Below are 72,089 nucleotides of genomic sequence, written 5' to 3' on the forward strand. Positions count from 1 at the left end.
CCGACTCTAGGAGTCGGATCGAAAAAGTGGTCTGATTTTTATGCTAAGACCAATGGTCTGAATTTGATACGTGGTCCGATTTTGAGGCTGGGTCCGATTCTAGATGGTCCGATTCTGGGAATCAGATCGAAAAGGTGGTCCGATTTTCGGAGTTGGACGGTCTGACTCCAGAGATAGGGGTAATCCTATTCTGGGACTCAGATGCACTAGTCGCGGCGGCCAACGACCCGCGAGTTGCACGCGATGCCTCTAGACTGACATCTACTTCACCGAACGTCCAGCGCCTTCCAGATAGGTGCAAAACACTACAAGGAAATGCTAAACACACCTCAATCACTGTGGTGCTCAAATCAAACGGCACTCCAAGGATCTGTGCCCCTATTTTCCTGTTTCAGCCTGTTATACAGCAACAGAAAACCCTACTGTTTGCTTCTTTTTCTTTGATTTTTCCTACCCTAAATGTATACAAATCACAAGCAATCACCTACACTACTCCAACATGCTTTTCCAAATCCAAAAAACCAAAAACCTACTTGCTAAGGAGATCAAATACCTCTTCAAACTCCCTCGCTTCCTACCTATCTACCTCAAGCACCGATTTGGAAAAAACCCCACTCTAATACTCGATTCGAAGCGCGCAAGAGCTCAAGGCTTGAATCCGTTGGTCCCGGCAACGGAACCAAAATGTGGGAGCTTTCGCTTAACCGCCAAGACCCTCAGACCGCTTATTGTTTCAAGCGTTCCAAGCCGAGCACTAATGGCTACCTCTCACATACCCGACGTGCCATCCATATCTATGGGTGTAGTGAGCTTACCTCCATGCCGATCGAGTTACCTCATCTCCCACGCACTCAGGTAGCTCCACAATCCAAGTGCAAGCTTCAAGCACGCTCCATCCTCAAGCTCCACGCTCCAAGCTCCATTGCCGCGAGCAAGACAAGAGAAGATAAGAGAAGAGAAGAAGAGAGGAGAAGATGGAGAGCTTCTCCTCCCCATTCCCTCACCCTCACACACTCACTCCCTCACACTCTCACACTCCCCCTCTCAAGCACAAGCTCAAGCAAGCAAGAAGAAGAAGAAGAAGAAGAAGAAGAAGAAGACGAGGAGAGCCACTTTTGGCCACACACAAGAATGAGCTTCTCATTCACTTTTCAACTTTATATACAAAACCCTAAATCCCTTTTGGGCGATCATCCCCTTATCCCCTTTTTTACATGGCTAGCCGTGGCTTAGGCCCTTTTTCCCATTGTCCTTCTATCTTCTTAGCTTCCTTTCCACCGCCCGTCTCCATTTACAAATTGCACGGGTGAGAGCCCGGCACTCCTTCAATTAAACCATGATGCGCTTGCGCTCTTTTACAAAAGTATTGACTTGCGCTTTTTCTTGCGTGCCTTTATTTAGGACTTTTCTCCTTGTGCATCTTTGTCTTCCATTTCACTTTGCCTTGGCCTTTGTCTTCTGCTTTAGCTTTTCCAGATTTTCCACCTTTGTTCGTTTGAGGGTTAACATTCATCAACTCATAAGTCCATCCCTCCTCGCTCTATTGTCATAATCAAGGTCCTCAATAATTAGAGGGTTCCCTTGTGACACTCTACTTTGCAATCAAATTTCTAACAACCTATGAAAATTTAAAAAAATTCATCCATGTAGTCTCAACAATGAATGTTGCAGGTGTTTCAAAACCTTGTTTCTAGCCTCTTAATGCACTCAGTCTTAGCCGCTCTCAACTTATCAATTATATCCTCCATAAGAAGATCTTCAAATCTCTCCCACATCTTTCTTAAGAAGTAGGTTCACAGAAAACCAGGATTTCCACAAATAAATTCCTCAATTACACCCCAAGCTACATATCTAAAGCCCCCTCCAAACATTGAAACAATTCTTCATCACTCTCTAACAAACCCATGGTTGTGCAACTGTATATTTCTTCACATTGTGTGTGTGTGTGTGTGTGTGTGTGTGTGTGTGTGTGTGTGTGTGTGCGTGTGTGCGTGTGCGTGTGCGTGTGCGTGTGCGTGTGCATGTGCACGTGCATGTGTGCAAGAGAGCAAAGAATATTCAAAAAAGGAAAACCCATAAACACTAATAATGACATTACATATAGTAGCACTTGAAACAAAAAACACTCAAGAAAAAGCATGTACAACTTTCTAATCATGGACATTAGCAAGCATGTGAAGTGCCTCATGAATAATTTAAATTCCCCAACCTCCCTTCACAACACATTCTTTGTCAATTCAATGACTATAGCACAACATGCACTCTTACATTGAAGAGGCAATCTCTCAATAATCTCTCCCCAAATTACATTCTCCACATCATTGTAGAATGGATAAAATTTATCTCATGCTTCAAAAATTGCGAGAAACATTGAATTCACTTCTTCCCATCGGGAACTTCTCCAACTTCCCATTAAATTTTCCAAAAAACCTATTATTAGAAAATAGCTCCTCCTAAAAGGAGCCTAAAAGTGAGACCACTTCTTTTGATACTACACATCCAAAAGAGGGATTTTGAATATTTTCTTTTCTTGATAGACCTAGCCATACATGCATGCACTGCACACTTGGTTATTCTATGCGCAACTAAGTTGTGACACTTTGGCATGTCCATGCTTGCTATAGGCATATTCAGCACTATTTGTGGAAAGATAGCAGGATAGTCCATTGTCACAATGCTATTAGCCATCTCGATAAACATTTTGAAATAATGAAAAACACAACAATATGACAATGTAGAACACATAATACCAATACTAAAATATGATCAACTTAACAAATAAACCTAACACCAATTTTTAATAATTATCACAAAGCAAAACACAAAAACCATTGAATGGAAATAGAAAAGGTAAGCTATTTTAGAGGAGATATTGACAGCATGAAAGCCTAAAAGAAATAGAAAGGAAATAGAAAAGGTAAACTATTTTAGAGGAGATACTGACAACATGACAGCCCAGAAGAAATAGAAATTCTCTCTCATCTCCAAAGCATTCCACACTACATTTATAAGTACAAGATGAGAACAATCGAGATAATTTGTGGCTCATTACAAATGACAAACCCTTGAACCTCTCCATAAAGATTTTCAAATATGTTATCCCCTCATGCAAGGTGGTCACATCCTCTCTTTAGGAAGTATGCAACCACTCTTGCACATGGTGGGGCCTTGAGGAGGGTCCTCTCTCCAACAGACCTTCCACATATCATTGAAGATGATATGTGCTAAATGATTGGTCTCTAGTAGTAGTGCATAGGGCCTTCAACTCTCACTAGAGTTTTAAATAGCACATATTAAATATAGTCTTCACTTAAGCATTCAAGCTTCCATAATCCTTTATTGAGGACTCATAAATTTTTTCGAACAATTTCAAGTGCCTTAGGCAATTGAGGTACTTGTAATCATGATGTGAAACACACAAAACCCAATGCTCCTAATTTTAAGTAGTCCCTTGCTCATGAGCTTTAAAAATCCTACATGCATTTTTTCATGCTTGCTTAGAGCATTGAACCTCTTCTAGAAACATGTTACCATCCTTTACACTCGAATGCCCCATAGTTTCCATTCTACACATATTGCAACAAAAACAATGAGTAGGTGAAAGTGAGAGAAATTTTTAAAAAGGCACCACAACACGTGCACATGAGAGAGAGAGAGAGAGAGAGAGAGAGAGAGAGAGAGAGAGAGAGAATTAATGCAATTGACATCAAAGCAATTATCAAAATAATATTTTCAATAGCAATACACAAAGCTAGAAAAGATTAGTATAACATATAATCTAACATCTAACATTAATGGAAAAGGAAATGTTGTAATGAGTAGAAAAGAGTTAACATGTAAAACTTAACATTAGTGCAAAAGTATTATATTTATGTAGCCAATTGCAAGTGAACCATTCTGTGAGAGTTGTTTTTTGAGCATTTTCATTTTGCAATATGTCAAAAAAGTTATCAAAATCATGCAAGGAAATGCTATTTTCTCAATTTAAATGCATTTGAATATCATATTTCTCATCATAAAGTTTCAATTCAAATATTTGATAACATGCATTAGAAGCAGAAATATAGTGCATTCAACTAGCTCTCAATCTCATCAACATTTTGTGCAACAATAGTTTATGCACCAATATTAGTAGATGCAAAACCATGCGCGGCTATAAATCGGATGGTTGCACGATCATGGCCATTATATATATATATATATATATATATATATATATATATATATATATATATATATATATATAGAGAGAGAGAGAGAGAGAGAGAGAGATTATCGAGCGTACCTCAACATTTATATGAGCATTCTACTTGGAACTCAAGTAAGGATTGTAAGGCATTATCCATTGATTATCCAATGTGTTACCATTTAGCATTGTGTGTTCTTCCATCTTCTCAACGTTTGTGTAAAGGATAACAAATTTTATCAATTGTAGTTGTATCTATAAACTTTTTGGATATCCCTTTGTACACTGTCCCTTCATTATGCAAGGACTTATTGGGTTAAACTCACCATATAGTCCATGTATGTTACATCTAATGACTATGATTGATAAATTTCAAATATAACTTATTAAAAAAATTAAAGCCAAGTCAAACAATTTTTTTTGAAAGAAATAAAGAATGCAAATGCATAAATGATGCATGCACATTCTCTACTCCTTAAACAACATTAACATTGAAACGTTTACAAATACTAATTCTAATAAAGAATGTGACATTAATGCTTTTATGCCACAACAGCAACACTAAAATGTAATTTTTTGCATCGATAAAAATTCTAAACACTTTCATCTAGCAATTGACAATGCTAATAATGTTAATAAACCTATACATTACTATTAATAATGGTAAAATAATTTTCATAACAAAGTAGTAAATGAATTGTGATATATGTTATTTTGTCAATAATGCTAACAAACCATGCTACTCTAAATACAAATGCTATCACAAAGGATGTTAATATATTGTCAATTCAATGCTAAATCATTCATGTAAATATATCAATAAAAAAGTGAAACCAATGTGACATTAAGCATGATGTCACATTAATGTGATGCTTGATCAATCTTTAAAAATCATCATTTGATTATTTCTAAAGCACTAATATTTTAAAGTTACATTAATAATGCAAGTATAGTTATGTTGGCCTAGTCCTAATAGTTTCACTAATGCTAAAACATTAATATTTTAAAGTCACGTAACAATGTGTACTATTTGGCAAAAAAATAAGAATGTGAAAGGGAGAACTCCAAAAAGACAAACAACACATATACACACAAAAAATATGAGAGAGAGAGAGAGAGAGAGAGAGAGAGAGAGAGAGAGAGAGAGAGAGAGAGAGAGAGAGAGAGAGAGAGAGAGAGAGAGAGAGAGAGAGAGAGAGAGAGAGAGAGAGAGATGAAAGTAGTTATGCAAAAAATAATGTTTTCAACTAAAATACATAAAGTTTGAAATTCTAGTTAATATAACATCTACCATCTAACAAGTAACATTGATATTTAAAAACTTGATATATTAAATTGAAAATATTGATCCATGCATATAAAAATCTACATATGTAAGTAGATATTTATATTGATGGATTAGTAATGCTATGTAAAGGTGCATTTGTATGCACAAAGGTGGGTATGTGTATACATATGTATAAAGAATACGTATGCATGTGAACATATATAAACAAAACCAAATTTGTATATGTGTACATGTGCATGTGAACATATGCATAATTTAAAAACATTCAAATAAGCAATCAATAAAGAATTAAAATTGGCAAGGTCAACTGAATGGAGTAAATTGTGACATGGAAGACAAAAGTTGGGTGAGAGATGGCCCCACATGGGAATTTTAGTGCAAGGCAACTTGGATTTCACCAGAATTCATGTTTTTTATTTCACAAATAGATTTAATCGTAGTGCACCCAAAATTTTGGATCCTTGTATTGCTACAGATCTCATAGAAGCTTTTTTGTAAATAAGAAAGGATGTCTTTGGATTGGAGGGTGACATCCCAACCATTGGTTTGACATCTTGATAATATTAAGACTAATAAGTGAGGTGGTGACTAGTGTTGTTTGTTAAAATAAAGCCTCATACATGTATAACAAGCAACCTCTTGAAAAGCTTCCAATTTCAAGTGAAGACAACATGAGCAATGGAAGGCCTGCAAATTTTCACCAAAATACAATGTTTAGGAGGATCTTCTATAAAAATGATGCTTCTTGAAAGTTGGTTGAGTCACAAACTCCTGAAATGTTGGCTAGGTCTCCCAAGTTAAGGGACCTTCAAAGAAATAGTTGCTATGTCCATTAAAAGGCTACAATGATCTGCCTAACATGTAGAGATGCCTTGGAAACCCTACTTTGTAACACCCCTTGCAGCTCCATTATAAATATTCTATGAAGTAACAACAATATTCGTTATATCCTTGTTTTGCAATTTGTCCATTGTCCATCTTCCAAGATGGAAGGATTTTATGAAGACTTTTTTGAGTTGTATCTACTTCCAGACCCCTTAGTAAATGCTAACTAACGAGTGATTAGAATGTAACAAAAAGATGTACAATGACCATGGATGACATGCTCTCAAACTTGTCAAAGTAAGGCTCCTAAAATCTAGAAGAGATTAAGATTACCTACGAAATTGCAAATTATTTAGGAGCCAATACTTATTTAGCTAGTATATTTAGAGTATATATGATGTCCATATCATATACATCAAGAAGAACAAAGCTATGCTTCAAACCATTAAGCACCTCTTGGGGCTAAAATAATTCATAATCTTCCAAATACTAGTGCTAATAGAGAAAATGCCTCAACTACTTCAATTTTATCTAGTTTCTCAACTATTCCATCTTCAAGGCCATTGGCATATGCAAAAGCAACCACGAATAGATCATTACCATAAATTGCAAAAATGGATCCCAAAACTTATTCACATTTACAAAAAGATTATTCCTAAATCGGGATGATTCGTCTTCGGATGAAATGGGAAAATTTAAACCACAACCACCGAACAAATACAAAGGAGAAAGAGACTCCGTCAACTTAAATAGATGGATCCGTGAGGTGGACGGGTACCTGAAATTAATGAAAATTTCAAGCCGCCGCAAAGGTCTCGCAGCAGCTCAGTTATTAGATGGAGACGCGGCTAAGTGGCTTATGTTTGAGGAGGAACAACAGGGGGGCAAACTTTCTTGGGAGGATCTACAGAAAGCGATGATAGATTATTTTGTTCCCAAGAATGAGCCCTTCAAAGTCAGAGACGAATGGCGTTTCCTCAAGCAGTATACTGGAAGAATGAGGGATTACATTCAAAAATACCGATCTCTTATGCTTCAGCTTCACGACATGGATCCGACGACAAAACTGCATGGTTTTCTATATGGTCTGCAACGCTGGGCTCGTCAAGAAATAGAAAAACATCAGCCAGCTATAGTTGCAGATGCTATGAATATGGCCGAAAGCCTCATGGATTTTGAAGGTAGGCAAGTCGGATCCATGCGCAATACGTCTTCTGGTGGCACATCATGGACTCCAAGAACAAGTCAAGGGTTCAATCAAACCAATGCTAGTGCAGAAACGGGATGGTCAAATCAACAACCCCTTCGAATTGAGTATACTGAAGGTACACGCACCGACTCCAGCCTTGCCAGTACATCTACAACCTTTAGATCTACAGGTGCAGGAGCCGGTCAAAGTAATTTTTCATCGCGGGGGGGTTATTCTAGCGGATATAGAGGAAGGGGAGGGCCCATAGCATGTAATTTATGTGGAGGCCCCCACTTTGCTCGAGATTGTTCAAAAGGGGCAACGTCATCAACAAGTAGATCTCCCTATGGAGCTCCAGTACTCTTTGTTAAGAAGAAGGACGGCTCACTTCGGCTATGTACAGATTACCGGTCTCTCAACAAATTCACATTTAGAAATCGATATCCCGTGCCTATAGTGGATGATTTATTGGATCGACTTCAAGGTGCTCGGTTTTTCACGCGTCTCGACTTGAGGTCGGGATATCATCAGATCAGAATAGCAGAGGGGGACGAAGAAAAGACAGCTTTTAGGAGTCATTATGGCAGTTATGAATGGCTGGTGATGCCTGAGGGACTCACTAATGCACCAGCAACCTTTTGTGAACTAATGGATAAAGTTTTTATTGATTTCCTGGATGATTTTGTAATCATCTATATTGATGATGTGTTGATTTACAGCAAAACTTTGGAGGAGCATTTGGAGCACTTGCACAAAGTTTTCTCCCGGCTCCGCCATCATCAACTATATGTTAAGCCAGAGAAGTGTGAGTTTGCAGTTGAGCAGATAGATTTTTTAGGCTTCTTGATCAAGCCGGATGGTATTGCAATTGATCCTCAAAAGGTGCAAGCGGTCGTGAAGTGGCAACCCCCTACTAAGCTTGGACAACCCAGAGAGTTTTTGGGCTTTACAGTGTTATGTCACCATTTTATTCAAGACTACAGTAAGCTCACAGCGCCCTTAACAGATTTGACATCCCCCGCAACTACTTTTCAGTGGACAGATAAGCAACAGTAGGCCTTTGACCAACTCATCAGATGATGATACAGGCACCAGTCCTCAAGATGGCAGATTTTTCCCGCCCATTCGAAGTCCATACTGATGCCTCAGCATACGCCATTGGGGGTGTCCTTATGCAAGATGGACACCCAGTTTGTTATGAGTCTAAGAAATTGGATGCTACAGAAAGGAGGTGGGCCACCCATGAGCAAGAGATGTTTGCAGTGGTCTACTGCTTAAGGAAGTGGAGACACTATGTTCAAGACAAACCCACAAAGGTCTACACAGATAATATCTCTCTTAAATATTTCCAAACCCAGCCGAAACTCTCTCCCAAGCAAGCTAGATGGCAGGATTTCCTAGTAGAGTTTGATATAGAAATTTTACACAAGCCTAGGTCTTCTAATAAAATGCCAGATGCACTTAGTCGAAGAGTCGAGTTACAAGCTATCACAGTGGCTGAAAGTAGATTTGGTGCTCAAGTCAGAGAGCACATGCGGGGAAATGAAGAAGCTGAGCAGTTAATCAAAGACATAGAATCAGGTAAAACACCATGGGGCATGTATGAAATCAAAGATGGACTCATTCATTATCAGTCGGCACTATATGTTCCGAAGGTGGCAGCTCTCCGCAACCAAATACTCTGGGAGTGTCACGATAGTCCTAATGGGGGCCATTCCGGTCAGATCCGGCTTAAAAGATTTTTCTACTGGCCGAAGATGCGGGATGATGTTACACAGTATGTTCACACATGTCCTACCTGTCAGATGGTCAAAGCACAGCGCATGAAGCCACCAGGAGAGCTGCAAGAGATGCCCGTACCTTCCCGTCCTTGGGACGTGGTCAGTATGGACTTCATCACAGATCTTCCAAAGTCTCGTGGCTGTACAGCGATCTTTGTGGTAGTTGATTATTTTTCAAAGCAAGCTCATTTCATTCCAACAGAACCTCCCATTACAGCTCCCAAGGTCGCCAAATTGTTCTTTTCAAGAGTTTTCAAATATCATGGTCTACCTTTGGCTATCATCTCAGATCGGGATCCCCGATTTCTAAGCAACATGTGGAGGGAGTTATTCAAGTTATTGGATACTCAATTAAGGTTTTCTTCAGCATATCATCCGCAAACTGATGGGCAGACAGAGAGACTCAATCAGGGTATTCAAGACTACATTCGAAGTTATGTTCGAGCACATCAGAAGGATTGGGCTCAATTTCTTGATATCCTTGAATTTCATTACAACGCCACACTCCATAGTTCTACTGGGTTTACTCCTTTTGAGGTGGCGACTGGTAAAGAAGTCATAACTCCCATGGCCTTAGCAGCAGGAAAGCAATTTATCTCAGATCCAGATGCTGAAGAGTTTCTGCTCAATTGGAAACAACGCATGCAAGTCGCCCAAGATACTCTTCGACAAAACAAGATTCTGGTAGCCAAGAGATACAACATCAATCGCCGCAAACATGTAAAGTTCTTTCCAGGTGATTTGGTGTTGGTTAGTTCCAAAAACATAGATTTGCTCAAAAACCTAACTCCGAAGTTCAACAACAGATATTATGGCCCTTATAAGGTGGTGACCAGTATTAATGATGTGACCTACAAACTACAGTTGCCACCCAATGTTTTAATTCATTATGCCTTTCATGTACAACTACTTCGGAGATTCCACGCTGACACCAGATTCGGTCGCCAACATCCTTTGCCAGATCAACTTAAACATCTACCCTTCGAACCTGAAATCATTCTGGCAACTCGCTTCACCGGCAAACATCCCGAATTCCAGGTCAAATGGAAGAATCGCCCAATCAAAGAAGCTTCATGGGTGATTGAACCCTTAGTCATTGAGCATGCCCGTGACTTACTTCTTCAGTTCTACAATGAAAGAGAAAATCCCAATCTTTATCATCCATCTTTACCTCCTGAGTGATTTTCTGTCTCACGAATTGTACAGTGAGAAGTGGACATAACAACTCTACTTCATCTTTTTGGCAAAGTCCTTTGTTCCACAAGTGTAATTGAGTCAGTGGGCAAGGCATGCTACTTCCAACCTCTAACTATCCGTCTTATCTCACACTTGTATATTTCCGTGGATAAGACGTGGCTTGTACATACACCTATTGTAAATAGCGGGCTAAGACACTGATCTGCTCTCTAGGAGTGGATTAAGACCCCCGATCTTTTTGAGTCATAAATCCAGTCCCTCTCTCGCCCAATGAGGACATTGAGCTTTCTCGTGGGGGGGGGGGGAGTGTATAAGGGAGCATCCTCTTGCTTCCTTACCAAACGGTGTTGAGACGATATTGGTAGCGTGTTGCGCCATCTTCGAATTGCCCGTTCCTTTGTAAATCTTTATCAATCTAAAACATCTTCTCACTTTCATTCTCAAAACTCTCTCTCTCTTTTCTTGCAATCGTGTTATGTCGTGCCGTGCCATGCCGCGCCGTGTTGTGCTGTGACGTGTTGTGACGTGACGTGTTATGTTGTGCCAAAGTCATCTTGGGGATATTTACCTTACGCACTCCTAGTGTGTAACAGGTACATTTGGTGATAACAACATGGTATAGCTACAAAGCCCTTAAGGGAGGGGGGGGAAGGGGTTGGGGGACTGGCGGTGTGTAGCTGCCTTACCACGAAGGTGGAAGTGAATATTTTCTGCTGTTTGATTTACGTATTTCGCAATTAAAAAGATCGATAAATAAAAAGGGTAAAGTCTGGACTCCGGCGTCCAATTTCCCGCTGATTTATGAATAAGAAAAGTTTAAAGAACTGTGAGAACCTTGACTTTGCGGATGCAAAAGGATGGGAAAGCAAAGAAGAAATCGCGATTGGGCGATTGGAAAAAAGCCGAAGCGAGAACTTAGAAGGAAGGAGAAAGCCATGGCTTCCAAGATCAGTGGCTGTTGAATGCAGTGTCTCGGGTTGCGTCACACACACGCACGTCCTGCATTTGTTATTCCTTTTCTGCAGCAGGATAGGGGACACGCTGTCTTATCTCGATGCCCCGCCTTACCTCCATTGATTGAACATTCTGTGCTCCTTCCAGGTTCTCACCTGCTTTGTATCATACCACTGATATCTATCTTTTGCAATTTTTGTCTCTGGAAAGATTCATCACTGACCAGATCTTCCCATTCGGCTCACTTAATTCTTGTGATATTCCGACCAAATTTGCATCACCTGGTGGCTCGCTTGATTTGTACCATTTTCAGACCAGACGACAAAATTCTTGCTTCTGAATTCGGTGATTACTTCCGGCTCGCTCAATTCTTACGATATTCCAACTGAATTCGCATCACCTGGTGGCTTGCTTGGTTTGAACCATTTTCAGATCAGAGGACAAAATTCTTGCTTCTGAATTGCGTGACTAGGCAATCTTAGAGTGAGTGCTCAGCTTGCAAGCCCAACAAACTATCGATTGCAGGACATCAATGCCAGCTTTTGGGCTTGAAAATCCATTCTTGCAGGCTCATAAGGTCATCCAATGCTCTATTTGATGGTCTTGGTACTCAAATTACAAACCCTTAGCCTTTGTACAATACATTGTTAGGCATTGCCTACTGTAGAATCACTGGCGTGCCTCAATTATTACCCCTAGTTCCAGGAGGATTTCCTGTTTCTCATAATTCCATTTGAGTATACTGCATTACAGAGCTACAAGTTTGAGTCCTAAGTTGAGGGTGCCATAAAACAGAGTTGGAAGTAGGAAACAGGTTAGCTGTGGTCATATTAACTTCCGTTTCAGGCTTCTTAAGTGTTGGTAAGAAGCTCATTTGGGGACATCACTGTCATCTATGAAAGTAGTGCTACAACATAATCTTGACAATCTTAGCTTGTGAAACTGCAGGCACTATTTGGGATTAAGGACGCCATTGTCACTCATGACAGCAGTACACCATACTCTTGACTACTGAAACTGTGGCCATTATTCAGGATTAATGATGTCACTGTCACTCATGATAGAGGTTCAACATACTCTTGACTAGTCAAACTTTGGATACCATTCTGTATCGGTCCATGGAAAACTATCCAAGTGTTTACAGTGAGGGTGTATGAACTTTCCCCATACAAAAGTTAGCAGATCCACTCGATGGGGAATGTACTAAGAAGACTATGTGGTGATCAATCTTATTCACATCACAATGTGGAGAATGGTGCACTGGGGACCAGTGGTGCTGTTCCATATCAAGCAGCTCCACTAGGACCTCATGGGGTGACAGTGGATACAGTGGGATATGCAGCCTTAGCTCGTGATCTCTTTCAATTTGAAATCACTGGTCAAGTGAGTGTTCATCTTATCTTTTGAATCTTGTGAGATTAATGATTATGTTTATAGCCATTTCTAACTTGTTGTGTTGACACAGGTGCCTGCAGGGCTGGACAAGTATGTGCAGTCATCTAAAACTGCACAAGCAAAATGGTATGCATATCATTCCTCCTACCAATATATAACATGAGCAAGAAACCCAAAATTTTTTATGGCTTATCAATAGATGCCAATGTAAGTGGTAGCTTTGTTCTGATGCAAGTACCACATGCTCCTTGTTTGGGATTACTTGTCTCATAAGAGTTTTGCTCCAATAGGTTGAAATTATAACAGTGCCCCATCAGATTGAGGTAGAACTATTTTAGCAGATGGCAGGAACTTTTGTGAGCACCATTTGTTACACTTCTGGATGACTGGATTGATGTTTCTATTAACATGTGTTTATGCATGTCTGTAGTGTGCCAAGGGACTATATTGGTTATCTAACAAGCAGTAGTAGACAGGTATAAAAAGCTGATTGTAGCATGGAAAGCTGCTCAGCCACCTCCAAGCAATGCCATGGAGGCCTCACAACTTCTGATTCAGGCTCTTCAAGGCCATCGGAAGGCTGATGTGGAGGTTAAACACTCATTATGTAAAGTGTTGCCTTGCCACTAGCATGGTTTCTAGATCTTTTTCTAATCTATACTTAGGTTGTGTCTCTATGCAGGGGATATTATTGTTCTATGGGCTCCCTCCATCACCTTCATCAACAGTGGCTGTACCTGCACCAACTGTTGTGATCCCAGCACCAGCAGCACTCCATCCACAAGCTGCCATAGCAACAGGTCCTTGGCCCAAAGGCGTGCAATATGAGCTGCACACTCTCCCTGTACAACTCAAACTTATTCTTCCCTTGAGTCTCTATACTGCAAAATAAGTTTCTGTAAAGGGCATGGATTATTGTGCTTCTATCCAATTTTATGCTGACCTAAATGTGCTTCTTTTCACATGTTGAAAAGGCGGATGGCCGTGCTGCTGTCGATGGTGATACTCTTTTGATCTATGTTGATACTCAAAATGATCCAAGAGAAGCTGGAGCTGTGCCTATTCCTATTAGAGAGGCAGTGGCAAAACGAGCAGTGGCACGACAAAAACGTGATTACAAGATAGCAGATGCACTGCAAAAGGAGATTTCTCAAGCTGGTTACAAGTTGTCTATCTGCCTTGTGTTAACATGTTGTGAATTGTAGCCTAGAATGGGTTAATACGCTTACCTTTTTAGATCCAATATTCAGGACCTTGTGCTTGCAGAATGATTGACTCAACTGATGGTGTGAATGGAACACTTCTGCGCAAATACAAAATTCGGCTAAGGTTATGCTATTTTTATGCATATGGGCAGACTTTTTAAGTATTTATACAGCTGGGATCTGTTCAATTGCTGAGATTCTCTTTCTTTAATAGGGGAATTGATGCACCTGAGAGCACTATGCCATATGGCCAGGAAGCAAAGGCTATGCTTCAAAGTTTGGTTGATGGAAAACCATTGCATCTTCTTGTGTATAATGTTGATCGGTATGGTCGTTTAGTTGCAGATGTCTATTGTAACAGTGGATTTGTTCAGGTTTATAGCCGTTCTTCTCACTTTATTGAGCCCTTTTAGATTTCCGGTGCTTTAGTGATGTCCGAAAAGCATTCTTGATGCAACATGGCCATGCATGTTATGGTCATATCTATGCAGGAAATCCTGTTGAAAAATGGGGGTTGTTGGTACTACAGAACATATGATAAACGGCAAGAATTTGGCCAGGTACATAGTAAAGAAATTTTGTTAAACTGCATACTTGATTTGAGAGCTGTTGTTTTTGTAACTCAACACATTTAATTTTCATACCATTGAACCAGAAAATAGACATTCTGTAATGTTTTAATAAGGAAAGCATATACTATTATTATTCCTAGTGCTTTCTGTACTTTTCAGATCTATTAAGTGTTCAGTCTGCCAATTTCCAAACCTATGTAACTCTCTGCAGATGGAATAAAGGAGTTCCATAACTGAAAAAAGACATGCTTATATGTCCTGATAGCTGGTCTGTCTCTCTGTCTTAGATTGGATTGAAGGTGATATTGGGAAAATTCACAGACATTTCTCACACTTCATGTACTAAAATAGGTTGTAATGGAGAGGAAAGGTACCATCATGTTCAGAGAAACCTGACTGACATTTATCTGATTTAGAGTGGATCTCATGGACAGACGAGGAGTGAATGGCTACTTAGATTTTTGTAGTGAGCTTGCATGTTACTGGCATAAGAATGATTGGTTACCAATCATTGAGTTTTCACATAATTGCCTCCTTGGGGTCATTAGACTAGGCCATGTTTCCACTTGTTGGTACATCAGACGTTGCCTGGCAGCATTTATCATAAGCAGACCTCAAAACATCCCAGTAGGTGAGACAGATTGTGAAGAAAATACCCTAACACAAACACAAATAACACCATATGACATAGCATAGACTTATACCGGATGTTGAACACCAGCAAACGCAGCCAAGGAAGGCTGGATCTGATGTAGATGGCAGTGCAGGAGAGAGAAAACAGCGAACACAAGCTGCAGGAGAGAGAAAACAGCAGTAATAGACTAAGGTGATGATGGCGACAGCTGGAGGAGAGAGAAAATCTGCAGGGCGGTAGTTGGGGCCTGTAAACACAATAGTATGCTGATGTGGCAGGCTGTACGATGGCTGGATGAAGGACAGTAGCAGTCGCTTGGCTGGAAACAGCAGCAAACTGATGATGGAGGGCCGGAAACAAGTGCCAGATGAGTGAAGATTGCAATGGACACCTTGGACTGGGATGTTCTCCACGAACAGGGTGTGGGCAACAAGCTGAAAACACCTGAAACCTGCAAAAACGAGATTAGGGCTGAATGGAGGGCAGCATACCTATTTATAGAAAGTTTGGCCCTCCCAAGTGGGTTTGTGCTTATGGGATGCAGACACTCCCTAGGAACACATTTTTAAAAAATAAACAATGTTTTTTCCTTAATTCAGTATGTTTTGGGGCTGTTTGAGTGAAGCTAATGCATTTTTAGCTCAACACAGATTTCCTAATGAGAGTATCCCAACTTGGAGATTTCCAGTTGCCAATGTTTTTAAACCATCATCCAATCACCACATGTGTGAAAGGTTGCTTCAATTGGCAAGTTTCTATTGCAGAGAGAAGAATGGTGATTGTGGGAGATGTGGCATAGTAAAGGCATTTATAAAGTGCTCATTACATTCATGTGCCAATTGCAAGTTCGAATGCGTCCATAGCTCTCAGCGTGGATTGATTTTGTCATTGAGCATGCAAGCTTTTAAAGAACCTCCTTGAGGAGCATTTGCTTGGACTTGCCTAGCAGAGAGTATATTGCTTTGGTAGATACAACCATCTACTTTGGCTAATCCCTTTGAGCTTTCGGCTTTGATTTTTAGCCCGAGAAAGTTTTTGCCCTCGATTGCTAGATACCATTATCTAAGAAATCCTTCCTTCACATTTGCATTCAGATAGCAAGCAAGTATTAGATGGCAACGATCTTTTATGTGGGCATGAGTGTAGGATCTTTTGGGGCTTTGTTGTATGCCCCTTGTTAGGTACAAGGACTTATATGGAGGCCGTAGTGGTCTCTCAAGATACATGCCATGTGTGATCTTCAGACCCTTGTGATGAAGCCTAACATGTGCTGCTTCATAGGGGTTTAGTCCTAGAGTTGTACTCATTATATCTTTCTTTCTATAAGCTTATGAGTGGTTGTGTTCTATCACATTGTACTTTTTGTTATATTGCTACCTGTGTTTTTAGGCAAGTTAGACAAGGTGCAAGAAAAGTGCTTGACATGTGATAGTGGCATAGAAACATGAAACGGAGAATGAGAACGGGGAACGGGGACGGGGACGGAGACGGGAACGCCAAACCTAGGGAACGGGGACGTGGGAACGGGAACGGCATTTAAAAAATCAAAATTCATGAAAAAAAATTAATATTTCACTCATAATCCATGTGGACTCTGGAGTGTTAAAACTTAAAACCAAGGTATATAATCCACAAGGACAAATCATTTTAAGTTTTAACTTTAAGATATCATGCATTATTCTAAAACTACTCATTAGAAATTGAATTGCAACTTACAAGGCTCAAGAGGTAAGCTATTCAATTATAAATAATAAAATCCATAATACATATGCCAAAAATCATAAATGATAAAACAATGAACAATGAACTAAACTTAAAAGTCTAAGCTAAAAGAACATGCCTATGGTACCATTGCAAAAAAACTTAAAAGATAGCAAATATGAAATTGAAGTCTAATCTTTGAAAGAACATGCTCATTGCTCCAAAAAAGACTGTAAATATAAAGTCTAATCTTTAGACTAAAGCAAAATGCGGCATGCCAAAATAGCCCAAAGGGCAACTGCAAGACTGCAAGACTCAAGTACAAATATAATATCGGCATGGCACAACTGTCAACAACCCAAGTGTCACAGTGTCATTAATGATCATAATATCATATATAATGTAAATGTGTCATGTATCATGAGACTCGTGATAAGTAAGCTAAATCAAAGATCATGATCATGATCTGAGGTTGCTCTAGCCACTCCTGAAGTGCCAGCCTCATCATCATGTGTACCATGAATTGCTGCATCTCCCTCAACATCAGCATGTGTCTCCTCTTCTTGCTGCATCTCCCACTCTGTGAATGGATCAGGCTTTGTTGACATACTGTTACATAACATCCTCAAATTAGCACTAACGAATACTAGATCGTTTGCCCTCTCCACACCAAGACGGTTCCTCTTCTTTGAAGCAATGTGAGCGTAGGTACTCCACAATTGCTCCAAACAAGAGGAGCTAACTGACTGACTCAAAATACGGATGGCTAGTTGCTGCAACTCAGGACCATCTGAACCATAGTCCTCCCACCACAAAGCTGGCCCAATCTTACAACGATTCTCCTGTGCATCCCCACAACCAAAAGAACCCCGAAAGGTCCTATAACATGAAAGCTGATCTCTGATTTTTCGTCTAGTGCCATGATCAGGCACTAGACGAGACAATATAAGTCTCCATGCATCCATAACCTCACTGTCATTCTCTTGACCCTTGCCCTGGAACTCAGGATCCACAACAAATGCAGCTGCATGCATGGGTGAGCTATAGGAGTTCCACCTCATCACAACTAAATGGTGTATTTCCTCATACGCCTCATCATTTGGTGCCAACTCCTGCAACTTTTCATTCAGCCTATCCATAGCCTCATATACCTTGTCAATGCAAGGTTGCATAGCATCCATAACCCTCAACAAATGTACAATGGGTGATACCATAGCATCTATCAGCTTTACATCATCCCAAAAAGTGGAGTTATTTGCTTTCTCCAAGCATAAGATACCTGTAGGAGTATCTGCCAATGTTGATGAGGTAAACTCATCACTAAGAAATAACTTCCTCAAGGTACCACTGCATTCTCTTAACTTGCCTAGCATCAAGAAGTTAAAGGCAAATCTGGTATCAGAGTATTTTAAAAGTGTCTTCTTCGACCGCAAAGAGAAGTGATGGCGAAGAAACTGGTGATTCAAAACAAAGCTAACCATTTGAGCTCCTTGCTCTATGACAGGTGCAATCCATGACAGGTTACCAATATCCTTTAGTAGGTTGTTCAAGCAATGAGCCATACAATATGAAACTGTGATATGTGGATAATATCCCTGAATAATAGCACCTGCTGCCCTATTTGCAGGCTCTCCATCTGCAACAAATCCCACAACATGCTCTGGGCCAATAAGCTCAACACCTGTAACCCACTCTGCTGCAAGTACATCTGCTGATTTCCTGTCCCCGATGCATCATGTGAAGATATAAAATACATTTCCCCATGAGAATAAGCAACCATACCATGAATGGATCGCTTGCTAGGAGAAATGAGTGCTCAAAGACAACCATCCCAAAAGAGTAGATGGTGGGTGACGAACTTCATGATGTATAGGTGTCCCCCTTGAGGGTGGAGTCACAAGGTCCCCCTTTGAAGTCGAAGAAGAAATAGGAGCCCCCTTTGAGGGTAAGGAGAGTATATTCCCCTCTAAATTCCCCTCCATGAGAGATAGGGAATATAAAAACTCATGGATCATGGACTCTGCATCTGATGACGACCGTTTGTCGTGTTGAAGAAGGTATCTAGGGTATCGAAGATGTTGAAGAACTCCCAGAGGTGGTCTCTTGAACCTGAGTAGTCGAGGGTGGGGAAAGGTGAGGCTCATATGGAGCCAAGGGTGGGCAATAGTTGCTGTCTCTCATTGGAGTGGATTGCAGAGTTGAAGTAATGGAAGGTGTCGAACAACCATTGTCTCGCAAAGAAGCGGATTATCGAGGGGATGGTATTCAACAATTAGTGTTTATCGGGGGAGCGAATTGCAGAACTGCGGGTTGTTGAGGTGGCATTCTTGAAACCCTAGAAGATGTGAGAGTGCGCTGCGGAAGAGGAAATACGAACACAGAGGGAGAGAGAGAGAGAAAGCAGAAAATAAGAAAGAGAAATCTGCACTGATTGAAATGAATGCTGAATACAAACGGGAAGGCGGAAGGGGACTGATCAGTCCCTGCATGCAGCCCACAGCGTCAGTGAGGGCACCGGATCAGGCTGATGATGATGGCAGCACCACCACGGGGGAGGAGTGTCAGAATCTGCAAGAAGACAAGTGATGAAGTGGGGAGGGGGGCTGCCAATAAATAGGCAAAGGACAAACCCTACCCTAACCCTAAAATGGGCGCAAACCCTAAAAATGCCCTAAAATGGGCGCCCCACAACAGTGACCAAAAAGTGGCTGGGCAGCTAGTGGCTGCCCATTAAAAGAGGCCAAAAAGAAATACACAACCTAAGATAGCCAGTTGAGAGTGACTAGCCTCCCCCATCATAACACATGACAGACATGTCAGAGCTCCTAATGTCCTCATCTGACTCAGACTGAGGCTCACAGGCAGGAGATGACAAGGCATGACAAACATGACTGCTAACACCCCCTCTCAGATCCTGGATGTGGCTGAAGACCAAGGGAGAAACGGATCCTGGGGTGGCAAGAGGAATGCCAAGGTCAATGAAGTCCGTCGATGTAGACTGCTGTTGAAGGAGCTCCTCATGATCCTGGGAATCCCCCTCTAAAACACTAGGGGCCAGGGAATCCACAGCCGCATCACCGAGATCGTCCCCCTCTGAAAGGGATGGGGGGTACGAGGGACTAGAGGAGAGGGTGGGGGATGGGAAGGAACCTGTGGAATAGAAAGTGCACAAGCGAGAACGGGTGTAGCAATAGACTGCCTCGGAGGATCCTGCATCAAAGAAGGGGAATGGAGCCTGTAAAGCCCGCTCTCCTGCCAACCTGTAGATAAGATAGCTCTTGTAAAAGAATCCTCAATAACAACGGCATGCTCGGTGAAGATCACTCGTGTGCCAAGCCTCGTAAGGCCATAAACTGAGAGGAGGGGAAGGCCCAAATCCGGAACATGTAGGGCCTGTGAAAAGGAGCTCGAAGGTCGGTCGGTAAACAAAGGCAATGTGCCAACACCACTAATAGGCACCGATAAAATGTCACCAACAGTGACTGAACCCTCTGATGGACGGAGATCTTGTAACAAATCACCTCGCGGAGTCATATGACTCGAAGCACCACTGTCCACTAACCAAGGCTGCGTAGAAGACACTGCAGCCACGGAAGAAGGATCCTCCTTCAAAGCATGGATATGAAGGAACACTGACTCATGGGTAACAACTGGTGTAGAGGTAGAAGAAGGCTCCGATGTAGATCCATCCTTCGCTCCTGGATGAAGGTGAGGGTACTTCTTCCAACATTTCTCCTCGGGATGTGTCCCTTTCCCACAGTGTGGGCACTTCGGTCTCTCTGAAGCTGAGTCAGAGCCTGAAGAACTGCCCTTCTTTGTAGCCTTTGACTTCTTCTTCTTCTTCTTCTGTCCTCCCGAACCTGCAACAAAGGCTCTAGTGGAGTCGGATCCACTAGCACTGACCTCTCTGAGTCGCTCGTCATGCTCCAAGACAAGCGGGGATAGCTCCTCCCATAGAAGCTTCTCACGGGTCCTCGATGTAAGAAGGCTGGTGTAGAAGACATCAAACCGAGGCGATGGCAGCTGAGTCAAGAGAATCATAGCCATGTCTTCAGAAGATATCGTCTGACCAAGGGATGCAAGCTCATCCCTCATATCCTGTAATCTGTTGATGTGGTCCTTCATGGAAGGACTATCATCAATAGCGAGCATCTGCAACTTCTTTTCGAGAGATATTCGGTGGGCAAACGTCTTCTGTTGATAGAGAGACGCGAGCTTTCTCCACACATCTGCTGCAGTCTTCAACCTGTGAACATGAACAAGGACATAATCCTGCAAACTCAGAAAGAGGAAATATCTGGCTCTAGAATTAAGGCGATCCCATAAGGCTGCACGATCCAGAGATGTCCTATCTGCGGGATCCACCTTAGGCCGAGGAATAGGAACAGAAACAAGCTCCCAAAGATCGAAGGAGTCCAAGATACACTCCACCTTGCAGGACCATAGAGAAAAGTTGGAGCCATCCAACCGGTCCTCTTTGGGCAGCTGAGGAAGTACGGGTACGTGTACAGGGGGTACCAAAGGCTGCATCGTCGGCCCACTGGAAGGGGATCGCCGAGATACATGAATAGAAGGGGGACGGGAAAGAGGAATAGACTCCGGACGACGGTCCTCGTGATAGAAATCACGCCTCCGTTCAGATGAATGTCGAGACAAAAGCTCATCATCTGAGTCATCACAACCTGTAAACTGATGATAAGACATCTTCTAAATCTGCAAAACACCAAAACACAACAAGGGAAGGTTGCCGGTGCCGAAACACAAACATCAGAAGCTCTTGAGCTGGCCGCCTTGCACAGAACGCAAGGATGATTTCAAATGCAAATGCTAACGATGAAGTCACCACAGAAAAACAGCCTCCTGCCTCAAAACGCCAGTAAGGAAGATGTCTCCCAGCTGTTGGGGAGGCTGCCTGGCTGAAAACGCAAGCAGGAAGAGGTTGGTGATGATGTGGCAGCCACTGGAGAAGGCGCCAGCAGCAAACGCAAATATTTGGGACCTCCTGGAAGGGCCGCCTTGGCTGTTGGGGATGACGCCAGCAGCAAACGCAAATAGATGGACACCAAAACAGGCCGCCTTGATCAAGAAGATGGTGCAGAAGGTGATGCCTCAGCTGTTGGAGACGTCTTGACCAGCAAACGCAAAGTTGTGGGTGTTCTTCCGCGTAAAACTCAGTTCCGTGTACTCTCCTTTGGCTCTGATACCATGTGAGAGTGCGTTGCGGAAGAGGAAATACGAACACAGAGGGAGAGAGAGAGAGAGAAAGCAGAAAATAAGGAAGAGAAATCTGCACTGACTAAAATGAATGCTGAATACAAACGGGAAGGCGGAAGGAGACTGATCAGTCCCTTCACGCAGCCCACAGCGTCAGTAAGGGCACCAGATCAGGCTGATGATGATGGCAGCACCACCACGGGGGAGAAGGAGTGTCAGAATCTGCAAGAAGTCAAGTGACGAAGTGGGGAGGGGGGTTGCCAATAAATAGGCAAAGGACAAACCCTAACCCTAACCCTAAAATGGGCGCAAACCCTAAAATGGGCGCAAACCCTAAAAATGCCCTAAAATGGGCGCCCCACAACAGTGACCAAAAAGTGGCCGGGCAGCTAGTGGCTGCCCACTAAAAGAGGCCAAAAATAAATACACAACCTAAGATAGCCAGTCGAGAGTGACTAGCCTCCCCCATCATAACACATGACAGACATGTCAGAGCTCCTAATGTCCTCATCTGACTCAGACTGAGGCTCACAGGCAGGAGATGACAAGGCATGACAAACATGACTGCTAATAGAAGAAACAAAAGCAACCTCTGTAGTGCATTGCGGTGGTTACGAGGAGGCCTTGATACCAATTGATTCTCATGTTGCTCGAAAGGGCTTAGTGTGCATTGGATGCAGCTTAGTGCCTTGAGCATAAAAGTCTGAAAGCTAGTGCAAAATAAACTCTGTGGCCTAGAAGGGAGAGGTGGCACAATGAGTGCCTAGGGGTAGACACATATACTTTGGTGCGGTAGGGAGCAAAGGTCTATGTTGATAAGCATTGGTGGGGGATCTGGTGATATTGAAAGAGGATCACCCAGTGGTTTGTCCATTTGCTTGTGGAGAAGTCATAGCATCTGAGTGTCAACTTGGAAAAAGGAAGCGTGGGTGGGAGAGGAAGAGAACGGTATCTCTGTCTCCCAGTGATGCAGTGGAAATGAAGGGGGAAAATCAGTAGATGATAGCGAATCCGCAACTTGTCTTTGTCCTCTCTGATGTAGAGGAACTTCGTGGCTCATTGAGCACCTTTGGCTCTGATACCATACCAAAAAAATGACAAACAGACCAGAGAGGTAGTAGAGTTTGCGGGGAGAAACACAATGTGTATGGCAAACATTGAGAGAGAAGAGAAACTCAAAAACACAAGAACATGATGATATATTGAATATTGCAATGAGAAGAAAAGCTGATATAGCAGAGTCAAAGCTCAAAAGATGACTGCACTGTCTTGTTTGAATCAAGCAGCAACACTTGTGGAAAATCTACACAGTGAAGGGAGTAAAATGCAGTCCTCTGGGTAGTGGGCTATCACAGTTATCACTAGAAGGTGAAGGACAGCTGTCGAGGGAGCAAACCACAGCCCTGTGATATCGTCGGAGATAAAGAAGATGATCACTAGCAATTGAGGGGGGGAACTGCATTCCTCAAACATCGGGGAGTTGGCTAGGATGCAAAACACAAATGCCAAATGCCTCCTAACTGCCAAACGCAAAGATAGATGTTGATGCCAATAAGTGAAGACTGAGGCTTGTGTACGAAACCTAATGCCAAGCTGGAGAATGATGATGCCAAGATATGTGAAGCCCTCCAAACTGCCAAATGTAGATACCAGGGTGATGTTAGATGCTTTGGAGATGCAAAACGCAAGAAGAACTTGTTGCTAGATGTTGGAGAGGTGATGCCAAGTAAGAGATGGTGGAACAAGGCCATAAATTGCGATGTCCTTTGATAGGGGTGTGGGCAAAAGCGGCATGAGGAGAGAAGAGTGTTGGAGTGACAGAAGAAGAGAAGTGGAGAATGACTGAAGTGGTGGTGGTGACCGAAGAAGGTGGTGAATGAATGAAGTGACTGCCTATTGACAGACATAAGTTGTCTAGGGTGGCATACCACTGTGTGGGCGCCCATTGAAAAAGTGGCCAAAATGTGGACACTAGCCCTTCTTGGGGCTGTCAGTGTGAAACCCTAGATGAAGTGTGTAAATTGAAGAAGTGGTTTTTCAATATTTCTCGATCAACCAACAAATCAAATAAAAAATGAAGAAGCTGGCCGTAACTTAGGCCTCGGGCATCCGTTAACCCATGAAATGACTTGGCACAAGCGGTCAAGGAACACCATGGATATTGTTACATGCTTGGATATCTTGGATGGATGTTTGAAAACTAGCTATGGATAGGCCAAAGCTAACTATAGATAGAAAGATTGTGTAAAAGTATTCCATCAAAGGTGGATTGCTTTCAAACAAGGGAAAATGCGTCTAGCCACTTATAGAAATACCCGCAAGAAATTTTTTGTAATTTCCCAATATGCCTAATTTTAGATAGCTTGATATTATACATTAGACTTTGACCTTCTCTTGGTTGCAAAGTTCATCTTTCTAAGTTCTCATGTCTCCTTCCAAGTCATGGTACTAGATCTGTTTTGGAGGCATGTCACTTTAATCTTGAGATATAATGGCTTCTGTGGGTCGAAGAAGTGGCGATACAACTTTGCGGATTGGAGAAATGGGGTGATGTAACTTGTATAAAAGACCATTTGGCATGTGTGCCCAACAAGCATATTGGGCCTTGTATAAATGTGTCGGTGGAAGTAATGGCAAGTCTCGATCTTTGGCGATGAAAACAATTAGGGCTTGGGCTACATAAGGAAGAATTCTCTCATCTAATATCACATGGGATAGATGAAGCTCAAGTTAGTTAAGTAGAAGGTACTCAAAGTGGAAGTGGATCATTCTAAAGAAGTGCTTTTGCATTTGTATTAGGGTCTAGTGTAAAAAGATCTCCATTACTATCTTCTAGTGAATAAAAGGGCTCATTGCATGGTGGAAGTATCCATGCAAGATTTCAAAAGCAAGCCATTGCAGAGACAACTAGAGAGCTCACATGCTTATTCATTTGATGTTTCATTTCTTTCATTGTGGCCACTATACAACAATGGAAGAAGACTATCAAGGTAGTGAGCTATATAGATAGTGAGTTGGAAGGTCGAAGGCATTACATATATGAGAGCTTAGAAGAGAAAAGGTATCCATAGCGGTTCAATTGGAGCCCTTGAACGAGACTTGGGTCAAATTTAGATGCACGATCTTTATGTGATGGATGGTCCAATATGTGCAGAAGGAATATCCATAATGTTTTGGTGTCTTTATGCAAAGATATCATATTCAGTAAGACCATGCTTATCTGTATCGTAGGTCCTATTTATCATAGAAGCTTTTATTTGGCACTACATATGATAGGCCATTATGGACCTAGGGTTTCGAAATGTGGTGCAGGTGGTAACAGACAATGGAAGCAACTGTGTGCATGGGACGTATGCTTGAGGTTGAGTTCCCTAGCATCACATTTCCTTGATTTGCTTATTGAAGTTATTTGTCATACCTTGGGTGGATAACATCTTCAAGATGGCAAGAAGTATGGTAAGATTTGTGAAGAAAAGCTAATCAGTGACTAGTATGTTTCTAGCCAATAGCACACTTGAGCTATTAAAGCTCTCTGCTATAAGATTTTCCTATATATTTATTGTATAGAGAGACTTATATAGGTCCATCCAAATTTAATATAGACCATTGTATGTTAGAAGTCACTTACATGGAGTGAAATATGGTCTTTGAAGGCTTTTACATTCAAGTATAGTGTTTTGATAAGAGTTGGCTGTTAGAAACAAAGGCATTGGTAAAGACTCTTACTTCTATCTACACAGTCTCGTGCATCATTGACATGGAGAGAAGTACTCTAGGCTCTTTGTATGCGTACATGGATAAGATTGGGGAGGCCTTGCTTTACAATAGCTTCTTGTTGCAAGACAAGTAAGTTACCTTGTATGTGACACGTGTTCATGAAGTATTATTGATTTATTATCTAGCTTTTGTTTAATTTTTATCTATGAATAATTGTTAATGACTCATTGTTTTTAAAATCAATGATTCATTACTCTTAAGGATTGATGAGATACGTATAGTGTGAAACTCACGATGGAATTGATTTCATAAACCAATCCATGCCATTGTATCTATATTGCATTCTCTTTGATGCAATGAGAAGTAGTATGATAATAATAAGTTGGAGGAGGGATTGATGGACTATATGAAGTACATCACAAAGAATGACTTGGATATGATGGGGAGGATGGAGGATGATTTATTGGGATTCTGCAACCATTCTCTTCAATTTGATTGATCCACAGCTAGGCTTCGAAAGATGTAGCTTCGAAAGATGTAGCTTTAACTTGTCTCTTGGTAGATGAATATGGTATAACTATGATTCTATTTTGGTATGTGACTTTTCAATTTTAATAATCTAATGTAGCTTGTTGCCCAGTCAAACGTTGATTTTTTCTAATCTCAATCTCTTGAAATTGAATAGAAAGACATTGCCATTCATGTCCTCTCCCAAGATTGTAGTTTAGGCCTTGTCGAGAGAAACTGGAGCACATGGGCCCTCTCCACACTAGGAAGAGAAATCTTCGGGAATAGCTCCACATACAATGTACCAAATTTGCTTCTGCACAAACCGGGCTTTCATCACATCACTCCATGTAAGATAGTTAGGTCTATGTAACTTATCATCCGTAGAAGTGCATGGAGGAGCCATCAAGAGAGGAGAAGAAGATAAGATAGAGGATAGAGGGTATATGGAGAATTAATATAGCCAAACAAACAACAAAGACCTCACAAAATGAGAGTTCACATGCAGTGTAACAAAAAATCTGATCATAAACAAAGGGCAATTGCTGCAAAATGGAGAAAACCCATTCAAAAACTGTTAGAAACAACAAAAATGGCCTAGAAAAATAGTCACCTAGCCACATTTAGGGACAGAAAAATAGAATCCATATACCAAACATGAGAATGATGTGTACAACAATGAGGCTCTGGCTTGAAGGCACTGGCACCTGTTCCCTCTCTCCATAGAACCTGTAGGTGATGATGTGGCTGAATGAGGAGGGAGCTGGGTATATAAAGAAGAAAATAATGCTAAAATAGGGGCAGGTCAACTAGCATTTAATGCTGGTTAATCAACATAAAATGCCCCAAATAAGCATCATAATAACCGTAATAAAATGCCTAAATAACCTAGCCATGCCTAGAGGACACACACATGAGCTGTTTGGACTACTAACACGTCTCAGTCAGGGGGAGAGTCCATGGACGAGGAGCCGATCCACGGATTCTTCGATGATGCTCGGAGTTTAGCATGTGCTATAACGCCATAATCCATCATCCAGATTTCATGTTCTATTATTCTATGATGGCAGGCAGTGCAGATGCACATTGCGCATAGCTTTCTGACTATATGATCTTTGATGTTGATACTTAGCACCGGACAACGTTTCTTGATTCTACTTAGTATAGCTTTGCATCTTGGTCCTTAAATGTTAGATGATTCATGAGTCATGACTCATAATTCGTTGTGTTGTTTTGGGTCTTAACTTTTAAGTTTAAACATTTTGTTGTTTTGACTCTTAGCTTTTTAAGTTTGTAATAAGTATTTTATGATGCTCAATCGTGTAACGGTTATGTTTGATATAAGTTATAACGTGTTCAACTTCAAACTTCACGAATTCAATCATGTGACATGAAGGCTTGAAGTTTTGCGTGAAATTTGGGTAGATGTTGTTGTGGGTAATTAGATACCTGCGTATATATTTCAGGCTATTTGAAAATCTTGCCCTCATTTCCAAAGCTGGCCAAAACTCCAAAACTCAAGTTTTACCATTTCTGCTTCCCCCATTTTCGAAACTCCCCCGTACTATCAGCCAGTGGCCACCGCATGTGAAATCCTTTGTTGAAGAATGCATATAGGAGTGATTGTAGTTTGCGTGACGATACTGAATGGTACAAGTAGTTGCGATCTTATATCCCTTACAAATCCGTGATGGACTAGCGTATACATTTTTAACGTTGATCCTTGGGTGCACGTTGCGACATTGGCCGTTGGCCCCATAATCTATTAGGTTACTAGGTGTGAATGTACTTGGTGAAGGGTTCAAGAGTCTTGGGTGAATGCACCCTAAACATCACGGTGGTTAAGGAGCCCTTAGGACTCATGGGGCTCATCTATGCCACATCTTGGTGTGATCACCACTCTTGGAATCTAGACCCTTGGCCATAGATGTAGTTCTTGTTCGCATACATTGCATCCAGACTACTTGGAGATTTGGACCAAGTTGTCTTTTCCTATACCAAGTTGAGACCTTTGCCCATTGGATGACCCTTGAGATGAGGCTAAGACAACTATTTATTTTAGACTCTCTTCAACCTTCAATCCCTCTTATGGCCTCACTTACTTGGTATACGAGTCATCTTTACACATAAGGAGGTTTGGTTGAGGATGATACATTAGGAAATACCTTGTAGATCGGTTGAAAGGAGGGTGGGCTCTATCATCTCATAGCCCTTGCAACTTGTTTTTCTTGTGAGTTGTAGTTGTAATGGCATGTCCACTATGTTCACCTCAATTTCAATGCTCGGTAAAGTTTTGGGTTGTTATTTGGCGAAGTTTAAAGACTATGCACCATTGGATGTGAAGTGGATGGAAGAGGGTGACTTAACAGATTCACCTCACTTGTTGCAGCTTTACCTTGAGACATTTCAATTGGAGCCAACCTTCATTGTAGATCTATTAGGCTTAATAGAGTATAGATTTGGAGTATTGCTTGATGCTCAAGAGAGGGGCATCGCATCCACTCCTTTTGGTTAGGTACACTCAAATGTCTAGTGGTTGCTTGGTATACTTTATGAGGTACTATATGTTGACAATATATTTGCTTTGGGATCTACTATGATCAATGCTCTAGACACTATGTATGTTATGCAGTTGTTTATGGATGCTTACCATGGCATTGAATATCGTACTTTTTGGGCAATTTTGATGTGGAATATACTTGTGCACACGTAAATGGCAGCACTAGGTGCACATGTTGCTTGGATCATTTTTTATGTTACCTGTTGGTGTATTTGTTTCGGTATGCCTTTGATTTATACATGCATGCAATTGGGATTAATTGGTAGGTTTAAAGAGGGGGTTATGTCATTGTCATGTGAATGCTTTCTTCCATTATGGGCATGTGGGACTGTGCATGGGCAATGCTAGATAAAGGCTAGGCCAATAGACGGTCCACAAAAATGATTATTTTTCTTTAAGCTATGCAATAGTGAAATGTGAGCATTTTACATCCACACTAAAACATTTATGTTTCAAAGGAGTTTTAGAGATTTTAAATGCACATCGAAACATTTAATGTTTCAAAGAGCTTAGATGTTATGAATGCCACATTAAATTTTGGGCAGCACTTTTTTAGTGTGGGGAGGGCCAAAAGGCTATTTAGCTTGAATTTGCATGTGGAGACCTTAGTGAAAATGGAGATTTGTCGAGTTTCAGGTTTGGGTGTTTTGGTTGCATGGAAGTGCATCTTCCATTTTGGGTACTCTCTCTCCAATTTTGGTGTGGTTTGAGAGCTATAGCAGAAAAAGGAGATGTATGCTTGCTGGTTTTTGTTGTGAATAGCAAGAGAAGAATGTTTTGCAGCCATCATGAGGTGTTGGACAGCATAGATATCTTCTTCTTTCTCTCTTAGGCTGTGCAAACTTTGTTTTATGACAGATTAGAGTTAGGATTTGCTGTTTACTGCAAATTACTGGTTAGGGTTTATAGAAATTAGTAATTTTGGTTGTCGAATTTCTTGTTGAAGACATCCCAACTAGAACCCCAAAACTTGCCCTTGTTTTGGTGGCCAAATCATTGAAGATGTAGGGGAAATATTAGAGAAACTTTACAGATATGCAGGTCTAATGTCTAGCCATTGAAAGCATTAAATTCAGCATTCAATCTCAAGGCAAATGCATGTTAGAGATCAGGATTTATGGTTAGCAGGTTTATGGGTTTGAATTATTTCAATTTGACATTGAATTGAAGGTGCGTTGGTTAGGGCAAAGCTCTAGGATTGTTGGACAATCAAGGCTGATGCCTCATTCAACGAATTGGATCAGTTTGAAAGCAAGATTCGTGTGAATTCCTCATTGATTGTTGCAATGTGGTAGCAATGAGAGACCATGGATGCATTTTTCAATGTCATGTTGGTCAACATTGGGCTGCAGCTTTGTATGCTTGTAGACATATTGATTTGAGTGTGTAATTGAGATAGATTCAAAGCTCATTGGTCAAGGTTGGTGAGAGCAACTGAGAACATATTGGAGCGAATCTGATTCATTGAAGATTTGGGCACACGGGAATCATTATCAGTGAGAGCACCAGTTTGTGACATCTATGTTGATCGCATGGGCAGGCCATAAGTGGTTCGTGTAAAGATTTCATTGCCAATCTTAAAAAACTATCGTAAGAAGTGCTCACCTTGAGGGCCAATCTAGCATTGTCCAATGTGCAAGAGCGCTTTAGCTCTTAGGTTCTTTGTGTCATTTATTCCCTATGCTGATTTGAATAGTGTGTGCATTGTAAGTATATGTTCACTGCCCTATAACTAGTTTCATGTGCTGCTCCCATCATTACTCTAACAATCTCATGGGGTACTGATGATTTGCTTTGTATCATCACTGGTGGCCTCTTAATACTCTTCTAGGTTTTTTTGCAAAGATCTGGGTCCCATATTGGGAATCAGTATAACAGAGCTAGGGTAACCAATATATCAAATAAATATAATTCAGTTCATGGCTTTTGGGATAAAAAATATACGCACCTGCCCTCGAGTCCTCTGTGAGAGATGTGAAGAGACTCCCATTCATCTTTTTACCTCTTGCCTAACGGCCAGATAGATGGGCTTTCAAGCTTTGTTTCCTAAGTGTGGACTTGTGTGACATGCTAGCTTATCACCATTCTTGGGTCTTGGGTTGCTGTTGACTACCCATTTGCAGCTAGAACATCTCAAGAGTCTCATTTTTGCCCGAGAATGGCCTTTGAAATGTTTGGAGAATATGAAATGCCTCTATACTTGATTCAACTAAAAGTAACGATGGTAAGATTGGTTTATACAGGGATTGTTGTTTCTCCATTTTGCCCTCCTTTTTGATGCTCCATCCTTGAAGAATAAAGGATGATTTGCCTTATGAGACTCCTAGGAAGCGGTAGGAGTTCAGCAAAGCCCTAGAGTTCCTTCATGGTCAAGAAAATCCTGTACTTTTGGTAAAGATAAGCACAATACATTTAGGTGATGGCAAGTAAGGAGTACCACGGACCTACTGCATGCACCAATGAAATGAAGTCATATCCTACCGCATATAAAGTCAAAAGAAGCTTTATCAAACCATTGAGCCCTGGTAGTATAGTGGATGTAGATGAGTTCCTCATGGTCCAAGTTGTATGGTCTAACATGGTTCCATAGCTTTATCAATGGAGAAAGAAAGAATGTTATATTAGTGACTTCGAGATCAAAATGATGTATGAGATTAGGATCAATTCAATGATTGAGCCTATGGCATAAGAATGGAATTTATACACAAATAGAACGATCTCATGACATTGTCCCAAATATCTGTCATGGTTTACTGTAGTACGGATGTCAAGTTTTTTAAGGTTGCAATGGTGTGGGGCTCACAAGTGGTGGTGTGCATTGATGGCTTGGATTCTTTGATGGTGTTTTGCTGTGGTGAGCCTCATGGTTGGTGGAATCTGGCCCAACAATTATGGTTCTTTAAGTGTTACTCCTCTTGGGTGGGTTGTAATCTTGGGCTTATATATTTTAGAGATACTGCTCATCTTGTTTGGTTCTGCTTTGCAAGAGGTCAATTTGAGCCCTCTAGGTGGGTCCTTGCATAGTAGGGTTTTTGAAATGGAAGTTATGAAACAGGTCTCATAGGTTTCATAAGAGCTTCTAAAAAATGAGAAACAGGTTTTGTTTGAGATGGAAAGGACTAACTATAGAAAAAGCCATATACTTGCTTCATGAACAAGAACTTATACAAAATTCTTGCAATCAATGCAAATATCTATTATATCATGTAGAAAGAACCCATGATAAATGCTGATTACAAAAGTTTGGAGATATTTTTCATGGTAGCCCTTTTGTGAAAGTTTAAAACATGTGTTTTATATGAGAGTGAACAATGGAAAGGAAATGAAAGCGAAAACAAAGAGAAGGAGATTGAATGAATGCAAGAGAGAAGGAACAAGTTGATTGCTATGGCTGAATAATACAAGGCTGCAATGGTCAGCCCCAACAGCAACACTGAGTGTCAATGTGGGTGCTAAATGGTAGGAAGGGGTGAAAGAGAATGGGGAGGGCTAGCTGAATGATCATATTGATGCAATGAATGGGGAGGGCTAGCTGAATGATCACATTGATGCAATGAATGAATGAGAGGGCAAGCTGTCTATAAATAGGCAAACTTGGGCCATAATTGGTAATCAAGTGGCCATGCCCATAAAGTGGGTGCTCAAGATAGCCTATAGTGCCCAAAAAGAAATGCACTAATTTACCCTCCATCTAAAGTGCTTGAAGCACATAAAATGACAGAAAAAGACAATGTTAGAGCTCCTAATGTCCTCATAGTGAGGACACTTGGGATATCCTTTGTGCTTTCCCTTAAAATGTGTATCAAAGTTTGAAGATGAATTTGATTTCTTCCTCTTCCCTTTCTTTTGCTTGGTATGTTCCATACTTGTAGATGATACTATAAAAGTATGCTATGTCACACGTGGATTGACTCAGCTGGAATTTGTCTCCTTGTGATGCGCATCCTACTTCAACACCAATGGGACTAGCTCCTCCCAAGTGAGGGTATCCCATGTATGAGAGGTGAGAAGACTGGTGTTGAACACATCATATGTTGGTGATGGAAGATGCGAGAAGTGTCACAGTTAGTTCCTATGATGGAATGCCCCTACCAAGGGATATAAGCTCATCCCAAATCTCCTCCATCTTGTTGATGTGATCCCTCATGGCAGGGGAAGTTGTGATAGAGAGTTGTTATAGCCTCAACTCAAGAGATAAGACGATGCCCAAATGTTTGGATTTGGTAGAGAGTCACCAATTTCTTCCAAACCTCTAAGGTTGTGTGGATACATCTTGCATGCATGAGCTCACAACTCAAAAAAAGAAAAGAGTGGGCTGTGGCTTTAGCCGATTCTGTAAATCTGCTGAGTCTAAGGTTGCACCAACACGGGGATCCATGGAAGGTTGTAGGGACTGCAACAAAATCCCAAAGGTTGTATGTGAGGAGGATGCACTTGACTATGCAGGACCATAGAGGGTAGTTTGTCCCATCTAGCTTCTCAGATGTGGGTAGAAAAGTTAGAATAGACGCTTGCACAAGGAGTGCCAAACCTACCAAGGGGTAGAAAAGTTAGAATAGGCACCTGCACAAGGGGTGCCAAACCTACCAATTGGTGACTTGTAGCCCTAGAAGAATGTGAAGGGAGAGAATGATAGGATGGTGGTCGGTCTGAAAGGGCCCCATCCACATGATCCCTGCAAACAGACATGTTGGCCATAGATGCCCTTCATGAATACCTACAAGAAAACACAAAAAATGAGGTGCTGCACTGGTTTTTCTCCACCTATTTGGGGTTCATCGGTCTGCTGATCAGAAAGGACTGATGTAGCAATGGAGATGGGGAGTATCTGAGGCAGGAGTAGTGATTTGATGCTGGGCAGGGGGATGGAGCTGCAAAACACAGGTGGACAGAGTGTTGGAGACAAAAACCAGCCTGGTTGTTAGGCTGGAGCTGTTCAACCAGCAGAGAGAAGTGTCACCTGACAGTAAACGCAGTTTCCAGCAGAGAACGACAGCTGCCCAACAGTAGCTAATGGCTCCCAGACTGCAAATGCAGAACTTGGAAGATGACTGTCTACCTGTATTTAAAGTTGCCCATGGCAATGATAAAGTGTTGCCTGGCTGAAAAGACCGCCTGCTGCCCAGGGCAGGGAAGATGCCACCCAGGACTGCAAAAGCCTGCCCAGCTTAAAACACAGCCTAATAAGGAGTACCCTGTACTAAACACAGATCTGTAGAGGCTGCCAGCTATGCTGAATGTGCCGCCCAGTTGTTACGCAGCACAAGAAGGCTGCCTGCTCTGAAATACAGGTAATTATGGGCCTGTTCCTGCAGAAACAGCAGCCACTAGGTAAATGGTACCTACCAGCACAGATGAAAGCTCCCTTTGATCAAACGCAGGTCTGCAGCAGTTCCAGGATGGTGACTAGATCTCTGGTAATGTTGGACAGGTTGCTCCTCTTCGAAAACCTGGCTCCCCCATGTGGCTCTGATACCATGTAAAAGTGTGCAGCAGAAAGGAAAGGAAAGCAAACATGGAGAGAAGAAGGAGATTGAATGAACACAGGAGAGAAGGAACAAATTGACTGCAATGGCTGAAAGATACAAAGTTGCATTGGCCAGCCCCAGCATGCAGCACTGAGCAAGGGGGTGAACGAGAATGGAGAGGGGTGGCTGAATTATCACAATGATGCAATGAATGAATGAGAGGGTAGGCTGCCTATAAATAAATGAATTGGGGCCACAATGGTAATCAAGTGGCCAAGCCCATAAAGTGGGCGCCCAAGACAACCTATAGTGCCCAAAAAGAAATGCACTAATGTACCCTCCATTTTAAGTGGCTAGAGCACATAAAAGGACAGACAAAGACAATGTCAGATCTCCTAATGTCCTCATTTGACTCAGACTGATGTTTGGTAACATTTCATATGTTCATGAACCAATTGAGTATGACATGAGTTTCCTAATCTTATGAAATGGGTTTCTTGGCAACTATGGCCCCTTGGATGGCCTTTTTATGCGAGGCCTCCTCAATAAAGACTCATTGTGTCTCCATAGCTATAGAAGGAAGAAATCAAGCATATCTGGTTTGTGAAATCCATGATCTTGGAAACTTGAAAGTGGTCCAAAATCCTCTTGGAATAGCAGTGGATCTTGATTTCATCTCATAGTATGCTAGTTATTAGCATATGTAGTGCTCCTTTATCTCTTTCTCTGAATGATGCAATTGACACACATCGAGTCCTCTGTGGCTGGTGGTCGTGTACCAAATCTGGCCGGTTCTGCACCCAGCCGATGAGATTAGGTCTCCTGGGCATGTGATGAACTTGTCATATGCATGCGAGCACAATGTGTTCTAATGTAGGCCTACTGCTGCGTATCACGTCTGTCTGGCTGTAGTTGCGGTCTAGGTCATGTGGAAGTGATACTCTAATAGACATAGGAGGTGACATGCTTTAACGGTTCACCATGCTCCTACGTTGGTAGTGTTGCTGTCTGGGTAACCCATTGTAGAGTTGTGCTGGAAACCACATCTTGGTTTCTCCAAGGTTCATCATAGGATCTTTGTCCTAACAGAATGTATTTGTAATGCATCCAGATCACTGCAGTCCCTTGTATGAGGGCTCTATCATCAGCATAGAGTGGTATCAACACCCTTGTGGGTTCTGCAAGCTGGGCCTCCAATTCTGTCCATGTAATCAGATCTCTCATTAATGTAGAAGGTGTCATAGCTTCTTTTAAACTTAGTAACCATCTAGCAGACCTTGTGTTTGGGCGTCTGCCTAATCACTTAACAGTTAGGGCTTTTGTCCATGTTGCTCACATTGATTCTGGTTCTTCTGTTCTTGTTTTATTCTCTTTCTCAGTTCTCTTGTGCATTGCCACGTGGTCATGCAACGTAAGGCTTCATCATGTTCAGCAAGTTTGCAGAGCGTCTGCAAATGTTTAATTATGCACATTTCTGCTTTATGCCATTGAAACAGCCCAAGGTAAAGTGGTCAATTGGAAATTGTTTTACCCTAATTAAACATCTCAATACAAACATTAGCAAATATATATTCTAAAATATTGGGCATAAATTATAATTTAGGAAACTGTGACCAGCATTGCATGAAGATGTGAAAGTTGGATTGGCATATGGCAGGTAAGACCTGGCTCAACTAGGCAGTAGACGAGTTTGGTGGGTTTTCTCCTGATGAAAGGCTGCCAGACATTCACCCCTCTTCAGATTTAACCCAGGCTCTGTACTTTCACTCTGCATGATTGTGCTAGACCTGTGCACTCTTCAGTTTAGATCCCAAATTTTCCTCTTTACAGCAGGTAGTGTCATTGTGCATTGTACTTTTCTCCATCCCTTGGACAGGGATGTTCAGGATTGCATTTTGTATTCCAGCATTTTCAGATTTTCTCTTCTGTCCCGTGTGCTTGACTCACTGTTTTGTGTAGATTTAGTTGAGTTTTACATGCGTGAACATTCAGTTTTCCACCACTTATCCCAAAAGATGTTGCCCTGGATATAAAGTTCTAAATCCTGCATAAAGGCATCTGCTTCACTGGCGGGTCTGTATGTGTGCTTCCCCACAGTTATCACTATAGTAAAAATGAACTTGTATTCCTGCATCCCAAACTTTTTCTAATTCTGCAGCTCAGAAATCCCCTTGTATGTAGGCCTTAAAATGTGTTACCTAGACACGAGAATGTATTTTGGACGTGTTTGGGATTTGCAAGGGGGGGACCCTGTTTGGCTAGGATGTTCTAGGCTATGATGCCACTTTATGGTAAACGCTCACCCACATGATAAGCTGGTGCAAGCCAAAAGCATTTGACATCAGACGTCCTGCAATTAAGCTCCCCTGCTTCTTTAGCCCTTACACTTTGTTTTAGAACTATATTGGAATTTCGGTACTGTTTGTAGTACCCATGTAGTTGATTGTTTATCATGTTCAGTCTGCTTATTATTCTTATGTCCCTTATCTCCATCTTATATCTGGCACACTCTTACCTCAGCTAGTTGGAAAACCAGAGAAAAATTTCAAATGGACACTACACATGGCTTACTCAGTATTTTAAACTGCGCTGTTTACTTTTGCTGGAATGCAATTGAGTCCTCATTTAGTCTGATGAGTTACATTAACTTTTGTGATAGTGGGAACAAGAAGCTCGGAGGAGAAAGCTAGGATTATGGGCTGAGCCCAATCCAGAAGAACCGTGGGAGTATCGCAAAAGCAAAAGATAGAAAGGGTTGGTTATGTCATTGTTGCAAGTTGTCCAAAGCCAAACGGTTGGTTAAGTTACCAGCAGATTTGTAAATGTATTTCTGAGTCTTTTGATCATGATGCTTCTTGGTGTTTCCATTATCAGACAAGCCAGGCCGCCAGTTATGGCAGTTTCTCGAGAACCAGAGGACTTGAACATCTCAATCAGAAGAAAGCAACATATTCCATCAATGAAAACTATATTGGAGAGACTAGGTTTTGAGCTAGCACCCTCTCACAAGTGTCTTCAACAGACAACCAATTGCATCAAAGCCTTGACAATTGCATGTCTTGAGTATGACTCAAGTAGTCAAAACACCACAATCTTTTCTTCTTTCACACACTGGAACTTTAGAAGGCAACAGAGGGAAGTTTTAACCCTCATCAGCTGCCAGTCTTTGGGAACTTCAATTTGTGAAAAGCCCACAAGACGTGCCCTTCCATAAGTCCCTATCACCTTCTCATCCTTCTGACCAAGCAAACAAGCAAGTGCATACACTATCCAACAGTCAGCTGAGCTACTTGCTTGAAATATTAAACTGTCAGCTGATTTGAAACAAGCAAGTGCAATGATATCAAACGATCAGCTTATTATTTACCTTAAATAATAAAAAATTAGGGCTAAGTTTTTAGACATTCTTGTTTTTGGAGTAACTAATAATTCTTAAATTTACAATGACAATGATTTTATATGATTTAAAATTCATTTCGGTTAAAGTGTTTTCTTTACCTTAGTGCTCGTACTTTCAGCACAAAGATCTATGCAAGAAATATTGTATATCTATGCCATGCTAACTCAAGTCATGCCATGCTAACTCAATGAAAATATATTATCCAAAGTCAACCCACCAAATCTTAAGGAATAAGGGGGTTAGTGGTCCTCCTTGCCATGACCTAGGTTGAAGCATTGTACAAGTTAAACAAGTGCACATTAGCATGTGTTGGAGCATTGCCCTTTTGTTTCCAACAATAGCTTCTAGCACTACTTAAATTCCAAGAGGTAGGGCTCCCCTTAAAAAAATTGCTTCAAAAAGGAAGAGAAGATTTAGATTGAAGAAGCAAACTTACGTGAACTAAATTAGCTCTTTAAAAGTTTAAAAGTGGGCCACTTAAGCTTAACTAGGGGTAACTTTTGAAGAATCACCACCTTGTCACCTTGTTGTTGTAATAGCATATGCTCTAATGTACAATGTGAACAAACACCAAAATGAGGTGAACTAGAGAAAGACAACAATTTTATAGGTACTATGAAGTTTGGCATAATTTTGTGTAATCATTGTCATTGCCATGCCAAAATGTAGATATGATTTACAATACAAGACTACAATTCATGTTAAACAAAGCAAGTGCAATTATTGAGCCAAACAAATTTGCATATTGTGCAATTTCATTTTGATTATGAAACAAGATAATATCACAAAAAGCTTTAATTGAGATGTTTTGTATAGACATATAGTCTCTCACAATACATCCCAAGGGAATTCTTTGGGATAGAGGGAGAGAAACTTGTAGAGTGCTTATGCTCAATTCACTCAATGTATGAAGTGTAGACACTCCATGTATATATAGGATTGCTTGTCTCAACTTTCACGTTGCATTGTAGTCTTGTTTCTCCTTACAAGTAATTTACAAGGGTAATCATTCAACTTTAATAAGGAGGCACTAGAAGCCTTAAGATACTAATCATGCATTTGGTATATATTTGAATGCACTATAAGTATATTCACTTTATTGGATATAGCTTTAAAGGTGTATACAGATGCATATGACATTTTTGGAATTATGTTTATGTCTTTCTATATTTTCTAGTGAAATGTACCTATGTGTAGCCATACGTACATTACAATAGATTAATGTTGCCATGTATAATCAAATTACTAAAAAATTTACCAAAGGTATATGTGGAACTACCGACATAGCCAACATGCCCATTTTTTATAGGATTTAAACTTCTAAATTGATTACATTCCATCTCAAGCTCTTGTGATTTCTTTATGTTCACATGTTTGATGCACTCATTATTTAGGAAAGTAGATGAATTACATTCAAGCTTATTAAATACATAAGCAATCTTGATGGTCATGGGACTATAAGGGCCCCAAGTTGTCTCATTTCATTTGTTTAACATGGGGCTTAACAATTGTACAAGTGGTACTTATTACATATGGAGCTGAAAGGGAGGGGGGGGGGTTCTCTTTTCTCATTTTTTTTGACTTTCCTCATTTGAAGTTTTGACGTTTTCAAAAATGCTAGGCTTGCCCCTCGACATCATGTGGATGGTAGGGGGAAGCTTTAGAGAGGTAATATGGATAAACGTTAGTTCAATGTAAGGCTTGTACAAGCCTTTCAAAATAAGTTATCCATTAATACATGATGCTTGAACAATATTGTTAGAGTACTACTAGCAAAGTTATTAACCTTATCATATATAACCACCCTATTGTATAAGTATTGACCTTAATGGTTAGTTCAATTCAAAAGACAACCTACATTAGGCAAACATTAGAGGTTATAAACCTCTATCGTACATGGTCTTTTCAACAATGTAAGGTTTTGCAATATTGCATAAGACCTTTCTAGAATTTGACTTTGAGGGGAGCTCTTACACAAGTATGCCTTGGTAATTCATGGTTAATCATAAGGGTTATCCAGTACAATGTACAATATTTGATAAAGCACAAAGCATATAGAGAGAAATCATAGACAATATTTGCTACATATTGTTTTCGACTTTGGCTTGATGATCTTGAAACAAGGAAAAGGCACCCGAACTGATGTGGCATAAGGAGAAAGAGTTTGGAATGTAGAGCTGAGTGAGGATATTTTTCTCCATCATGGCAAGTAAGGGTATTTTTCTCCATCATGACAAGTAAAATGGTGAGGAGGCAAAATGGGGTGTGTGTGTGTGTGTGTTTTTTTTTTTTTTGGGTTTGAAGAAAGCAATTCATGGTTTGAAGTGATGCAACAAACACAAGTGCAAGTGAAGAAAACGACACAATAGATTGAAGTGGTTAAAAACAAAAAAAAATGTTGAGAAATTTGTCACATATGACCATCAAACATTGGTTCTTAAGATGACAAAGTTCAAATTAAGAGAAGATGGGTTTCAAGGTTTGAAGATGAGAAAAGAATAGACGAATAGAAAGCTTACAAATAGGTTCAAGGCTTGTCTATGTCCTCTTATATTCCATAAAGGGAAGCACTCAATATATGCACAACATAGTTTTGGAGACCTTTGAATAAGTATAAACAACTATTACAGGTTTATGCAAAGTAAACAATGCTTTTATGGAGCAAGCACAATCCTGTTTATGTATGAAAATAGCTTGGCACGTATTCAACCATAGATTCATAAAACACCTTTTTTTACATTTAAAAAAAAGCCTCTTGATTAGCCCAAAATATCACTCTTTTATTCAAGGATAGTAATGAACCAAGTTTGCATCAAAATAGTCCATAGACTCCTTATCAATAATTCATTTGAATGGTAAAATTTAGCATACGTTAGTGCTCTTCCTCCCTTGGTGATGGATAGTAGTGAGTAGAATACCCTTTGATAGTCATGTTCCTTTGTTGATGATGGAGAATAGGGAACACCTCTTTATTTTAATTTAAGCCTACTATGTTTCATCCCTCTTTTCCCCCTTTTTCAGCTTCACTCTTCCTCTATTTTACCCTCAAAGAGCATCTTGATAGAGGCACAAAGCAATCCACATAGTTTAGGCATGTTGTCTCTTGTTTCTCTTCTTAGAAGGTACTCGTTTCTCTTCTTAGAAGGTACTTGTTTCAACTTGTATGTTGTCCTTTAGTGCTATCCAAAATTTCCCTATTCTTCACTCCAAAACAATCCAAATCTACTGCTATTCAACCCCAGAAATTAGCCTTCCATAGCCACAAAGCAACCCACAAGTTCATGCATGCTATACATAATGCCTTTCTCCTTCAGATTGTGCATGAATTCAACCTATATGCAGCTCCAATCTTCACTCTTTTGTTGTTTTTGATATGCACGATTGATTGTTGCCCCTAATACTTCATAAAATCATGCTACTTGATCAAATAAACCCATTTTGATTATCTTGCATTCGCATGGTTTAAATCTTAGTACGTCTCCCAAATTGGTAATTTAATCACTTACAATGCAAGTGCAATCATCTCGCAAGTTCCCTACAAGTAAGCTTTATGTAGTTCCCAAGGATGCACATTTATAAAGTTTTTATATAATGTATTCCAAACCAAAAGAAAATGCCACCCATCCATATAATGCTGCTCTTCATGAAGAGGCAAATTGTAGAGTGTGCATTTACAAGTACGTCTAGTGGGGTGGGTCTAGAAGGGCACCCCCCAAGAAGATGCAAAAGCACTTGGGGAAAAAATAGGTGCAAATGACATGCCAATTATGGATGCATGGCATGTGGCTGCAATAATGAAGGTATTAATTCTTAGGTTTGAGGGTATGGGAAAAAGGAGGGCTTTCTTCTCTAAGAGGGGAGCCTGAAAAGGGAAGAAGATATACTTGGATGAAGGTCTCACTCTAACTCAAGTGGCACAGAGGAAAGGGCGTATGCCTTGAGTCCTTGAAACTCATAAGGAGGGGAAATTCATAGTATGTTATGATGAACATGAGATTATCACCAATTGTTGGTCTCAATGACGATGCTTGGCCTATGAGACATTGTGATTTACAATATAGAATTGTAATGGAGCTCTCCAAATGGATGCTACTTATTTTGAGGAAAATTTTAGAAATGTAGACATCGCCATGTATGCTAAGACACACCAACACAATGGGAGCATTTAGTAGAAGCATGATAATATAGATGGGAGTTTGTCTTTCATCCCTAGTCACGCATAGTGGGAGGGACCAGAGGATGTGGAGGAGTAGCTATACTATTCAAGGAGGGCCTTTGTGATTGAGTACATGTCATACATAGAGATACTGAAGCATGATACCTATGAATCTGAGTATGTAGAGATGGACTCGGTAGATTGCTCTTTAGATGAAATTACTCAAGACAAGTTTTGCATGCATCAATAGCACATGCCTTTCCTTGTATTGTGGCTTCCTCAACCTTCCAAAGTATTGCTCCAGACAAAAGTTAGCATGATGATGAATGTCGTGAGACATGACAAAGTTAAAGTGTGAGATATCTATAAGAGATACTATATATAGGCAAGCTTGATTGATCTTTCAATACCTTGTGTGAAGAAAGAAATGAGCATCTTTGGCTAAATTGGAGGCAAATATATACCAATTTTTTTGGGGGGTAGAGATATACTAGTTTTTTTGGGTAGAGAGATACCTGTTTTTTTGGCCCAAGACAACAAGAGGGCATGGGAGATATTTCAAGAAAGGCATCCAAGCTACCCTGATTGTAGCAGTAGAGACATGGTACATGTATGCAATGAGCCTTTATGATGTAGAAGGCCATCCCCCTATGTCTCATCTGCAAGGGCTCTATCCATCTTGCAATCCCTACTTTATTGGAGGGATGGTGATGGATGCAATTCGTAGATTGTAGAATGGAAAGGCACAAGATTATGATGGCCTTGTTGGGGAACATTTTATACATGTATGTGAAGTTCTTGCTCCCTTGTTTAGATGCGATTCTTAAATTGTAGAATGGAAAGACACAAGATCATGACGGCCTTGTTGGGGAACATTTTATACATGTACGTGAAGTTCTTGCTTCCTTGTTGATGCATATTTTCAATCGAACCATGTGTAAGGGATTTTTGGAAAGTTGGCCAGAGCATACCATTGTACAACTCTTTGAGAGTAGTGACCCCATGTCATCAGAGAATTAAAGGATGATCATGCTTGGTCACTACTTAGCCAAGATATATGGCTACATTTTAGAGCATTAAATGAACACATGGATAGAGATATGGATATAGAGCATAGGGAAAGGCATGCTTTAGGTGTATGAACCCTGAGAGCCATTATAGAAAAAGGTAGGGCACATGGAAAGAGGATTGATTTATTGCTTTGTGGATTTTCATAAAGCATTTGGCATTGTGACCCAAGCTAGGTTCTTATAGTGCAACTAGAGGATATTGGCACTCTAGAATATATACAACGTGGGATTTTTGCCTTGTATGAGTCAATGATAGGGAGGGTGCATTTTCTAGGAGCACTTTCTAATACAATGGATAGTACTAGCAGGGTGAAGTAGGGATGCCCACTTGCTCTCTCTTTAGGGTTTATGTTGATGAGCTCTCATATTATGTGGATGGATTAGAAAGATTGGCTGACATATTGATACTCATCTTGTTGTATGTAGATGGTGTGGTATCGATTGCAGATTCCTCCAAGGGCTTATAGAGACACATGGATGCATTGTAGGTGTTTTGCATGGATAGAGGAGAGAAAATGAACCTTTGTAAGACAAATGTGATGGGGTTTAACACCATACAAGCTTGGTTGACATGAGTAGGAAATTAGTTTTACTCTTGGAGGGGATATGGTTGAGTATGCTAGATTCTAAGTATATTCAAGAGTCACATTTACAAAACCTAAATTTTCATTGTGATATTCTACTTGCATTTGAGGGAAAATATAAATATGCTCAATTCTAGGAGCCCTAGAAAAAACTATGGCTATTTGATACATTAGTGACCCTAGCCTTGCTATATATATCCCCAATATGGGGACCGGGTTTTTGGAAAAAGACTTGGAAGAGTATTATGAAGAAGAGACCAATTCCTTCTCTTACCAAGAGTCGTACATTCATGAATTGCACTAGCACTTATGCCCTAATGTAGATAGACCTAATTTTGACTAATAGATGTCTTAATGAGGGGATCTAGAAATCTCAACTCAAATAAAATTAACTAGAGAGGCTAGTAGTGACAATGATTACTTGAACGATACAAGTAAAACCATTAATAACTCATGAGATTATGACTAGAGATTGGAGCAACACCTGTGGTCATTGGGGCATTATTTTAGGCCGTAACTTGCTTACAGAGAATAAGAAATCCCCCTACATATAGATATCCATGATTGACCTTGACTTCCTCTAAACAATTAATGTGGTGGGGGTTAAAGGTGACTTTTCCTAGCCACCCACATTTATTCTCTACATTGTATCCATAGCTCTTGCTTCTTTCTTGATTTCCCTTGTGCTTCCACTCATGCTCTACATTTCAACTAATATTAGAGTGGGCATTCGAGGAGCTTCACTGACATTGCATTTAGCTTGGGAAGAGAGCTTGACTATAGCTTTCATGGTAGTCCCATTTCATTCCATTTGAGGTATGCATTGGCTTCCCTACATTCAATACTTGCTCTAGGCTAGTTGAAAGGACTTAGCTAAGCCTTATTGAGTGCTTATTGAGCTGAGAAGAAGCCATTTTATCCATTTTGAGTGGATACAAATCATGCTATTGAAGTTGTGGACAACTATGGTAGCTTGATAGCACTTTCATATTTTGGCCATAACTTTTCCATACGATATTGGACTAAGGTATTCTATAGCTAAAAACAAGGAGTGCGGCAAGACTATAAATTTGAGAACTCATAGAGCTAATTCTGTGTGTAGTTTTTAGTTCTCTATTTTACATTAAACATAATAGTATTGCATGCTTGCAGCTATTCAGGTCCTTTATATGCTTATGTTAATTCTTGGCATTGTTGTTTATGCCTAGATATGTTTATGGCAACCTTTGAAGCTTGGATTTGAGCTTTGTTGGATGTATTTTTGGTTGCTAGCCATTCGCTTCACTGATTCTTCACTTGCGGGTTGAAGGCATATTGGATATATATGCTCTTTGATGTATCATTGATGTACTTGGGCTTCTCGAATGTTATGTGCTTGATGCATTGAGCCTTGTTGTGCTCTTGAGCATTCTAGATTCACTTCTAATGGAAGAAATTAGTAATTATATTATAGAGCTTGGTTCTTTGAGTTAGTGGGAGACTCTTGATGCTCTTTTTGGTTTTTGCTACACTATTCATTGCAGAGATTCATGGCTATGGGATGATTTGCTTTTGAGCTTGGATACCTTGTATCTATCATTGCCATGGGGTTGTTAGTGGTGGATGCATGCTTGATACACATTGCATTATTCATTTTTGTACTTGATACCTTATATATTTTGACAATATTTAGTACTTGGTTGCTAAATTGCCAGTTGTGTTTTAGATATCCCGATTGCTACCAAGATGTTTATAGTAGTGGGAGCTTATTTTGCTAGTCATTTGCTTATAGATATATAATCATTTACTGCAGTTTTATGGAGAGCAATGTTGAAATTTATTTTTGAGCAGTTTCTTTGAGAGAAAATGCTTTGTTTGAGCACTCTAGTGCCTATTGTTTATGGAGAACTATATACTCTTTAGTTTCCCACTTCTTTCCCTCACTTTTTGCTCAATTTGTGGATGTTTTATTGTAACTATAGCAGCCCATACTCTTATATTTTATAGTCTTTTATAGACATAATGGTAGGTACTTTCAATGCATCCAATGACAATGATATTTTCAACATTGAGAATTTGGATGTAATAACTTCTATTATTAAAAGACGTAATTATAGCAAGTGTTGATGCAAAAGAAGCAAGTTAGGCCATTGAAAGCCAATGATATTTAGACAAAAATTTGAGATAAAGATGATTGGGATGAGCTTGATGAGTTATGCACGTCTACTATCATACTATCCTTGTCTAAACAAGTGTACTTCAATGTTATTTCAATTGATGGTGGTGCATATGATTTATGGAAGATATCTAATCTTAATGATAAGCAGAGTTATGCATCTCAATTGTAATAGTTGAAGAAACTTGTGGATCTTTTCATGAAAGAGAGCACCCTTATATTTACTCATTCGAATGAGTTTCACTCTATTTTTAGCCAGCTTATCTTGTAGGGCATTCAATTTGAGTATAACATAAAGTCTTTATTCTTTCTTGTCACACTACTAGAGTAATAGAATATTCTATATGTTATGAGTTCTAATCCTCTTGAAGATGGCTTTAAATGAAGTGATGTAGAGAGTGCTTTACTTACAGAAGAAGTGAACAAGAAGAATATTGATGTAGCATGCACTTCTCATGTACTTATAATTAGAGGTAAAAATGATGGAAATGAAACTAATAACTATGGTAGAGACTCATAGCTCAATAGAAGCAAGTCTCAATCTCGTGGGTACTCATGTAATAAGTCTTGCTATTGTAAGTTCTCTTTGACATGTCATTATTGTGGATAGTAGGATCATATTAAGCCGCAATGCTATAAGATGCACAATGAAAAAGGCAAAGGAAAAGCACAAGATAATGCCAAATCTTCTGATGATCAAAACATCGTTCCCAAATCCAATCTAGAGATAGAGGAGATAAATGCCTTGGAGTATATTTTAGATGATTATATACTTGTTGCTTCATCACTTGATGCTACTTGATTGACTGATGCTCCATCTTCTTACTCTCAGTGTTGGCTTCTTGATTCAAGGGATTCATTTCATGTGCTTAATCATTGGTTTCATAGCTACATACTATTACATGTTATTTTAGATTGGGAGATGACATTGCATGTCCTGGCTTTGACCAAAAGCCTTATTTTAGGTAGATAGTTGGATGATGAGAGGTACCATGTATCTTTTGGTGATTTTTATGGAAGAATACTCGTTGTAGTCTTGTTTTCGCTAGAGGTGCCAAGGCTGGAAGCCTCTACTTTTTCCTTGTCTTTGGGTTTGTTGATGACTATATTTTGGCTATGATTGATCTTCCACATGTGTCTCTTTGGCATCACAGTCTTGGGCACATTTCCCTAAAGAAATGAAAGTTGTTACTCATTTGCAATATCTTTCACTACTTGATTACTCATGTTTTGATGCATGTGATCATTGTCTTTATGGCATATAGATATGTAATTCTCATAAAAAGTCTAATTCTACACGCATGAGTGAGAGCCATTGTCTCTTTTGCATTTAGATGATTGTGGTTAAAAAAATACTAAAAAGGGTGGACAATGTTCCGTAGGTGAGGCAGAATCTGAAGAATATAGAAATTGCATTAGGAAATGCACATAAAATCCCAACTGGAGGAGAAAATGCATTGAAATGCAATAAAATGAGTGCTCTAGAATGAGCTACCTCCTCTGTCAAAACAAGTGATAGACAGGTTAAAGCTTCTAAAGTCCTCGTTTGTGAGGTTCACAAGTAGGAGATGACAAGGCATGACAAACATGACTGCTAATAGGTTTGACATGCTTGAAGGAGAGCAACAAATGTATATGCAATTGGAGGGACACCTTTCAATTGAAGTGTGTGTATGGAGTGCTTTCCCAATGTCCAAAGCCATTGCTTTGGCAACTAAACCATCATCAACCATAGCACCTTCTCTAAGAGGGTGCCACATGCTTGTAGGGCTATCACAAATGCTTGTCTAGGGGGTTTGATAGCTTCCTCTTACACTTTTCTATAAATTTTTAAGGAAGTCTCTCCCAAACCCTACTCAACATAAGTTAAGTGAAGCTTTTGATCGTGAACTCTTGTGACATTCCAGGATATCCTAAAGAAGTAGCATATTGAACACAATGAAGCTCTCGCAACAACACATGGATCAAATACTGGGAAGGGGCACCATGAGCTTCTCAAATAGAAGATTTGGGGAGAGATAGAAATGATATTGAGGGGGAAAATTGTGGTAATTGCATGGGGATAAAAGACCATCACTTGGAGTGAAAGAGAAGGAAGAAGTTCTACTTTGGGAGATAGGTGTGGGTGGAACAAGGGATGCTGTTGCATAAAAGAAAGGTTGATGTAACCTCTTTTGCTCCCTTCTTAAATAATGGAACTAGTACAACAACATAGGACAAGCTCTCTAATAGGCCGAGAAACCTACAAGAGAGAGGCAACTTTCAAAGAACCAGTGGCAATGGCAACAACTATGTGATCACCAACAGAGGAGGTGAACTCAAGGTCATTGTTGGCTAAAGATGTTGCCGCATATGACCTAAACCAATTGTTCCCCCACTTCCCTAGGTGCATGTGCAAAGAAGTCACATCCTTGACTGAAGCTCTTTGTCAATGTTCTTGAAACTAAGGTGACTTTTAGGTCTCCACCCAAACCATAATGAGGCCACAACCATGGAGCTTGGACCTACAAAGTTTAACCATTGTGTGTCATTTTGTAAATTTGATGCCAAGGAACTATGATTTTCTAAAACTGACTCCAGAAATATGGTAATGAACTCAACACTTGCAATTTTGTGTTTAGAAGATGATGTGTTGAAATCACAATGCAAAACCTTACAACAGTTCACTATGTAATGAAGCAGCACCATCTCTTTGTTTGTTGCCAAGTTTTGCATCTAGAGCATAGTATAGAACATTTTTGGATGTGTACAGTTGGTCAATGAGCCAATGATGCTAAAGAGAACAACTCTTCTTACCACCATGAACAAGAAGATCCATAAGGTCGGGTGGAACTTCCTATGGAAGCTATCTAATGGGCATTATTTTGATTTTTTCTCTACTAGTCTTTATTTCTTCTTCATGGATAGAGTACCTTAAGATGAGGAGATCTTAAAGTGGTTTGTGAGCATTTATCAAGCTCATTATAGTTTGGTCTATTATAGATTTGTTGGTAGAGGGTTTTATCAAGTATTTGTTAAATCACAAGCTAAAATAAATTGGAATTTATCCTACTCTATAGGCTTTAAAGGTGATCTTGTTCACAATATCCATTAGTTAGCCATGTTCTCTTACTTTAGGCCAATATTTTACATGATATGAGTCTTGTCTTTGATCAATTAGATTTGTTAAAGGCATCATATGATTTTATAGTAAGTCTCAAAATATAAATTTTCATATTCATCAAAGGTTGGTCATGAGATACAAAATATCATATTGATATTTTGGATTATACTCACATACATTTCAAGGTTTACTTCAAAGTGTATGGTAGACTAAAATACCTTAGTTACTTGACTCACAATCAACCTTGCTAGTATAATGGACTATATGTGGCTAGGGAATATATTGGACTCCCTCCTCTCCTCCTTTTCCCACTCCACCCCACCCCTACCCCTACCCCTACCCCTACCACTCCCACTCCCACTCCCACTCCTACTCTCTCTCTCTCTCTCTCTCTCTCCAAAGAAAACACCCCCACCCCTCCCTTACCTTTAGGTTGGAGGGGGGAGTTAATGGGGTTGGGAGCTCACGCTCAACCGCCAAAACCCACGGACCCTTATTCCTTCAAGCGTTTCAAGCGAGCACTAATGGCTACCTCTCACATAGCCGACATGCTATCCCTTTGTATGAGTGTAATGAGCTTACCTTGATGCTCGATCGAGTAACTCCTTCTCTCAAGCACTCTGATAGCTCAACAATTCGTGATGCAAGCTCAAGCATCCTCAAGCCTCTTCCTCCAAGCTCCATCCTCCATAGCTACTTACGAGACGAGAGAAGAGAAGAGAAGAGAAGAAAAAGAAGAGAGGAGATGGTGGAGGGCTTCACCTTCACGATCCCTCACCCTCACCCTCACACACTCACTCCCTCACTCACTCACACTCCCTCCCTCAAGCACTCACAAGCAATCAAACAAAGGAAGAGGAGAGAAAATGAAAAGTTCACTTTTCCACACACCAAAGAATGAGCTCTTCCTTTACTTTTCAACTTTATATACAAAACCTAAATCCCTTTTGGGTGGTCATCCCCTTATCCCCTTTTTTACATGGCCTCGGCCATGGCCTAGGTCCTTTTTTCCATTGTCATCATGTCTTCCTAGCTTCCTCTCTACCACTTGTCTACCTTTACAATTTACACGGGTGAGAGCTTGGCACTCTTTTACAAAATAAATCATGATGCACCTTGCACTCTTTTACAAAAGTATTGACTTACGCTTTTTCTTGTGCACCCCTCTCCTTGATTTAGGACTTCTTTGCTTTTCTTATGTTTCCAAATTTTCCTTGGTGTGCCTTCATCTTCCATTTCACTTTTGCCTTAGCCTTGTGTTCTGCTTTAGAATTTCTAGATTTTCCACCTTGTTTGTATGATAATTAACATTAACCCCCTCCTAGAGGAGTGCCAGTCCCACGGCACTTATGTGGAGTGGTTGGAAGGACGGATGGGTGTAGCTAGATGGTTTTTTTTTAAAAGTTTGTATACAAGCCCGTGTGGGGGTTGGACTGGGCCTTGAAGTTGGGGTGGGTCCCTCTTTGATGCTACCCTTGAGGGGTTTTGTCCTTTGAAATTGAATATCGTTTATGGATCAGTGCGTGGAGATAGACTGTGGTGGGCGAATCCATATTTGAAATTCACGATGGTGTTAGAAGGATCCCTACGTGGAGATAGACTGGCGAGCGAATCCATCTTTGAAATTGAAAATGATGTTAGACGGATCCTTGCTTCGAGGATGGCAGGTGGACGCGGATCTATCTTTGAAATTGAAAATGGTGTTCGATGGATTCATCTTTTGGCCCTCTGTGGGGTTGCCTTCTCCTATGCTGTTCCAAATGAGCTTCTTTATTCACTTTTTGATTGGGGCTGCCTTGGTTTGCCTCTACCTTGTTTTGCATGCATGGGAATATTGTGCTAGTTCTAAGACACTTGCAGTTTTGAGTTGATGAAGGTTCGATGAGAAAGGGTGGATGTGTGAGTCGATGATGATGGGGTCACAGAGGAATTGGGCTTGGGAAGAAACGGATCACCCAGTTAAGATGGGGGAGGTCGAGGGTGCATTGCATGGATGATGGGGCCTTCGAAGCTAGGGTTTGGAGCCTTTGTTTGTACCTGAAAAAGAAAGAAGGTACACTACCTGGGGGTGTGCTTGGTATGCAGTGTTGTGCATTGTGCTCGTGCTAGTGGAACTGGGAGTTGGGTTGAGCCTGGGTGTTGCCCTACACTTAAGGACCCAATTTGTGCATAAGGGAGGTGTAGTAGTGTAGGTGGCTTAGGGTAACAGGTATAACCATAGGTGAGTGTTACCTCCCTAGGTATGTCCTACCCTTGATGTGCCTTAAGCATGAGGTGGGGAATCAAAATGAGGCTAGGGGGTTAGGGATGGAGCCTGGCCGATTGAGGTCACCAGACACACCTAACTTGAGAACCCATAGGTGCAGGGACTATGGCCTACGTGGGGTAGAATGTTGTTCATTGTGATTTCTTTGCTTTTCATCTTTGCTTCCTTTTTCTTTCTTGGTTTCTTTCTTTCTCGTTCATTTTCTTTTCTTTTATCTTTTTCTCTCTCCTCTCTCTCTCTCTGTGTAAATTACATAGGCAAGATGAGAGCTAAGCTTCCTCATTCGAGTGGGGTGGAGAAGGGGGCCTAAGAGACTTATTTAGGAATTGCCGACTCTGCAAGTACCCCTTGAGGTTTAGGCGGACTTGTAGAGTGGTGGTAGAGAGAAATGGATGATTGCAACGTGTGAAGCAGCTATCATTCATATATTTTAGAATGGATAAACAAACCAAGAGGAGAAAAGTGGCGTGCGTTATTAGCCAAGCCATGGCGTAGCTATCTATAGTGTTGGGAAAAGGGGTGAAAGTTTGTGTTCTTGTGGGGTGGGATTTTGCCTAAGTAGGATCCTAAGTAGCCTAAGGTAATTACAGGTAGTAATGAATGTGGGGTCAGGGCACGAGGAGAATTCATCTACAAAATGGACTATAGAATTGCCTAGATTTTCGGGGGTGAAGAGAAGGGCCTCCTACAGTGTGGTACAATTTGCATTGTAGATCACGGGAAAGTCATATTAGCTATGGACATTGATTCACTCCCATTCTTTGGGGGTATGGCATGAATATCGGGTTGTTGCACTCGAATGGGAGGGTGTTGCAGAACACCACCCAAGTGTCCATATTTATGTCACAGAGGTGCTTTCTCCATGTAGGATGGCACTCATAGCTCAGCACTGATCTCAGGACCTCCAAAAATTTTTCTTGCCAAAATTTTGCATCCTTTGTGCCCAGAGGGTGGGGTTCTGCGCTCTCTCCATCAGCCATTTTTCCCTGTATCTACTTTCGACATTGTTTACCTCTTCCACCACCTTGATCGGTAAAACCCGATGCAAGTTAGTGGGGAACTGGAAGTTCAAGTCAAAGGGGTTTCTGGAGGTCTCATGTTCTTCTCAGATCACCAAATCGACATGGAAGCTTGTTGGGATAATATCCTGGCTTGAGGGAATAGGCGCGGGTGGTACTTGTATAGGTTTAGCCTCTTCAGCCTTCTCCTTGCGTCCTCCACCATCTGCTTCCTTTTTTCCTTGAGTGCAGCTCTTCTTTCTTTGGAGGTGTCCACATATTATTGGTCATTTGGTTGAGGTGGGGAGGGAGGCTGTGGGACTAATTCCTCTTCATAAGGTCCCATCTTGAAGTTCATTCCGACCTCTTCCTCGTGTCGGGCTTCCTACTGCACCCCTTTTGAGAACCCTAACACATCCACCTCTTGTGGGATCAGGCTTGCTTACAGTAGATACTTTCTTTATTCTTCAAATCTTAGGCAGACTCCCACTAGTTGTGTCGGCCTCTGTAGACCTGCTAAAATTGGTGCCATGGTTAGAGCCTTTTTCAATCCCTTAGACACGCGTTGGCATTCCTTGGTCCATTCGAATATGATCAACAGCTTGTATAGAGGTCTAGCAATCAATGCATAGTTCAACACAAACCGCCGATAATACCCTGTATGGCCTAAGAAGCATTGGACGCCCTTATAATCGATTGGGGGTGGAAGATCGACAATGACCCTGACTTTTGAGAAGTCTGTGGCAATGCCATTCTTTGACACTACATGCCCTAAGATGCATCCATGCTTCATCCAAAACTGGCACTTCAAGGGGTTCAATGAGAGACGATATAGTCGACATCGTTCAAAGACTGCTCGGAGTCTGTCTAAGTGTTTCCCCCAAGTAGAGTGAACATAGAGGTCATCCACGAAGACCTCTAATTCCTTCCTAAGCATATCTTTGAATATAGTGCACATCAATCGTTGAAGGTACCTGGCGTGTTAATCAACCCAAAAGGCATGACTATGTAGGCAAAGATGTCCCATTCAGTGGCGAATGCAGCCTTGTGCCTATCAGTAGGATGCACTTGCACTTGATTGTATCTAGAGAAGCCATCTAAGAAATTGTAGGCCTCCTTGCCTACTACTCTCTCAAGCATGTGCTCAATGTACGACAATGGATAGTTATCTCTCTTTGTAGCCGTGTTTACCTTCTTGTAATTGACACACACTCTAATCTTTCCATTCTTCTTCAATATGATGACTATGGGCGAAATCTAGTCCGTGTGCTCAATTTTGTAGATGAGCCCTACCCTCATTAGCCTGTCAATTTCTTCCTTGATAGTGTGGGTGTGCTTTGGATTCATGGGATATGGTTGCTACTTGACCGGCATTGCATCTAGTGTCATGGATATGTTGTGAGTCACCACACTCGAGCCTACCCTCTTGAGCTCTTCTAGGGATCAAGCCAGGACATCTTACTTGCTTCCTCTTCCTTGGTCAAGTCATTGGTTATAAAGATAGGTTAGGGTGTTTGCCCTTCCCTGGCCAAATTGACCTCCTTAACCTTGGCGGGTCCTTTGGTTACTTCACTTGCTTGCCCCTGTCATTTGGCTCCCATCAAGATCACTACCCTATTTCCTTTTTTGAATTTCATGAATCGCCTCGGTAGATCTTGCGGTTTTTGTTGCTCTTATGTCTGCGTATCTTTAGGCAACTTCCATCATTCCTCCCTTAATCATTGGTGTCTTAGGTGGACGGGTAGGTCCCCCTTGGTGTGTCTAGTCTTGGAAGGTCGAGGTATCTTAGGATCACTATCCAAGCTAACTTTTGACTCAAAATCAAACTCTCTATCTTCACTCGAAGAGGGAGTCTTTCTTGGTGGTTGTTTGCAGCTCAGAAAGTGGGTCCATTCTCAACAGTGGTGCATCACTCGGGTGGGCTAGGCATGCCTGTTTATAGTCGATTGAGCCCATGTGCTCCAAACAAGTTCAATCGCAGTCCTTGCACATAACTCCTTTCTCTATTCTATGGGCATTCTGGTTGCGTGGTCTAGAGTCCACTCATATTTTTTCGATTACATGTCCCCCATTGTTGTATTCTATAGTGTTGATTTCCCTTTTGCTCTCATCATCGAAGGAACAACAGTCTTCATATTCGTCGTCAGAGCTACCTTTGTCCAACTGCTCATCATTATCCAAGTTTTAATATGTCTCCTCTCGTTGGTTGGGGACTAAATCCCAATGGTACATCAAGTTTAAATTGTGCACCTTGGACCATTGCCATTCTTTAGGCTCATCCAAGAGATTGTGGAGTGGCTTGAGATTAGTTGCTAGATTGTCAGCCAACTTGTTCATCAGATGTCCTAGGATCTCCAGTAGCTCTCGTCTACTATTCGGGACTTGGAATGTGACAGGGTTGGGTTTTCCGCATACACTTTCAGCTATCATGCAGATTGGTATTGAGCGTGTGTCCTTGGTCTTGCTAATTGTCTTGTTGGCTTGTTCATACTCATTATTTGAGAACGGTAGGTTGATGGTAGCAAGAACGTGCATCTAGTCTTGCTCATCCTCAGGACACAGAATATACTTGGTTAAGGCCCTATAGGATTTCCCAATCTGGCTGTCACCCTTCAACATAGTGGAAATGGCATCTAGGTCAACCGGTGTAGACTTTTAGGCATCGATCTCTACTCTCTACCCTTACAACCTTTATTTGATTGCCTAGGAAGATGAGACTGTTGCCCCAATCTTCTATGACTCTCACGTTGCGCATCCAAGGTCAGGGCCTAGTAGGATGTTGTAGTCCACTCCCTTCATTACTATAAAGTTAACACTTCGAATGGTTTCACCTTCATTCCATTAGCTAGTGTGATGTTGAACCTAGCAATCTTGACCGATGGATTACCCTAAGTTTGGAGTGTCGCATGGCTTAGCACACTAGCTCCTGCTCCCGTGTCTACGATTCTCTTTCTCGTGACATCTCCAAGAGCTAAGATTGGCAGGACTGCATGCGTCTCTGTGCCCTCCTAGAAGGCATTCACATGCAAGGACTTAGGTACGGAGTGTAACGTTAGGCTAGGTATTTGTGTTTTCGCGTCGTGCTCATGCAAGTTTACGGTGGCTTGCTCATTTGATTCTTTGACCCACTATTTCAGTTCTTACCATAGCGCTGGGTGCTGCCTCAGTAGGTCTCCTATGCTTAGAGTCATAGGGGTGGTCACCAATGTATTAAGGAGGTTACTAGCTGCTTGCTTCCCTCCTAACCCTATAGTTCCTAGCCAATGGCCTTAACTAATTTGCTGGCTAGTAGCATTTAGAATTTGTCTAAGAGGCACTGCTTGTGGTGCAATCACATCCCTCGATTTTAGTCTTGGGGGTAGGACTAACATGCTTATGCCTGAGGGATCATCGATTTCATCTTCTAGTATGGGCTTAGCATCTTTGAGGTGCTCTTGGGCTTCTTTCACCCACTCCTTCACCTTCTCAATGGCTTCGAGTTGGTGCTTCGGGTTGGGATACTCCCCGATCCTAGCACTTTCCATCGTAGCCATCTTCGGAGCCGACATTTCTATCTCTACGTCAATGACCTTCTATCCAACAAGTAGTGTCGTGGCACTTTTGATTTTGAGCGTGACCTTAGTGTCTAGTCTCTTCTTCCTCCATCTCTGACTCTTCTTTCTGATTGAGGTTGCATCAAGATTGCTAGGCCCTAGCAATGATATGCCAGTATGCTTTGTTTGCATGCAGATCATGACATGCAACAAGATGGGCGTGGCCTCCCCATCAAGTGTCTTGACACACTGAACAACCCTACTAGGACTGATAGTTCATTTGCCAAACTAGAGGATGGCTTCCTTCTAGGGCAATCGACAAAGAGATGAGTGATTTCACACTCAATGCATCTTAGGTCAGCCTTGTCTCTATTAGCTTGCTCCCTCTCGGGGTAGCGCGAAGAAATGTGTCGTGGGTGACCGTAAGTCTTAGCTCTTGCATCTGCCCTCCTAGGCCTCTACCTCTCCCTCTACCTAACATCATCACTAGTACTAGTCGGTAGTAGTTGACCATAAGGCTGCGAGTATGACAATCTTCGAGATAGTCGAGAATGCATGGTGTCATGGTCAAATCTACTTCAATTAGCCCAAGATCATGACGTAGGGTCCTAACACTCGGCTGGAAGGTGTTTTCCATCGCAATGCATGCATTGAATGTGTGGGCGCGTTGGTTGTCTCATTATCTCCTGCAGTTTGGCTATTTCCATCTTCATCTCTACTAGCTCTTGTCCTGAATCAGTGCCCTTCCCTTTATCCTAAGCGCTTGGGCCTAATCTTTCACTCGATGTTGAAGCCCTCTCGAGATCCTTAGCATTGGACTCTTCTCGATTCGAGCTTTTGGAGGTTCTCTCCTAGAGCTAGTTGTCCACTCTAATAGCTTCTTCAAAGACCCTTGCCAATGCATCTCATTGCAAGCAAGATCCCTCACCCTCACACACTCACTCCCTCACTCACTCACTCACACTCCCTCCCTCAAGCACTCACAAGCAAGTAAGCAAAAGAAGAGAAGAGAAGGAGAGAAGAAGAAGAGTCCACTTTTCCACACACCAAAGAATGAGCTCTTTCTTTACTTTTCAACTTTATATACAAAACCCTAAATCCCTTTTGGGCGGTCATCCCCTTTTTTACATGGCCCTAGCCATGGCCTAGGCCCTTTTTTCCATTGTCCTCCTATCTTCCTAGCTTCCTTTCTACTGCCCATCTACCTTTACAATTTGTATGGGTGAGAGCCCGTACCGACACTCTTTTACAAAATAAATCATGGTGTGCCTTGCACTCTTTTACAAAAGTATTGACTTGCACTTTTTATTGTGCACCTCTCTCCTTGATTTAGGACTTCTTTGCACTTCCTGTGTTTCCAGATTTTCCTTGGTGTGCTTTCATCTTCCATTTCACTTTTGCCTTGGCCTTATGTTCTGATTTAGATTTTCCACCTTGTTTGTATGAAAGTTAACAATACGCTTATGTACTCTTGGGGTAAACATCCCTCCCCTGCACTTATGTACTCTTGGGATAAACCCATCTTCCCTAGACTTATGTGATTGCTTGGATTGTCTATGGTAAACCCCTTGGGTCTCAAATATGGTTGAATGCAAGGCTAGAGAATTAAAATTGATATGTGACATATTATCATATATCATACAAAGCATTCCATGAGTTAAAATACTATATTGAGCCACATTTTCCATGCTCAAATGAGAAGGCTCTTGCTTAGAGAACCCATGCAAGCAGATTTAGGTGTGACCTATGTTTTATGGCATTTAGGCAAGGTATTCGGCATAGGAGACCCAACCATCAAGATATATGTTGAGCTTGTTGTCAACATACTTTGCACTCCACAAATGTTTGCTAGGGAGTTAATCATTGTTCCAACATGCAAACATTTTCAGATCACCATGGTTGAGTTTGAAGAGCTAACTTGTCTTCCACATATGTGTGAAGCCATCAATGGCACACACAAATGGCTACAAGAAAACTAGAACATAGACACTTCCTAGCACAATGTGTTTGCAGACATAGGTTCTACTCATTGTTATTACAAGGAGTGGTTTACTCAAAGAAGTTGTTTTGGTGCATGGTTTGCACTGCTCCTGATGGGACACACGAGTCCATTAATTTCCAGGGTGTCAAAAATCTTTTAACAAATGAATTCTTGTGAGGTGCTAAGAGAACCACTTCTATGAGTCCTCATGCATCAACTTAGACCATACCATGTAGGGGACTTGATGTATAAGCCCATCAGTTCTTTGTTGAAGGAATTTAAATCAAAAGCAAGTCATGATCTTTATAAAAAAATGTTAGACAAGCAAATAGCTAGAGGTCGAGTAAAGGTCAATGGGTGAAGGTCAAAATGCCTCTGGGATTCTAAAAAATAGATGGAGGATTTCAAGGGAAATGAATGTATAATTATTGTTTACCCCAAAGGTAGTTGTTGCACATTGTGTTTTACATAATTATGTACATATTAGAGGGGAGATAAAGCCTTTGGACCAAGAATATCCACACACAAATGGGGAGATTGTGCTTAGGTGGAGGATAGTGAGTAGGCAAATGGCTATGGGGTTGTGAATAAGAATGGCATTATATCAAGGGTTCATTCAAAAAGTCATCGAGAGAACTATGGTCTTGGTATGTGGGTTTAGCATAAATTAAATGTTTATTAGATTTTTGCAATCTTTTACATGCAATTATTGATTGACAAAAGTTGATTTCTTTGGTTGTAGGATGACTGATAAGGATCATCCCAATGTTGCAAGCAAATTGTTTTTGTTTTTCTATCCTTGTCACATTTTTTTAAGGTTCCATTGTGTGCTTGTCATTGTTCTTTCTTGCATTAGGCATATTCAGTGAGTTTCCTAGTAAAAATATGCATTGAAATGAGGGTCATCTGTGGGTCTTTGGGAATGGGGATAGGGGTTGGTGAGAGTGGGAGAGCAAGAAAAGTGGCAGGCATATGTATTTTGTTAGCATGATGCATTGGCATGTTTAGAGATGTGAAAATTGGGGGTGAGAGAGGGAGCTTCTTAGATGACAATAGCAAGAACATGCTATTGTGTAGGGTTTGATTCCTTACAAGCTCATTATTCATGTTGACATGTAGAGTAGGTAAGTGAACTTGCAAGTCATATAAGTTGTTGCTTCAATTTATAAATATTACATTTTATAATTTATTTCTAATTTTCGTGTTGTTAGGATATTCAATTATGAACTATAGATTTGCTAGATTTCAACTTTTAATTGCAAAAGTGTTTTTGTGTTTTAAGTTTTTTTGTGTTTGTTAATTGGGAAATTAAATGATTAATGCATTATAGTGGTCAAATGTTATGCTAAGTTATTTGCAGCTTCAATTTTCTTTAACATGTGTCATGCCCTTAATGAAGCGAATAATCTTAGTTTAAGCGTTATATCCATTGTGGTACTTGCTATTTATTTTTTTAATTATTAGTCTCTTGATTTATCTTTCACTTCACAACATAGACAAGTATTAGGTTAAAAGAATTGAGTTCAAGAATTAGGTCAAAGTATTTAAACCAAATGAAGTAAGTTGTGAATTAATTTAAACAATTACATGGAATATTAGGGGTTTGTGCATGTTTGTTATCTCTACAACTAAATGTTTTACAATTAATGTCATTTTGTTACTTATGCATGAATTCCAACTGTGTTGTAAGTTAGTTTGTTATTCTATTTATTTATTTTGTTTATTTGTTGAAAATTACATCAAAATTAAACCAATAAATTTCATGAACACACTAGGTGAAAAAAATCATGGGAAATAAAGTAAGTTAATAATGAACTCGATTTGTTAAGTGTGATAGGGCTTTTTATTTGATGGCTTAATTCTATCTTAAATGTTAATCGACTTGTTATCTTAATAGTGTATTTGCTATATATTGGTTTAATTTTAAACCTGATTCTAATTGTGTTGCTTCTTGGATTCATTTTCACCCCCAAAATTAATTACTATTTGATAAAATGTCCTACATTCAAATGAATTTTGTCAAGAAGTAGCATAATTCATGTACTAGAATAGCACTTTGTGTTTGGATTTACAGCTCAATCTCACCCTTCCATATGTTCCAAGTGTATGTGGGGGGAATGTGAAACACAAGTAAATCTTTATCATACATTTAGAAGGCATGTGCTCAGGTCTACCATACCTTTAGAAGGCATGTGATTGAAAATTGATGCACATTAGGCAATCTCTTTTCCCCTTTCAGAGTTCAAAAGACACGAAAATCTCTTTTTCCATTTAGGTTGGTTATGCACAGTAAGTAGATGCCCAGATTTCACAAAAATTGAAGTGTTCATTAGCTGATGTGTCACCATTTTATTCAGTCCGCCTTTTTGGGTTGTGGACACTTTTAAGCAAGGGATCTCCCCTGCTCAAGATTTTGCCCACACCCATAGACAGAAGACAAGACTTTCAATAATAATAAGTTTGCATGTGTCTGATAGGATTTGAGCCCCCACCAATGGGGAAGAGGCCAGGCTTTGACTACCACTAGGATATCACTCATTTGATGTCAAAAGGAAGTGCATTTAATATCTAAATAATTGGATATAATATTTTGAGGGTGGGTGGAGGATTTAGCCATGCGTGTGACCACCCTTAGAAGGCATGTGCTTGAGAATTGCCACACATCAAGTAAGCATCATGATCTCTTTTCCCCTTGCAAGGATTGGTTGCTGGCACTCATGCTCTCTCTCTCTCTCTCTCTCAAATTTTATCTTTCCTCTCTATAATTCTCTTTCTGTGTTCATATTCTCTCTCCTCTTCTTCTTCTTCTTCTTCTTCCTCCTCCTCCTCCTCCTCCTCCTCCTCCTCCTCCTCCTCCTCCTCCTCCTCCTCCTCCTCCTCCTCCTCCTCCTCCTCCTCCTCCTCCTCCTCCTCCTCCTCCTCCTCCTCCTCTCTCTCTCTCTCTCTCTCTCTCTCTCTCTCTCTCTCTCTCTCTCTCTCTCTCTCTCTCTCTCTCTCTCTCAAATTTTATCTTTCCTCTCTATAATTCTCTTTCTGTGTTCATATTCTCTCTCTTCTTCTTCTTCTTCTTCTTCTTCTTCTTCTCTCTCTCTCTCTCTCTCTCTCTCTCTCTCTCTCTCTCTCTCTCTCTCTCTCTCTCTCTCTCTCTCTCAAAGCATGTGAAAAACTATATCAAAAACATTTTAAATAAAAAAAGATTTTAAAATTATTTAATTAAAAGGAAATGAAAGTTTTAAAAAGGCTTTGAAGCTATTTAATAAAAAGAGAAAGAAAAAAGGAAAAAAAGAGAGAAAAGTTTAATATAACACACACACACACACACACACACACACACACACACACACACACAGACTTTCAATTTAAAAATGAGGGAAATATGTGTTTGTAAAAGGTTGACTTAATTAAAAAAGGGAGAGGGAAGAGGCAGAGAGAGAGCATACACATAAGAGAGAGAAGGGTATAATTAAAAAGGGAAGGGGGGAAAGAGAGGGAGTGATTAAACGTGAGAGAAAGGGGGTTTTAATTGAAAAGGGGAGGTTTGGAAAGGGGGTAGGTTTGGGAAGCCCTCTCGAGGGTTGGGGATTCTTGAACCTACAACCAAAATAATATAGTAAGATTACCCCTTAGGTAGGGTCCCATATACTACTATTGTTGACAATTTCCTTATTTTGCTTACACTTTGATATATATTGCCCATACATACCTAGATTATATAATGGATGTAGGCACACATAGATTATAATGAGAATGATGGATGTAGAGATAGCTTTTAGGCCGTTGAAATAGATAGAAGTGAAACAACCTAATCAAGCATATCTTCAAAAGAGGGACTAGTTTTATATCACTAAAAGATGAAACATGGACATCCAAAAGGTAAGGGGACAACTAGAAACCAATTAGTAAGCTTATTAACATGTTGGTCGATGATGGTGCTCCCTCCTTGAAAAACCTTATATGATTTTGCAAGAACCAATCTCTTTGGAATTATTTTAAGTGATACCTAATTCACAATGCTTATAGAAATCTATCATTATATATGTTGTGAGTGGAAAGATAGTACTTGTCCTTTATCGTTCTCTTTTGCCAATGTGAATGTACGTACTGATGACTTTTATACCTTATTTGTTCTCCTTAATGCTTTCTAGTCCATGTGTTATTAAAAACTAACCTTTTCATATCCTAACAATGATATCAAGGCAACTCCTCACATCTCAATTATTTAATGCCAACTTGCATCTTAAGGCATAGTAGGAGGAATGTTGAGTTAAGTGAGGTATGTTGTGCATTTTGCTTGTACAAGTTATAAGTAAAACCAATAAATACATATCCATTATATTTTAATCTAGTAAGCATGATAATCACATGTCAAAAATACTAACGCATGAAATCAAACACCTTTGAGCAAGAATGTTTTTAATATATTAAACACAAGTTAGTTGACTATACCTTCTAAAATCAAGGACCATAATATTTGCAAAAGTTTTGACTTTTGAAACTTCAATTGTTTTCTAAAGTTAGGGATCCCCATTTTGGAGCTTAACTTACTTTTCAAATAGTTAACTTTAAATGCCTCCCACAAAAGAGAGTTACAAAATTTTTCTCTTATGCTCATTCTATACCTTCACAAGACAAACTTGCCCTCATTCTCTAATTCTCTCTCTTTTGACAAGGTTACAAAATGCGACATAGAGCTTCTAGATTCATTGAAAATTGGTGAATTCTATCTTGTGTGATGCCCCTCTCTTCACATGTACAACGTGGTAACAATGCTAGAATGTCAACATGAAAGATGTACAACTAAGAATATGAATGTGTGCTAGAGTATTAGCATATGCATGCACATTAAACAAGTTTATTGGATGAGAATAATGTAGGAAGGCGGTAACATGTCCACATAAAACAAAAGATACAATGGTACATATGCCTCAAATCCAAAAATCCTTTTATTACACATTACGACTGAGAGTGTACCCTATCTTGTATTCTATTGTTGCTTATTTTGCATAATCTAGTTGCATTCATCCAATTAGGATGTGAACTCCAAACGTGCTTGTCCTATGTAATTACATTCAACAAATGTTTAATCCTAGGAGAACAAATTTGGATAGACTGAAAAGACATCTTTCAGTTAATGGAATTTAACCAAGTTTTTAAAGTTCCAATTGTGGAGTATACAGCTATAGGCAACAAGCTAGATGCAAAATGAAATAGGATGTAAGTTCTCCACTATAGGAATAAGGGGGACAAGAGTTATCTCATTCCCATCAATATCTTTTTGTAAACAAAAATTATGTGAAAACTCTTCCCAGAAGAGAAAGTGACCATTGCTTTACACTCTCTTACCATGTTCTATTACAATTCCATTACAATGCATTTGCCATGATGTTGTGACCTATGCAAGTTTTATAATGCATTAGAGAAATATATTAGTAACTAAAGAAAATATTTACAAAAGGAGGGGATCCTATGGCTAGTGACCCATGATAAGCTCCAAGCTAGTAGAACTGATACAAGACTTTGGGGTGCATATTGGCTTACATAGTGAGCCTTTTGTAGGCTACTTTAAAGACATGGGACTAATTTCTAACTATTCTGAAAGTGGCTAGTGCATCACTTCTGATTTTCTTGAAGACATTATCAACTGAGTCCTTATTCTCCTTTCTCAATAGCACCTTATTCCTATTGCTCCATAGATGCTTAATTGTTAGGGCTCTCACCACATTCCATAGTTTGAGTGATCCCTTATCCAGTGTTCCTTTATCTTTGAGCAAGATTGTCCTCATGTTTATTAACTCATTAAGGCCACCTACTTTAAATAATTCTTTTATCCTACATTGGACACTTGAGGCTTCTTTGCAAGTCCAAAAGAGATGCTTGATAATCTCCCTTGGAGTCGTGCAAAATACACAGTTGGCCCCTACTTTGGCCCATTTTGCAAGATGATCCTTAGTAGATAGATTTCTTGCCATTACCCTACACAAGAGTAGATTCAATTGTTTTCTCAAGGTTGCTCTCCATAACCACAACATTCTATGCTTCCAAGATCTCCTGTTGAGTTAGGATAGCAATCCTTCCACTTGTTAAGATTTTTGACATGAATTTTAGCCTTGTCTACTTGAAATTCTTGCTAGCCCTTCATCTTTATTACCAGCTTGCCCTTGTGGTTTACAAAAGTGCTCCATACAACCATAGGGCCTATCTGCCTATTTGGTGGCCAATAGTCCTTCTTCTTGTTGAATAGGCTAGTCAACCACTCTCTGTCCTCCCTATTTAGTCCAAACATATGTGACAATGCCTCTAGTACAGTTCTGCATCCATATGGTACCATGTATCAAACCATCTTAGTATCCCCTTCATTGCAATCTTCTTGGAAAGGCTAGCATTAGGGGAGTTTTGAGGTCTCAAAATGCCTTTTAGGAGATAGAGAGAGAGTGCTCTAGACCAATATGAGCAAAGCGTTATAACGAAACTTCTATTTTAAAAAATGTAAAAAATTAGTTCACAAAAAGGTATATATATAATAATATTACAAATTTTTATTATTAATATCTAGTTTTAGCCTCTTATATTCGTGATTTATGATGTTCTTTGCATTAATGACATAGAGTCTCGGCCACTTTTATTAAATGATATGTATGGATTAATGATAATGATGTGTTTAATCTAAATTCAAATTAGTAAAAAGCTTGGCACTTATTTTTTTCTCCTTTCTTTTATTCCTCTCGTGTTTTTCCCTCCCTTGTGGTAGCCTAGTCCTCTCTCTCTCTCTCTCTCTCTCTCTCTCTCTCTCTCTCTCTCTCTCTCTCTCTCTCTCTCTCTCTCTCTCTCTCTCTCTCTCTCTCTCTCTCTCTCTCTCTCTCTCTCTCTCTCTCTCCCCGTATCAATGTTTAACTCATTCCAAAAACATGGAAGATGGATTCTCACAATCATTAGCAAAGGCATCTGGATCACCATGCAGCAGATAAAACATGGAAAAATATGAAGATATGAGAGCTTAAAAGATCCAAGGGCTCAATGCCATTGAAGCTTAGCAAAATTCAAGGCCTTGGTCATTATATTGGAATCTTAAATAATCAAACAATTGCAATTTATCATACAAGTTGTCAACCTCTCCAAGCTTGCCAATGATGGCTTTGAAAGCTATCTCCAAGGTGATTCGATCCCAAGTTTTCAATAAAGGATCATATAAGATAATTTTGGTGGAGAAGGAAGAAGCTATGAGAGTTTTTGGCTTCATACCTAGATATAGTGAATCTAGGCAGGATACTTTAAAGTTCTTGGCTCTTATTTACTCTCCCATGTAGGGGATGCCAAGAATTTGAAGCTCCTTCTAGGCTATAGGAAACAAGAGTTCTTGAAATGTAGAGGTCTCATTGAGTGGGTTGAAACAAAAGATTCCTGTAAAGGACCTAGTAAATCGCTTAAAACTAGAGACTCTTTTGCAACAATAGAGACGGACTAAAAGATGTCAAGGGTTTCTTGAAACCCATCTTGTTCCATTTCTTTGTCTAGTTTGTAACCATTCTAAAAATCTTTGCTTTGCACAAGAGTTTAAATATCTCTCTTTTCTTCTTTGGGTGTCAGTTTGTATAGTCCTTACCAAAGATGATGTATTACATAATATGGTTGTGTCTTTGAGCTTGAATTTGTGCCAAATTTGTGTATCAAACTCTAATAAACCATTTTCTTTTTATCTTCCACCTCTATGTCTTGTGTATCTAAAGTATTTTTTTATTGTCTGATAATGCGATTTTTCCATGCCTTGGGTTGACCAAATAGATCAAGATCCATATTGCTTGATAAATATGGAGCTTGGTTGTATAAATATGATGCATAATTAACAAATAAAGAAATTTAATTTAAAAAACCTTATATGAGTCTTAACTACATTATGTAGGGACTTCCACTGACTGTATCTAATACTTGAACCACCATTCCTAGAGTTTATCTTACCAAGTCTCCCATGAAAGCATTCTAGCCTTCACTCCACCAATAGATGGCTTTTTGGGAACACAATTGCCATCCTTAGACTTTTTGGTGCGTAGATCGGTCACAGATAGCTCACGTGGTGAATCCCGGAAGGTCCCCCAAGAACAAAGTACTCTACCTTTTTGCACAAAAACCCATGTAAAAGCATGCACGACAAGAGGCAAGAGACAAATTGGGTTCAATCTCCCCCATGCCTTGTGTGAGCGCTTCACAAAGCATGTATTTTATGTATATTTCCAATCTTCATGCTCAATAATAGCCCAATTACAAAAATATGACAAGCTTTTTAGCTTTTGAGTTTGCTTTCTACAAAAATAGGAAAATAAAGCTAATGGACGGTGCCCATAGAGTCTGGCACGCCCAATCTCAATGTCCAAATAGAAATAACATATCCAGGCGCATAAGCGCATACAAAATAATAATAAATAATCGATGTCTCAATAGACATAACAAAATATAGGCGTGGCGCCTATCAAAATCTAGTCCAAGAGTCGAAAATCCGCTAGACTCCAATGCTTTCCTCCGCCACTGCTGTTATCTCTACACATCAACTGAAGCATTCACAATCGTTAGTAAAATAATACAATTAAACCGACAAAAGTGAATACCTAGCAGTCTTCAGCTACATAAATAAATCAACTGGTTAGAAATAAATCCTAACCTTAATTTATTACGAGTGCGCACTCTAAACTCATAAACGTTTATTAATTTAATATGCATTTTGCGGAATCACCCGCTATGGAATCACCCATGTACACACTAAATTAACGAAACGCCCGAAAAGGACAGGTGTCCCCATCAACTTCTCACACAAAGAATCCTCTTTGTGTATGAGTCCCGGTCATCTAAGTTTACGGAATCCACCGTAAATCCTCACGGAATCCACCGTGGAATATGCCTCCTGGCATCATACCCCAGGGGTGGGATAGCAATTGACCTCAATTGCTATTAGCTCAATGTGGAGCTAATAGAGTGGGGAAAGCATTTAAGTCTCTAGCGTGCATCCATTGTGCTTCCTCTACAGGATGGTTTTTGAATTTTACTAAATATCTAGAATACCTTCGGCCAGTTCTAGTGGTCATGTAGTCAGTGTCTATGATGGCTTCGGGTTCAAGTATTTCAGTCTCTTCTTCTAGTAAAGGTGGGTTTTCATAGACAGGGTGGATAGGTAATTGGCCTCTAAATGGTCTCAATAAACTAATATGAAATGTATTATGAATTTTCCAATGAGATGGCAGTTCTAACTTGAAAGCATTGTCATTAATCTTATGAATGATTCTAAATGGTCCGTAGAATCTAGGAGCTAATTTGACAACTGGATGTCTATCTACACTTTGCAATCTACGCTTTTCAATTCTAAGCCAAACATAATCATCAACTTTGAAATTCATGGCTTGTCTTTTCTTGTTGGCTTGTTTGGTATATGATTGTTGGGCTTTAGCAATCATATCCTTGACCTCATCAAAAATACTATTATGCATAAGAGCAATATCATCGGCACTCTGAATTCTATTAGACAAAGATGCAACAGGTGTAGATAATCTATATCCATAAATAACTTCAAAAGGTGCTTTCTTTGTAGATGTGTGCGGTGTATTATTGTAAGCAAACTGTAATAAATGTAAATGAGTATCCCATGTCTGAGGTTTAGAGATAGTGTATGCACGTAAAAGATCTAAAATAGTGCTATTTGTGGCTTCTATTTGTCCATTTGTTTCTGGATGAAATGCAGATGAGAAATCAATCTTTGTGCCTAGATTTGCAAACAGTGTAATCCAAAAATTATTACAAAATCTAGAATCTCTATCTGAAATAATCACTTTCGGCAATCCATGGTTAGTAAAAACAGTTTTCAAAAATAACTGTGCTGCTTGTGATGCTGTTAAAGTTTTCTTACATGCAATGAAATATGCTTGCTTACTAAATCTATCTACAATTGTCCAAATCATGTCATGGTTAGATTTAGTATTTGGTAAGCCAGTAATGAAATCCATAGATATATGTTCCCAAGGTTTAGATGGAATAGATAAAGGCATTAATAACCCATACTGTTTACCATGATGTCTCTTTATTCTTTGACAAATCAAACATTTAGAAACGAAATTAGATACATCTGCATCCATATGCGGCCAATAAAAATCTTCAGTTAACATGCGTAATGTAGAAATGATACCTCTATGACCTTGATATGGGGGACAATGAATTTCATTCAAAACAAAAGATCGGAATGGAATAGTAACACACAGTCTCTTTTCAAAGAACATGAATCCATCATTATATGACAATGAATCAACAGGAATGAAATTATTTTGAACTAATTTTTGCCAATCAGAATGAAAAGTAATATCCTGGTGATATGTGTCTTTCATAGCAATCAAAGAATCCAAAGATATGATAGAAATGTTATGAATTGCAGGTCTTCTACTCAATGCATCGGCAACTACATTTTCTTTTCCAGGTTGGTATTGAATGATAGGATGGAAACTTTGAATGAAGGAAGCCCATTTGATATGACGGTTAGAAATTTGGGGTTGGCTAAGTAGATGTCTAATGCTTTGCTGGTTAGTCTTTATCATGAATTCTGAACCCATTAAATAATGCTTCCATTGTTTTAATGCTTGTACAACTGCTAAGAGTTCCTTGTCATAAGTGGAATATTTAAGCTCAGAGGGTTTCAGCTTAGAACTAGAATATGCTATTGGATGGTTGTCTGGCATTAATGCGGCTCCTATTCCTGATCCGCTAGCATCGGTCACAACTAAAAAGAATGGTCTGTTAAAGTCAGGCAATTGTAGAACAGGGGCATTAGTTAATGCACGTTTCAGTAAATCAAAGGATTTCTGCTGAGTTTCAGTCCATTGATAAACAATTCCTTTCTTAAGAAGTTTTGTTAATGGTAAAGCAAGTAATGAGAAATTACGTACAAACTTCCTATAGAAACTAGCAAGACCAAGGAATGAGCGTAGTTCATGTACATTTTTAGGAACAGGCCAATGCAATATTGCGTCAATTTTCTTAGGATCAACTTTAATTCCTTCTTTTGATACAATATGACCTAGATATTCTATTTCTGTCTTAAAGAATTCACTCTTGTCAGGATTTGCAAACAATTGATTTTCTTTCAGTAATTGAAAAACTAATGATAAATGCTCATAATGCTCTTTTTCACTTTGACTGAACACTAAAATATCATCAAAGAAAACAATCACACAATACTGATATTTTACAAAAATACGGTTCATCATTCTACTGAAAGTAGCAGGTGCATTAGTTAATCCAAATGGCATGACTAAGAATTCGTAATGGCCAAACTGTGTCCTGAATGCAGTCTTAAATATGTCGGATCTATCTAGCCTCACCTGATGATATCCAAACTTAAGGTCAATTTTACTAAATATAGAAGATCCTTGCAGTTTGTCCATAAGGTCATCAACTCTAGGTATAGGATACCTATTCTTTACAGTGATCTTATTTAATGCTCGGTAGTCAATACACATACGATAAGTATTATTCTTTTTCTTGACTAAGAGCACAGGTGCACCGAATGGAGAACTGCTAGGTCAAATTAAGCCTTTGTTTAGTAATTCTTCAACTTGATTCTGGATTTCTTTTTGCTCTATTTGATTGTGCCTATATGGGGCTTTGCAAGGTGGTTGTGTGCCAGGTATTAGGTCAATCTTATGGTCTTGTAGACGTGATGGAGGTAAACCTGGTGGTAGGTCTTCTGCAAAACAATCCTTAAAATATGCAAGAAATTCCTTATGCCTAGGGTGCATATGATTTTCCTTTGCATGCAATTCATTCACCCAAATGAGATATGATTTAGTATTCTTGCGTAGTGCACGTTTTGCTTGAGTATGCGAAAGCAGTGGAAAAATATGAGATGCATGCATACCAAATAATGTAATAGATTTTCCTTGAAAATTAATATTCATTGTGTGTGTGGAATAATCTATATTGGGATTATGTTGGTGTCTCCATGGCATTCCTAGAATAATGTCACTTGACTGTAATGGGACAACTAAGAAATTTCTTCTTTCAATATATGGACCAATTTGAATTTCTAAATCTTGAACTTCTTGTGTGCCATTGTACCTAGTGCCTAAAAATGCAGCTTTTATGCGATAGTGCGTAGGTACTGTATGCAATTTCAATTCCTTTACCAATTTTGCTGAAATAAAGTCATGGGTACTACCGTCATCATGCAATATAGTTCTTTCTTTTCCATGCACCATACATTTCATAGTCAACAATGAATGTGAAGTAGGCATACCTGGTAAAGTGTCGGAAGTAGTAGTAGGATCATCTTCTTCTTCAGTGAAATCTGGCATATCCTCATGCTCTTCTTCGTCCATGGCTCCAAGGTAGTTGATATGTGCTGATGGCTTCTTTGAATGACAATTTGCTGCGAGATGCCCTGGCTGGTGACACTTGTAGCATACTATTGGCTTAGCTTTGGTCACATTATTTGCAATGGCTGGGAGTCTGGGTATATTTGGATTTGCTTGTGGAATAGGCTTAGAATTTGAATTGACAGTGGATGGTAATGCAAGTGGTTTAGGCCAATTCTTGCGGAAAGATGGTGATGAGAAACGACCTGGATTAAACCTTCTGAAATTGGAATTGAATTGTTTAGATCCATAATTACCGTTTGCTTGGAATTGCTGTGGTCGTCGATCTCTTCCACGTAACTTATCTTCAGTGTCGTGAGCTAAGGAGATGGCGTCTTCAAGGGTAGCAGGCTTGAACATGTTTACTTCGGCGTAGTAATGTCCAAGAAGTCCAGACATATACTTCCGCTTATGTGTCGTCTCTGGTACGTCTTCAAGCATGCGTAACTGTAGGAGTGCATTCCAAAAACGCTCTGTATACTGTGGAATAGGCTCACGATCTCGCTGTTGAAGTAAATCCCATTGCTTGATAGCCTTCTCATGAAATTGCGGTGGAAGGAAATTTTGCATGAACTTCTTCTTAAAATCTTCCCATGTAGCAGGACATTCTATGCTCTTGCGGACTACAGTCCACCAAAGTGATGCTCTGTCTATCAGATGATTAGTAACACACTTGATTTTATCTTTTTCGGGATAAGTTTCCTCATGGAAATAGTCATCAAACTGGCTAATGAATGATAAAACAGTCTTTCCTTCTCTTATGCCATTGAAAGTGCGAAACTTGAAACTTCGTTTACTTATCTTGGATTCCTTGCGAATGGTTTGTGCTTCAAGAGTGGCGTCGATGGTACGGCGAATCAAATCTTCAGCTTGAGGTTCTTCTTTATCGGTGGACGCTCTTTGTAGCTTTGTCAATTGCGCTTGCAAGGCTTGCCTAGCTCTTCGCTCTTCTTCCAATTGCAGCATGATAAGATCCAGCTTTTGTTCCATGGTAGGCTCGGGTAGATCGTCTTCAGCCATAGGATCATCCATATGTGGGGTAGTCATCCTGTAAAACTCAACAAACCTTTCTCACTCAAAATCAGTTAGCGGGATGAGCGTAGCTCAAATTTGGGGTTACAAGGCTATGTGTTTTTTTGGGTATTTCTTCTTCAATTTTCAGAAATTCTGCAATATTTCTGTCTCCGTTTGCTGAAAGTACTTCAAGGAACTTGTAGATAGGTAGAACAGCTTGCTGCGAACAACTTTCCAGTTCAGAGTTTTTGCATACGAACAAGTCTTCTATGAGTTTTAAGCACTAGTCAGTTCTGATTTAGTCTGACTTGCAGAGTTGCAGACTTAGCAGACTTGCAGAGTTGTTGACTTGCTGGACTTAGGCCGACTTGCAGAACTTGCAGAACTTGATTAGAGTCGACTTACGGAACTTGACTTCAGAAGTGCGAGACCCAGAGTTTGCGAACTTGTCAGATCTGTGTAACTTGCAGAGAGTTGTGTGACTTAGCTTAAGGAATTAAGCTTAAGCTTAATAAGCTTAGTGACTAAAGCTTATTAAGGGGGAAGAGTCGTCAGTAATCGGCGCAGATCGTGGAGTACAAAAATATGTGTTTGATGACGTCGCGCGAATTTCGGACATCCTCAGAGACCACGTCGAATAATCGTGAAGCTATTAAGCTTCTTGTTAAGCTTATAAGCTTAGTAATTAAGCTTTGAAAAAGATAAATTATAAATTTCCTCACTGTTTCTTCACGACTTGATGAAGGAGATGTATGAGTGGTCCTCCGCCTGCAGAGCTTGGTCCTTCGCGATCTGACAGTGGAAACAGAGGTTCTTGATCGCCAGAAGTCTGCTTGTATTGACGGTTCGCGACGAGATTGACTGTAGAGCCCGTTTGTTCCTGGAGCTCCGCCTTCGCCCGAGATTGGTAGCGATTGGAAGCTCTTGATCTCTGCTCCGCTCTGATACCACTGGTGCGCAGATCGGTCGCAGATAGCTCACGTGGTGAATCCCGGAAGGTCCCCCAAGAACAAAGTACTCTACCTTTTTGCACAAAAACCCATGTAAAAGCATGCA

General features: G+C 40.2%; 1 protein-coding gene across 1 annotated transcript; it reads left to right on the top strand.

The window, feature by feature from the left end:
• Positions 1-11,304: 11,304 nt before the first annotated feature.
• Positions 11,305-37,800, top strand: LOC148009892 (staphylococcal-like nuclease CAN1). Its single transcript, XM_087673344.1, has 11 exons — positions 11,305-12,281; positions 12,369-12,803; positions 12,886-12,941; positions 13,292-13,406; positions 13,498-13,659; positions 13,790-13,980; positions 14,082-14,144; positions 14,235-14,394; positions 14,512-14,580; positions 37,053-37,147; positions 37,268-37,800. Exons 2-10 carry the CDS (start codon positions 12,612-12,614, stop codon positions 37,140-37,142), a joined length of 1,098 nt encoding a protein of 365 aa, XP_087529470.1. The 5' UTR covers positions 11,305-12,281; positions 12,369-12,611; the 3' UTR covers positions 37,143-37,147; positions 37,268-37,800.
• The last annotated feature ends 34,289 nt before the right edge of the window (positions 37,801-72,089 follow it).

The sequence above is a fragment of the Lygodium microphyllum genome, chromosome 30, assembly GCF_053477565.2.
Source record: "Lygodium microphyllum isolate KBCC chromosome 30, Lygodium_microphyllum_v1.1.10, whole genome shotgun sequence".
NCBI classification, from domain to species: domain Eukaryota; kingdom Viridiplantae; phylum Streptophyta; class Polypodiopsida; order Schizaeales; family Lygodiaceae; genus Lygodium; species Lygodium microphyllum.

Excerpts from the sequence above, each read along its gene's own strand:
- LOC148009892 (XM_087673344.1), top strand. The coding sequence starts at position 12,612 with ATGGGGAATGTACTAAGAAGACTATGTGGTGATCAATCTTATTCACAT. Across the intron at positions 12,942-13,291 it reads AAAACTGCACAAGCAAAATG|GTATAAAAAGCTGATTGTAG; the intron begins GTATGCATATCA and ends AGTAGTAGACAG. Across the intron at positions 14,395-14,511 it reads GTAACAGTGGATTTGTTCAG|GAAATCCTGTTGAAAAATGG; the intron begins GTTTATAGCCGT and ends ATATCTATGCAG.